This window comes from Oryza glaberrima, chromosome 6 (assembly GCF_000147395.1).
Source record: "Oryza glaberrima chromosome 6, OglaRS2, whole genome shotgun sequence".
NCBI lineage: Eukaryota > Viridiplantae > Streptophyta > Magnoliopsida > Poales > Poaceae > Oryza > Oryza glaberrima.
The window spans coordinates 17,895,550-17,957,437 of record NC_068331.1 but is presented as its reverse complement, the minus strand read 5'-3'; the positions used below and the strand labels follow the sequence as shown (position 1 = coordinate 17,957,437).

The window sequence follows — 61,888 nt, the reverse complement described above, 5'->3', positions numbered from 1 at the left end:
ACTTTCTAGCATTGCTCACATTCATATAGATGCTAATGAATCTATACATAATAGCATTGCTCACATTCATATAGATGCTAATGAATCTAATGTAGATTCATTAGCATCTATATGTATGTGAGCAATGCTAGAAAGTCTTACATTGTGAAACGGAGGAAGTACTAACAAACTAGGCTAGGACTTAGTTCGATCACTCCCTATTAGTCTACCAACGTGGTTATGGTAATTTACGAACTCTTAGGTTATACCAGAGCGTGGAGGAATACAAGGGACGGACATGGTTGTCACCACCTGCTGTCTACCTCACTTTCCGTGGAGCATACCCGCATCCAACGACATTTAACTAACCTAAGCACCATGCATATGTTAATAAATAATGTCACTAATTCCCGCAATACTCCTACCTTTCAGATGAACAAGTTAAAACTTGTGCAACTGGAAGTGCATCTAGGCTCCTATTTTGATGGTCAATGGCAATCAGATTAGTGAGGACAAATGCTTACAATTGAGAAAGTCTGAAGGAACAATAGCCCCCCATGAGATGATGTTCGATGCAATATTCTTATGAATGGAGTTTTGATGAAAGCGGCACAAAATCTATTGGTAAATTGTAAATTTTCATTTACTTGGGTCAACAGGAAAGCCATACTATTAAGGGGATGCTGCATAAATGTCTGGGAATAAGAAAAGTGCTCAAAAGTCTTTGTTGAAGTGGTTCTCTTTTCTTAGAATTGCGTACTGGTGTTTTTCGGAGTTTTCTAAAAGGGGCAATTTTGTTTTTTCCCTTGCTTTGATGTCCAATATTGTTTGCCCTTGTTTTTTATTCTTTCGTTTTTACCCCTACTATTTTTTCAGTGTGTTTAGTTCCACGCCAAAATTGGAAGTTTGAAAAAAAAAGTTGGAAGTTTATGTGTGTAGAAAAGTTTTGATGTGATGGAAAAGTTAAAAGTTTGAAGAAAAAGTTGGGAACTAAACAATGGCTTTGAAACAAATCAAACCGTTTGCTCTTGTTCCGTTAATTCTTACTAACCTTAACTGTTAAATTTGGGAGTAAAAAGACAAATAACCCTAGTTAAATATAGTTAAATCCAGGGTTTATAAAACCGTGTGGTTATCAAGTTATTCACATGCAGTGATCTTCTCAATTTTTGAAACCACGGTATATCTCGCGGTAACCACATGGTTTTCGTGGTAATCGCCCTGGCGCAGCTGGGCCATCCTGGACTTGAACCAGAGACCTCGCCCGTGAAGTAAATCATCGCCCCTACGATCCAACCAATTGGGAGATAATCAATAGACTTCTTTTCGAGAGCGTTCTAGCTTTGTCAATTGTAAAATGAGCAGCTCCATCCTTACTGTCTTGGTGAATTAATTGGGTAATTAATGAGCACACTGACTCACAAAGTCTATAGCCGGTAAGCCCTAGCTAAATCAGATGCTTGACTGATCAATTACTCACTGGTACGGAAAACACTATAGGTGATCATTAGCATATAACGACTCAAATATTAACTAATAATTTGTAATATTAAAATATTGATTTACTTTATTACGGAGTACAGTTTTTATAAAAAGCACTTCGTGAAAAAGCATGGTCAAAATAAAAAAAAAAGAGCTCAAAATAAACAGTCCGTAAACCGTTTGGACCGTCCGATGAGCTCGACGAGCAGACGGTCCGTCGCCCAACGGCCCCCAACCCCCCGACGATTCCCAGATCACAGCACCAGCACACCTAGATCTCGATCGAACCGGTAGCCCTCCCGTTACCACCACCCTCCTCCTCTCTCCTCCCCACCATGGCGAAGCGCGGTGGCGCCGCCGGCGAGCCCATCCCGCTGTCGCGGTTCGGCGCGCTGGTGGCGCAGCTGGAGTCCGTGGTGGCGTCGGCCAGGCAGAAGCCCCCCGACGCGCTCCTCTGCTTCGACCTCCTCTCCGAGCTCTCCTCCGCCCTCGACGAGGCCCCCAAGGTCATTCTTACCATACCACCTCTCCCTCCCTCTATTATATCCCTAGCGCTAGCGCCCCAGATCCCACGCCCGCCCATGCTCTCTCTCTCTCTCTCTCTCTCTCTCTCTCTCTCTCTCTCTCGGTGGCGCAACGAATGGCGTTGCGTATGCGGAGCTTTCTTGTTCTTGGAGCCGCGTGGATTGGATGGATCTCTTGTGAGTTGCCCTGGCGGTTGCGTCGTAGTATTCCAGGCTTGTGCAGTTGTACTAACATTATAAGATGGCAATTGAAGTAACGAACAAACAATTTTATGTGACCATGCTCGGGTGCTTGTGTTCTAAATTAACCAAAACCATGGAGCATGTCTCAAAAATATTCAGAATTTAGTGAAAGAAAAACCAATCTCTCCTTTCCTGCCCGCATTAAGTCAACTTAGAGCAAATTTCTAGTGCGTGAGTCAACATCTGCAGACTTAATTTCGGATTATGTTTACCTAATAAGCAGTAATATGCAGAAATACTGGATTAGTAACTCCGGTGTTGAAATTTGTGTTTTGGCGGTCCTGACATCCTATAATATTCAGGAGACCATACAGCTTTGGCAAAGGAAATGTGAGGATGCTCTCCAATCCTTGCTTGTCCTTGGGGCTCGTCGCCCTGTTCGGCGATTGGCATCGTCAGCAATGGGGAGGATAATCGAGAGAGGTGATGCAATATCGGTATACTCAAGAGCGAGTACCCTCCAAGGGTGGTTGGTAGATGGAAAAAGAACGGATCCCATGGCCTATGCAGGTCAGCAATTGTAATTCATATTGTCTAGTTTTTTCTTAACTTCTTTTAAATTGCATCGGAAACTAGAATTCCATTATTTTTTAGTTGATGCTTTGGACATTGACAGTCTCCAAATCTCAAATGCGCATGTTTTATCATTACCTTTTCAAACTATATGTTTACAAAAACTATTAAAAATATAATCCTAAAATAGACTGACATAATGGCTACCATTGTATTAAGCCTAAAACTACTGCTTGAACTTCAATGAATTAGACTAGTACAAGCTAGGTTTCATACTGGTATACTGCCATATCTTCTTAGCTAGGCCCTTGATCCCATGCTAAAGTTATTGCAAATCCTGGACTAAACAATCTTGGGCAAGCAACACATTTAATGATGTACAATGTTGAAATCTAAGTAAGCACATCCACTTTTTGTCTCCTTCTAAAAAAAACTCAATATTTCCTAACAGGTGTAGCGCAATGTCTGGGAGAAATTTACCGCTTATTTGGACACAAGATTACTGCAGGCTTAATTGAGACATCAAATATTGTAGCAAAACTCATGAAGTACCATGAGGTTATCTTCTCCTGCACTTTCTTTACTGTCTTTTCATCCTTTTTTTGGTGTCTTCATATTCTTCTATAGAAAAACTATCTTAACTTTGTTTTCTATCCATAAGTCTTTTTGTGGATTTCTCTTGCAGTACAGCAGATCTGTTACGATGCATGTATCGTTTTTGATTTTTCTTTTCTGTAAATAAGGATTGAAACAATATGGTGGAACTTACCACAAATCTTCAATGCATTTACTTGTGGAAAATTTTCTTTCATTCTTTTTTTGTATCCCAGTGGAACCATAAAACTCTTAAAAACTATTGTGATTGATGTCAGCCTTTTTGTTTTTGTTGGTCATGCCTCATTTCTACCTGTAAAAGGATTTTGACAGTTCTCTTAAATGAAACATCAGGACTTTGTGAGACAAGATGCACTCCTCTTGCTTGAGAATGCATTGGAAGGTTCTGGTGGTGGTGGTAGTGGTGCAGCTTATTTGGAGGCTTTCCGCATTATCATGCGAGGAGGTGTGAGTGATAAATCATTCATTGTCAGAGTAGCGGCTGCTCGATGCTTGAAGGCCTTCGCTAATATCGGTGGGCCTGGGTTGGGGATGGCTGAAATTGATACTTCTATGTCTTGTTGCGTTAAGGTATTTGCTAACCTTGTTTCTCATTCTTAATGCATGTTGAGAGCTAGTTGTTGCTATGTTTTTTTAAGCTGATAGTCCTGATACTGTTCGTTGATTAATAACATGCTAAAGGGCTTGGAGGATAATGTGTCAGCAGTTAGAGATTCATTTGCGGAAGCGCTTGGTTCCTTGCTTGCTCTTGCGGTTAACCCAGATGCTCAGGTGTGCGAAATTTACATTTTTCCTAACTGTTTCTTACCGGTTTATTTATATATGATTGCATTGATAGGTAAAGAAAGGAGTGAAAAAGCAAAGCACTTCTGGAAAGAAATTTGATGATGGTCTACAGAAGCATTTGATTTTACCATTTGTCAGAGGTAAACTGAATCCTGTCATATGATTAAAAACACCTAAATACATGAATGTTTACATTTTTGTAGCCAAACTCAAATGATACCAATTTTTGCTATCCGATCATATGAACATTTTTCCTTTTCAGAAAGGAAACTAACATGAGAGCATCTTGAAAGGCAGAAAGTTAAACGTGCCAGTTACATTATGTGCTTACTGAAATGTCAATCCAACCATAGTTATTCAACCTGTTACTGAGCTTTGTCATTCTCAACTAGTATTGTATAGAAAACAAACATTGATCCTTTTGGTTATGTTCTTGCCTCATAATGTATGGGAACTAGCATTCCCAATACTGGAGACGAAGCATTACTTTCTTTATTTTCTGAAATGCTTAGATTTTTTTTGCTATATAACCTATGACACACTTTATAAAAATATTGCTAGTTTAAGGTGGTGTTTGGATCCTAGTTTAGTCCCTGTCACATCGGATGTTTGGACACTAATTTGGAGTATTAAACATAGACTACTTACAAAACTAATTACACAGATGGAGGCTAATTTGCGAGACGAATCTATTAAGCCTAATTAATCCATGATTAACACATATTTACTGTAGCACTACATTGTCAAATCATGGACTAAAGTTTAGTCCCTGGATCCAAACCTGGCCTAAGTATGCAGACTATTTTACATATGAACAAATTAGTTTGGGTGTATGAATAGTCCATGATAATGTGCATTGAGTGTAATGTTCCTTGTTTTTTCAATTGCAGCAAATGGAGCCAATGCAAAGAAATTACGAATTGGTCTGGCTTTATCGTGGGTGTTCTTTTTGCAGGTAAATATTTATTTGTAAAAGGACAAATCTTTACTACTACCTCCGTTTCAGGTTATAAGACTTTCTAGCATTACCCACGTTCATATAAATGTTAATGAATCTAGACATTTGTCATCTAGATTCATATATGCAAGATATGCAATGTATAAGATATGGAAAATATATGCAAGATATGGAAGATGATGAGAAGGTAGCTTGAAAAAGAAAACATTGGAAATATATAAGATAGCAAACATATGTGGGCTACTTAACTATAGAATAGTTGTAGCTAAAAGTTATTAACAAAAATTTCTTAGTGAAAATGAAACAAATACAATAGTCAAATGTAGTAATGCACGTGTGGAAGTGTGAAATGGAAGTGTAGTGGGCTTATACAGAACAAACATTCTGGATTATCTTGTGCATACAATGTATTTTTATCAAGCGATGAAAAGTAAGGGTTTTAAGGTACATTCCACTCAAAAGATCGGCGCTTAGTAAATACACCTGAAATATTGGTTTGGCTTAATGCCACTCTGATGTTCTGTACAGAATATGCGTGCTTTATATATATGATGATGACCATTAGCCATAGGCTGGAAAAGAATCTTGACTCCAATATCGCATCAAATAGCCCTTCCCTACCCAAACCCTAACCCTATCCACCGCAGGGGCTACTACATTGACTTGGTGGAGAAACATCTCAGTGAGTGGTTCGTTCAGCTTTGACCTATAACTGGTACCTGTGTAAAGAAGCCTACTTGCTAGTTGCTATTGCCACCTTGTTGGGGGCATTGATTTACCTTGCACCACTCATCCTAACAGCTCACGTGTTCACATTCTAAGTTAGTTCGCTTCTACACCCACACGCACCACTATAGTTACCTCCTTTGGGTTCTGTGGTATCTTCCTGGGACCATCACTCTGTGCCTTTTCTTATCTTGGTCCCAACTCCTTGCAACACCAGGTATATCTTGATATGACCTAAGCTAGTGATCCTTTTGATCATTAGGCTTTTCTTGTTGTGTCTCTGTCCTTTCTTGATTGCTGGAGTTTCCCATTCAAGTGCTGAGGCTGAGTGAGGACTATTGCATCTATGGTTACTTAGAGCACTTGGCTACAAGTGGCCCCTTTGGACATTGCCTGAATGCCTGCATCTACTATGTTACTTCCTAATGACACAAGCGCGATTAGCATTGCTCACTTGTAGCTGCAGGTGCAACAACAGGTTGTTACTATATAGCATGTGTTCTAGAGCTTTATCTAGGTTACTTCTTGACAACAGCATGGAATAGATAGAGTCCAAGTCCAATAGGTTCATCAACAAATGTCATTCTCGAGGACATTTTGTGCTCGCCCTTCTCTTTTTACTCTCCAAGTGCCCTTGTTGTTTTGTTTCTGTATGTCCTTCAGTTGAGCTAAGCTCAGCTGCTCAGGTGCATTCTAGTCCCACGCCAGGTGGTGATTATAGTGGTTATCTTGCTGTAAGTAGGGATAAAGGAAAATGAAGGTGCACCAATGTTATTGAAAAGGATTGGCACTACAGGTAAGTAATGGAGTGACACAACAATGACAAAGGGAGTTGGCAATAATGCCATGGTGGAGCAGCTGCATTAAGTTCAATGATCTCCTGCAGCTACATCACCAGTGAGTGGAGAATACCAGGGTCCAGGAGTGGCAAGGTGGGGGTTTTGATGCAGAGGTCATGAACACATGATGTTGCATCGGATATGGTCATCAACTTACTTGGACTGATTAGAGGCAAACGAGGAGATGGTACTTGTCCAACGAAATGCCATTTTACTGACAAAGCTATATTTTGTGTGGCAATAAGCTGCATCATTTCATCTGGGTAGCATTTTATTTTATTATATTGAGAAAATTCCTCATTTACCACTGAAAATAATAATAAAAATAAGTGCAAATGGAATCTTCTTGGTGAAGTCCAAAATCACATTTAAAAAAGCCAAAATTTATGTGAGTAATTTCATCAACCTACACTTTACTGATGAAACTATTAAAAAGCTACAACAATATGTTCCCTTATCACAAAACTACTTGTACAAGAAATATTGTCAAGAAGCTACAACTCCGTTACTTGTCATACTCTGGAGGCTTGGACAACACTATTAAGGATTACACATCAACCTGCTGCACAGAGGCCAACCTGGCTGTGACCGCTAGCAGCAGAACAGCCATGCCAACGTGGTTGGGTTCTTCTTCTTCTGTTTATGCTCTACCCTCAACATTGGTTTATAGCTGCGCCGGCTGAGCGTGTATCCGACCGGAATGGTTATACTCCTGCTCAGGGAGTCATGCACGCTGCATGTGGGACACACATGCTGCACGTGGGCTGTGTTGCTGCTGGAGGCCATTGCCAGGTTGGCCCTTCCATAGCAGGCCAATGTGTAATACTCCCTTCGTCCCACAACATAAGAACCTAGGATTGAACGAGACATTTCCTAGTTCTACGAATCTGGACAAGGATTTCCTAGCACTACGAATCTGGACAAGCTATATTTTGGGACGGAGGTAGTATGTAACATCAATGTCGTAGCCTCCAAACTAGTACAAGTGGGACCTAGCTGTCAAGTTGGCATGTGTCAGAGTTTTAGTTTCTTGATAATATTTCTTCTGAAGTTGTAGTTTTGTGCCACGAGAATAAACACTCCCTCTGACCCAAAATATAACAAGTTAACAACTTCTAACATTCAAAATTTGTCCTAAAATATATTAATTTCTCCACCTACATTCTCTTCTCAACCAATCACAACCTTCCACCTTTTAATTTCTGCACCTACTTCCTCTTCTCAACCAATCACAACCTTCTCCTATTTAATTTTACCTACTTTCTTAATATCCTCATGTCCAACCCCAGAACTACTTATATTTTGGGGTAGTACTTATTTGAGTTTCATCTCTAAAGTTGTAAATTTGTGAAATTTACTCTATTTATTTTTAGCCAACACACCTTTTTGTATGTACAATCTGTAGAAATTCTGTGCAGAATATCTAATAATCTAGAATCCTTCTACATTATATGTCTCCAGAAGTGCTTTCTAGCATCTTATTCCAAGTGATGTATTGGTATGACCATCATGTAGATTTTCTCCTGTTCTGACGATTTGTACAGTTTATCTTACCCACTCATTCAGCCATATGAAACTCAATTATGTTTTCATTTTACATTATGAGGTTCTCTCTTTTTCTTTGAATTATAATGGTTTGGCATCCCAATTCATCTTTTTATGATGTTTTTGCCTTTAACAAGGGTTATGTGGTGCAGATGATTCATATGAAATATGGTACCCCAGATAGTGAACTTCAAAACTATGCTGTACAAGTTACGGAAATTCTCCAAGGGAATGCTTCTCCTGATCCACATGCATTGGTAATCCATTTTGTTTGTTTTGGTCTCAACATGATTTTTATGATTTCATGAAATGTGAGGTGGTAGCCTAATTCACAATTTGGTTTAGCTGTTTTAAAACAATTCCCTTTCCGAGATAGAAAATTTAGATGGATTTTTGAACCATCTGAGAAAACATTATTTGGCATCTAACCAAATTTTGCTTTGATATTCTTTGGAATCAGCTGGTAAATACCAGCAGTGGCATGGTTATTTTCAAAAAGCTTCTAATACTGGTGTTATGTTGTTGAGCAAGTGTGGCATATGAAATATTGGTACTGTAATGTTATTGGACCTGAACTTCAGTTCAAGTTTCTTATTGCTCCTATATTTTAATTTCCCAGGCATGTGTTCTATATGTTCTCCGAGTTGGTGTTGCAGACCAGATGACAGAGCCGACACAACGTGAATTTTTGGTATTTCTGGGAAGAAAGGTTTGACAAATTATTTTTGATCCAAAAACAGTTAAATATATTTGAGTTTATTACATTATAATTTTATGTGCATGGCTGTGTACAGTTGGAGTCTTCAAATTATACAGCCCTGATGAGAGTGGCAACATTACGCATTCTGTCTTACCTGTTAAGAAGCTTGGGTGAGGTATTTACACTTTCATATCATTAATTGGCTTCTATTTTTTGTTTACACCCTCCAATGGGATAACCCAACCAAGTGATTATGGTAACAATAGCATATTTTATGCATTTGCAATTACTTTAAGTGTGTGTTTATCTTATCTTTGGCAAGAGCTGAAAGTCCTTATTGGGCATTTCTTACCAATGCTATACATGCATCACATTTCCTATCGTGCAGGTTCCATCTGAATTCAAGGATATTCTTGACAATACAGTAGTCGCAGCATTATCCCACTCTTCAGCTCACGTATGTTATGACATAGCTTCCCTGGCATTTTCATTTTCTTCTATTAAGATTTACAAGCACATGAGTTAGGCTGTTTACAACTTCATATCATCTCTTCTATAACAGACCCAGTAAACATCATAGATGTGTACTGTAGAATTATGCTACTTTAACTTTAATGGCCAAATATCTCATTGAGGGTAAATGAACATGTAGTTTTGTAGGTGCAGAACTACTTCCTTCAGTTCCTTGCGCCATTGTACTTTCATATTTTACTCTGTGGGTATGCATCATAGTCCGCTCTTCATCTGTTCTTTTTTTAAACACCTATAAAATAGTTTGGAGTAAATTACACAGGTAGCCTGGTATCAGTATGCATTATTCTGACATTGTATTACCAAGAATGCTCACTGTGATCCACGGAAACAAACCGGACTGTTTGGTGAGCATCAAAGGGAAAACTTGATCTTCTTCCGTAAAATTTAAAACCCTACCTTTACATAAAAAGGTTGTCCGCTAGGAGGTTCTGTTGGGATTGTACAAGAAATTCCAGTAATGGTTGAACCTTTTCTAATTGATTCTTAGTTATTTACCCAGATCAGAGGTGAATTGTCCAAAGGCTTGTATCTTTGTGAAATGTGAATTGAGCTTTTCCAGTTTTGATTTGCCAACTGCTTATTTCACTGCATTACTCTGAAAGCAGAAATACCGGCGTTAATAACAGGTCGAATTCCTGGTTGAATAGATCAGGTAGTAACAATATTTGTGTATTTGTAATGGATATTACATTATTATATTAGGTAATAATAATATTCGGGGATACTACAAAAATTAGGAGGCATGGTGGGATCGGGTATCATTTTAGCTTGGTAGGATCGTAGTATCGATAAGATACTACAACTTTCGTCCCAAAATAACTTCATTTCTAGCCATTGGTGTTCAAATTATCACAGAGTAGTATTGATGGGTGGATAGGTAAGGGGATATAAGTGAACTTATTTTGGGACAAATGGTAGAGGCTAGAAATGAACTTATTTTCGGATGGAGGGAGTATGATACGTATTGGGATACTGACAACCTTGGATATATGGAGAAACTTTTCCATATTTAGTCCTAATTACTGATAAAGTGGTCATACTTTCTGCCTTTGAAAGATAAACATTCCTAGTTTATTTGCATGTCTTGTCTTGAACTGCACTTTTGAACATTCCATATGGTACAGACTGATATAAACTTATCTTCTAATATTTAAGTGCAATTCATTTGACTTAAAGTTGAATACATCACTTTCTATTTGCAATACATGTGCTTTATCTTTTTTTGATTAACTATGCTACAATAACTTGGCATCTCCTGCAAATTGATTTCCTCTTTTGCAATTTTATAGGTTCGTGTTGAGGCAGCTTTAACATTACGTGCTTTAGCAGAGGTTGATCCTACTTGTGTTGGTGGTTTAGTTTCATATGGTATTACAACCTTACATGCCCTCACAGAGACTTTATCATTTGATAAGGTATAATAATATTCATCAGTTGCTTGCCATACACATCTAATGTTGTTTAATCTTTACCTACAAGTTTCATATTTGTATTTGGCTATTCGCTATGCTCACTTCCAGTATCCAGAATATATAGTTATATCCAATAATATATGTTAATAACCAACATATGCTCAAGCTCTACCGATTCTGATCCCTGAGTGATCTATGTTTTTTTAGTATCAAAATTGCATGAAAAAACGATAAATATTAACATAGTTACTATGATGTTGAAACTAGAGTTTAATCCAATATGTTAAAGCAATATTTAGCATATTGCTGGCTTGCAGCACAATTTTCCTATAGGAGATAATATACAGAAGCTGTATTGCCAGTAGGTGCCTCTCGTTCTGTTTACTTGTCACAAAAAAAAGGAAAAAAATACAGCAGCTGTTTAGTGTGAACATGTTACGATATACTCCTAATCTTTTTGTGCTGTTGAAAAATAACTATAAACCATTGCACGGTGAAAATGGCTGTAATACGTACTTCTGAAACTAGAGCAGAGTACGGGATTGGGATGGTCAGAGCTTCACTTTCAGAATTGATGGACCAGGCTTTGTACTGTTTACTAAACTGCCCTCATCCGTCATTACAAGTCTGGCAATTTAGTATTGACCTAAAAATTCCAATGGATCTTATCTATAGCTTGTTATCTAGCTCTTGTGGAGTAATATATTTCTCAGTGACTTTTTGGAAAATCGTTTTATAAATTATTTGCTACTTCTTCACTATTGTTTTGTCACCACCTTTCAATGCTACAGTTTTAGTACTCTAACTTCTATCATCTTGTCAAATTTGCTTAAAACAGGGTAAAATTATGAATCTTGAGCTCGATTCGCTTCATGGACAAGCTAGTGTATTAGCTGCTCTTGTTGCAATCTCACCAAAGTTACTTCTTGGTTACCCTGCAAGGTTCATTTTATCATAATTTCTATGTTATATTTTTTTTTGTAATACCTGATTATAGGTAAACAAAGGATGCAGTTCTGGTCAAATATATGTCTGCCTTTATTATGCATCTTCATAGCGAATTCTTTGTTTTCTCCCACATAAAAAATGGAAAAGTGCAAGATTATTTAGTGGGTGCTGATTTCAAGATTGTCATCTTATACGTTTTTCACTAGTTGTGTTTTGCAGTGGTTTGCTAGACTGCTAGCAGTCTTTTTTTTTTTTATATTATGTTCTCATTGCATTTTTGCCAACTTTAGAAAGTCACTCGAAAGGTGATGTGAGATAAGCTAGCTGCTATATTCCTAAGCTCGATCAGTGACAATGGAACCTATGGCAAATTTTAGGTGGGTGTATAGTTGGTTCAGCACTATGTTGCACGCTAATTGTCTTGTATTCGTTAGTTGTTTCATATCTGAATTAAGCTTGGCTGTTAGCAAGTTAATTGCATTGAGAACCTGATTGGTTCGTCTATCTGCAAAGCAAAGATGAACTGACAGTCTGTCAATAGGACTCTCTATCCATCCTTATTTGTCTAACATTGTTCTTCGAGTTGCTGCAGTCTGGCATCCTTTTTAAGGGAGTATCCTTAAAAAGGATGTTTAGCCCATTTATATACTACTGTACAGAACAGTTTATAAGCTCATTCTTATGTTAATGGAAATAATGCCCTGTTCTGAAATATTAATACTTTGTCTTATTTTGCCTGCTTAATAAATGCACAGACTGCCCAAGTCCGTTCTTGAAGTGTCCAAAAAGATGCTTAATGGTTTCAGCCGAAATCCAGTGGCTGCTAGTGCGGAGCGTGAAGCCGGCTGGTTGCTTTTGGCGTCTCTTTTAGCATCCATGCCAAAAGAGGTATTAAAGATACTGTGTCCTATATGTAAAACTTGTATGAACTTTTGTAGTAGTAATTTTTTCTGTGGGCATGTATTCAGGAGCTGGAAGACCAGGTGTTTGATGTTCTTTTACTATGGGCTGGTCCCTTTACTGGAAATCCCGAGTCATACCTTCGCCATGTGCAGGATTGGGCATCAGAATTGCGGTTTGTTTTTCATCAACTACTAGCTTCCTAAGCTCATATCTTCTTTTATGTTTATTTCTACTATGACACTTAGCAACATGTGATAGATCTGTTTGTTCCATGACACTTTATTATGTAATATGAAACTGGCTTAAATGTTACTCCACAATTAGCATAAGGTGAAAAAAGAACATTTTTGAGTAATCATTGCATCCGAGTTTGTGAAAGTAGGGAATAGATAAAGAGAGGAATAATTGCATTGGGATTTGAGAAAGTGAGGGTATTTTGGTCTCTTTGGGTTTGTATTGGTATGTGTGGGATGGGTGAAAAATGAACTTATTTTGGGATGGAGGGTGCAGTCATCATGTTCGTATGTTCATCTGCAGCTTATTTGAATTGAACCATACTTGATGGATAGATGATGACTTATCAAATGGCACAGTTACCAATTCCTTGTTAACAGCTTGAGGGATATCAATTCACACTCAATAGATCTGCAATACATTTTTCAGAAGTTTTATAAGTTCATAACAATCTCAAGCACTGTTTCTTTCCGTTTCCTATATTTTGGAATTGGTTTAGTTCCTTCTTGCGGTTTTACTCTGACTTTCAGTCCAAGTTGTACTTTAAGTTATAAAAGCTGTTGTTAGAAAGTGGCTTGTAATTGATTGTCATCCCACTAATGTTGCTGACAATCCATGTAATTGGTCATCCCCCTAATGCTCCCCACAATCCGTCAAGCTGGCTTGATCTAGCCATCCAAAGTTCACCTAACCGCTGAGTTTAGGTTCTCATCACTTATCTTAACGGTTAGAGTGTACCATACACAATAGTGAATATGATAATTTTGCATCAGATATCTCCTCAACATCAGTTCACTACTTCACTGCAATTGTTCTGTTTACCTTCCAGTCAATTATATATTCACTGATTGGTTAGCTTGTTTGCTGCAGTGTCCTGTCTGTTGCGATTGAGGCACTTACTGCCTTCATAAGAAGTTTTGTCTCTCCAATTATGACAAATGCCAACGGTGGAATTCTGCTTAACCCTGTGCTGGCCTACCTTGGTGGGTGCGTAAAAGTTATAGCTGAATCTTCCCTGTTCTAGTCTATATTATATCTTACAGTGGCTAAGTTTCAACCTATATGATGCAGAGCTTTATCCCTTATATCTTCATTGAGCTCTAAGAAATTGCCAAATGTGAACTCTGCACTGAACCTCTTCACTACTAGAACATTGATGGCATATCAGTCTCTTTCCAATCCAATGGTTTACAAATCTGAGCACCAGCAGATGCTTCAGCTGTGCTCAAGCCCATTCAGGTGGTGTACTCTTTTTGAATGTCATTGCTTTGTTATTTTTATCCTTCACAAATCATACTGCATGCATTAAATGTTAAATGTCTAAACATTTGAATATAGTGAACATAGACAGCTTCTTCGGAATATATATTTTTTCCTGAGCCCTCCTGCCACTCTTAAGCCCTGAATTTGATTTTGTGTGGTTTTCCACCACAGTATTATTTTGTATATCTGACACTGTTGGCAGCTCAAAATTGTTTGCAATTAAACACTTTTGCAATAACTCATGTATTCTACTACCCCGTATCATGCAGGATTAGCCAACTAGGTTGTTTATCAAAGCAACTTAACATATTGATGACAGGAGTACAATTTGTACCATTGTGGTTTTGTGGTTCAATTATTTTATGACGCTGACGTGTAACAGAACCTTCTATAGTTGATGCTTGCGAAAATTGGAACCAAATATTTAGTTGATGCTCTTGTAACTTTTGTAGGTGCATGATTTCTCATTATATTTCTAGAAATTGTAAATACTTGAGTAGTCTTAGAACATGGATCATATTTAAATAAAGGAAACTTCAAGTAGGTTGCTTGGCATACTTAAATTTTGATCAACACAATCAAATGAAGAATAAGTTGCTGGGGCTCGCTCAATGCTAATATGCAATTTTGCATGATTATTTTGTCTACAGCACCGTTATCTTTTCAACATTATGGTGTGGTGATTCCTGATTATTTCAAATTATACTGCATATGTTGCTTTATTCACATATGCTTCATGATCTGAATGTTCCTACATGAATTCTTGATATAATATAACTTGTGTAGCCTGCTATTAAACTCCATATTGCTTATCCTTTTTCTTGGCTTGATCTGAACATTGAAAATTTATGCCACAGTTTCTATCTTCAAATTTGTGTATAGCCCATATTAATTTCTGTACTCGTTCTGCAATATTCATAAAACTAGTGACCCTTCTGGATGGGAAGAAAGCTCATGCTTGAAGTTTTTGTTGGATAAGAGAGATAATTCGTTGGGTCCATGGATACCTGGAAGGTAGTTTTTCAAGTATGACCTCTTGCTATATTGAAGTATATACCAAATCCTCTAGGCATAGTTTTGATGGTTTATTGGTTATCAGGGATTCGTTTGAGGATGAACTACGAGCTTTTGATGGTGGCGTTGATGGATTTCTACCATGTGTCTGGGATGTTGAAATGAGCAACTTTCCTCAGGTAGCTATCTTTTGTTTGCTCAGTTCAACAATCAATATACTTGTGCAGTTGTGCTTGCTTAAAACTCTGATATACCAATTTGTGTGTCCAGACTGAAGAACAACACTCTAGGTTTACTATTCTAAAATATCATGAACTGGTTTTGTAAATCACACTCAGTTATACATGTTATTTTTGTACTGCCATAGTGCCATGTTCTTTCTGTTGTGAGAAAAATTCTCTTTTGCTGCCCTTGGATCTATAATCTGCTTCCTGTCACTCGACCAAATACCCTTTGTTTTGCCCTCTTCTGTCTATGATGTGCTTTCGCTACTCCCATGAGGTCAACACCATTTGACTGTCAAGAAAAAACATCAGAAAAAATTTAAAATCCACAATATGCAATAAATCAAATAGAAAAATCACAATTTAAATAAAACACCGCAAAATCCAGAAAAATAAGTGTCACTTCTGAACTGAAAAAAAATGGAGTTCAATGGAATTATACATGGGAAAAATTACAAGGGTGTTACATTATAACTAAGGAATATCTAATTAACATACCAAGAGTAAAACCTGATGAGAGTGGGAAAAAAGTACAGCACTTAGAAGGAAGTGGCAGCAGATATGGTCAAGGAGGTTTGAGGTCCATGGAGCAGCAAAAATAATGTCTTACTGTTGCTGGAAAAAATCATTACTACCTATGTCCCAAAAATATACAAGGGATTCATTGGCAACTTCTGTTATATTTTGTCATACTTCACTTAAGCTTCTTGCTATTGAATGCTCATACATTTCAATCCCATTGACATTAAATTGTCAGGTGCATATTCTTAATGGGCTAACTATATTTATTTTCTCATATGAAGCCAGAATCAGTTAGCAAAATGCTCGTTAACCAGATGCTTCTCTGCTACGGTTCTATCTTTGCTTGTCAGGTGTACTCTTGATCTCACTCCCCAGAGGTTTATTCAGTTTTCTTGATTGAAAATTCTGTAAGTTTCTGACTGATCTTTTATCATTTCCCTTTGTTAACATGTGTACTGACAGGACAATACTGTCAAGATAAGACTCCTAAACAATCTTGACCAGTGCCTAAAGTCCGGGAAGAAGCAATCCTGGTTTATGACTGTTGTTACAAATTCTTGTGTTGCTCTGTTGTCAGGGCTGAAGGTACATCTAATATTCGAAATGTTTAGATCATGATTACTGTGGCACTGCTACGTAGAACATGCTATTGCATAGGAAAGGGTAATTATTTTTGTTTTAATGTTACTACACCATAAGAGCTTCTAACAGGGTAGGTAGCATTGACAAAGAAAGATACAATTATTCAATAGTGCTCACATCTAAAAGCTGTAATACATCAAAATAGATGTAAATGGCTGAAATATGAATTTTGATTGTATAACAAATCAAAATTCTTTGAACTTTAAACATGTAAGATTTGAAGTCATAATTTTAATTTGCTATTTAAGTAAAAAAAAAATAATAGGACTAGATGGGAACTTATCATATTTTTGACTTTTTTACCTAAGTATAAAATGAACATGTGTTGAATATTGGTTAACTTGTTAAAAATGTACTTTATGTGACTTGGTGCTTAAATTTATTGTGTGGTACAAGGGACCGATGGTTTCACAGTAGCTTTATTAACTGCGAGTGTCTTTTTGAACAATACGCAGGAAAACTGTGTATCTTTGTATTAAGATAATTAGCTATGATTTTGGAGAGGTAGAGATTTTGTACATAGTTTATGTTACGGGGTGATGAATCCACTATAGTTCACTGTATGAAACACTGAATATTTTTTATGAGCTGAGAGCGTACAATATTTTTTTCTTGTATTTTCTAATATTATCATGCTATATTGCTATCTTTCAGGAGTTTCTGACTTTACGTGGTGCTCAATCATTGTCAACTGATATACTAAGTATGGTTCAATCAACATTCAAGGTAGTATTATACACCATATGCAAAACTCAAAATTAAAAAAATGTTTGTTTTTGCAAATTTAATGTTATTTCTACATCAGGGGATTCTACTGGAGAGTGAAATTTCTACAGCTCAACGACGAGCAGCATGTGAAGGTCTTGGTTTGTTAGCACGTATTGGGAATGATGCCTTCACCGCGAGGATGGTTTGCCTCTTAACTATGATTTTGCTTGCTGTTATTTTTTTTGTTATTGTTAATATATATCTGCTTTATTTCTTTTTTGATTTGTTACTTTGATAGAAACTCTATATCATTTCATTTGTCACTAGTTTTTTTTAATACTACTTCTGTTTGTTGAAAACTGAATATGGTTCTGTTGCTCTTTTAATAAAATTGATGTTATTTCACAGTCAACAATTTTTTATGAATGCTTGCTCAACCAAATTAACTTATCATTTGGAAAACTTTCTCAACTATAAATATTGATCTCTATTTGTATGAATACATATTTTTGTGTAATGGTTCAAGTTGTCTGATTTTTATTGTTACATTCTCTGTCTAGTATAAAATGTCAGATAAAGGGCCTGCTTAGATGTAACTATCTTGTTTTCATCAACTACTAATCATAGGAAAGAAGCAGCTTGAAATTGTTGAGTGGGATACATAATCTAGCATTTTTATAATGAAATGCGAATGTTTATAATTACTCCCTCCGTTTCACAATGTAAGTCATTCTAGCATTTCCCATATTCATATTGATGTTAATGAATCTAGACATATATATTTATCTAGATTCATTAGCATTAATATGAATGTGGGAAATGCTAGAATGACTTACATTGTGAAACGGAGGAAGTATATTTCTATTTTTTTCCTAGCACTGATTACTTCTTTCCTATCCATTTGATGGACTGTGTTAGAATAAATCTTGTATGTTTATCTTGTTAATTTATACAAAATATTATCATTTCAAGAAATTTATAATCTCAAGGCCTCATCTGGATGAGATGGGCATGGCACACCTGATGCAATAATATTGACGTTTTCTTCAATTTTCTAGGCTCGTTCCCTTCTTGGAGAGCTAATAACACCAATTGATCTGAGCTATACAGCATCAGTTACACTCTCGTTAGGCTGCATACATCGAGCGTAAGTTTGATATCTTAAAAACTTCTCTTGGTCGTCGTGTTATTTTTTCCACGTCGTTGTGTTATTTTTTCCATTCCATTGAATTTATGAGCTTGCTTGTTTCACTTGTGATCTTGTGTTTATTGTTGATATGCCCCCAGCCCCTCACATCCTCATCTTACTTTAATATGTTCATCATTGCGTTTTGTTATACATGACAGACATTTCATCACTTTTATTGCTTAAGGATGAGGTAAAGGCATAACAAGCTTGATCTTCAAAAAGTTTAAATCATACTAAATTTGTAATTCATAGATCTATTGTTTCATTGAGATATGCTATTAGTTCCAGGGTTAACTTGCATGTTTAGATGGATTCAAGAAATGCATTTAGACTATTTAGTCTTAATTTCATTTTTGGCTGTATGATAACTGTTTGAGACATGGAGAACCATTGCAATGATGTGTTTTTTGGGTACAGTGCAGGAGGAATGGCACTATCTACTCTTGTTACTCCTACTGTGAGCTCACTCTCTCATTTGAGTAAGAGTTCTAATTCCAATCTGCAGTTGTGGTCGCTTCATGCTCTTCTTTTAACAATTGAAGCTGCTGGGTTGTCTTATGTCTCCCAAGTTCAGGTATTGATCCCTGCAGTCATAATTTGAATACCATAATAATCTGTGCAAGAACAAGATTTCTGTTTCTTTAAATCGCATGTGTTCAGACCTTGTGGGGGTAGTGGCAGATACGCTGGTGGTGCATGGGCTTTCAGCTATCAATGCCTGTTTTTATACAATCTTACTTACCACTTTCTCAACATATTTTCATGCACAAGAAAATGCCATACATTGTGGCTGTCTAGTGTAGGTAAAATTAATTTAAGTTCCTTGGAAGCCACTGAAAGGTTGTTATCCCTCCATCCACCAGCTTTTTTTAGTGGCAAATCCTGGAAAAGAGGAGCTAATAACTGGCATGCCAGGAATTAGAGTCATGTTGTTTTGGACATACCTCACAGACTGATCTAGTGACCTTATTCACAAACTGTCTACACACTGTTCTGTTCATAGTGTCAGGCTTTGGAAAAAAACAGAAATATTTAAGTATAGTTTAGTGAAATATTTTTCCTTGTATATAGGTATAAGCCACTAGGATCATAGCTACATTCTTGACTAGTGTCCATCTCAAAGGGAGGTCAAATAATAACTTTCTTTTAATCTTTTTGCGTTGTCATAATGCTTGATCCTGGTTATACCAAAGAGTAGAATTACACAAGGAGAAAAACATATAAACATGGAAATTTTATATGACATGAATTTACATCAGGTACCACTAAAGAAAAACATCCAACATCATCATGGTGGTACCTGGCTTAAAATATTTGAGCTGATGACCATTTCCTTGCTTTATGTCCATAAATGATTACTGCACACAAATACTTATTCATGAAGAGTGCTTTAGAGGGCCGTATAATTATATAAGCATCCTATATTGCTTTGCATGTACAGTGCATACATTCATACAGAGCGGAAATACCTGCTTCCTGGAATTCAATTTTATTGTCACATTTTATGTGTTTATTTGGTTGCAACAAGTTTGAAACATTATTTTTGTTTTTTGAGCATCAAGTTTGAAACATTGTGAATACAATTGATTGTAAATTTGTAATGGGTGCTTTGATATGTTGTTTCACAGGGGACGCTTTTCCTTGCTATGGAAATTCTTTTATTGGAAGAAAATGGATATGTGGATCTTAGGCAGGAAATAGGTCATCTTATCAATGCAATAGTAGCAGTAATTGGTCCTGAACTTGCTCCTGGTAGCACATTCTTTTCACGCTGCAAGGTTGTGCATTTTTCTCCGTAAAGTTTTCGTGTAATTACTACTACAGAAAAAAAAGTCAGAACATACTTTTCCAGTGGATCCTGCTATTATTAGACCCACCATTAGTGAGCACATGCTGTTTTAGCATTCCAGTTTTATTACTAAATAAATGTTAGTCTGCCATTTCACGTTACATTTGTAGCATGCTTTCCTTATAAATACTAATGGCTTCCCCCTTGACCAATTCTTGTTCTATAAGCAAAAACAATACTATGTATTTAGTAATGGGGAGAGTAATTATTGCCTAAAAGAATAGCTTGTAACTATTTCCTTGCTTTGATGTCTTCAGAAGTTGGTCCACATAACTAATATTTTAAAATTCAGTCTGTCATTGCAGAGATAAGTTCCTCAAGTGAAACGGCTACGCTTATAGAGTATGTAATTTGACATAAACAGCTAGCCTTTGTTTAATTTAACAAGCAGTTGGTTGGACAAGTTTTGATGCAATTCTAGAGTATTTTTTGTTATGGAATTTATATAACATTTATTGAAAACTGCAGATCAGTTAGATTTGCTCAGCAGCTTGTTCTTTTTGCCCCTCAAGCTGTTCCTGTGCATTCCCATGTTCAAAGTCTTATCCCAACTCTTTACTCAAGACAGGTAAGTAATGCTATGGTTGTTTACAGAGTACCTTGTTGTTAGCACTTGCTTTCTCATTCTGGATATTTTTGTGACAGCCAAGCTTGAGACATTTGGCAGTGTCGACACTACGCCATCTGATTGAAAGAGATCCGGTAAGGCATGCAAACAGGATTCTCCTTATACAATATTTCTGATCAAGTGCTGGCCATGGTTAACACCATTTTCATGATCGTGATATTAGTTCTTATTTTTCTCGTGTGAATTTTCGTTGCAACGTACTCCCGCCGTCCACAAATATAACATATTTAAGTACTGCTGTAGAGATTAAGGATAAGGAGAAAAGGCTATGGTGCCCTTCATTAAGGGCCTATTTGGGGGAGCTTCTGACAGCTGTAGATTCTTCCAGAATCAGAAGCTCCCCCAAACAGTCTAGATTGTCCTCCAGATTTTGAAAAACTATAGTTGTAGAATACTAAAAATGAACTAGAAGCCAGAAGCTGTGAAACCCGGCTTCTCCAGATTCTCAGAAGTTGACTACCAACCAGCTATTTTTCATAATCTTAAGCTCCCTCAAACTGCGTTAGAGGAGTAGTTGGGGTAAGATGGGAAGAAATTTGAATGAGATGTGATTGATGGGGCAAGTAGTACTTAAAAATCACTTGTATTTGTGGACAATGGAGAGGGTTAAAATACCTTGTATTCATGGACAGAGGGAGTACATAATAAGGGAATGATGATTTTTCTTTTTCTGAATGCCATATTTCAAATGCATATTGTTTGGTACATGCGGAACTTTCAAGGAGTAACATTTTTTCTGTTAACAACTATGCATCCTAGAATGTAGGCTGGTTGGGTAGCAGGTCAGAGGCCAGCCATTACTTTTTGTCCTTTTTCCCTTTGTGGAATGTTTGGTTGATCTTCAGTTTATGTTGTGGATAATGCTTAGTTGATTTCTGTATATGTTTGGCAAATGCACACCATAATGTGTTTTGCTTGTTTTATCTTAGTTTTTTTTCTCTCTTTAATGGGTCATTGACCCAGATCCATTGGATTACATTCTGCATATTGAACTAGTGTTCTGAAGAACCTTTATCCAGATTTTTGAGGCATCTGTGAGTCTCCCGTGGTCCTATTCCATGACCCAGTGTCCCAGTCAACGTGGGAACCTGGCTAGTTATCATTGTTTTTAAGGCATCGCTAAGGCGTCGCCATAGCGTCGCGAAGGCGTCATGGCGCTCTGCTGGCTCCAGGGCGTCCTGACGCCATACCAGCCAGTGTATGGCGACCCCAATCTCATGCCAGGAGAGAATAGGGGGATTATGGCGACCCCAATCCCATGCCAGGAGAGAAGAGGAGGGGGGTTATGGTGACCCAAAACATCACCAAAAGAAAGAGAGAGAGGGAGAGAGGATTCCATCTTATCTGGAACCCTAGCAGCAGCGACGACGTCTCAGTATCCACGACTCCCATAACCATCAGCTCTGGTTGCGGCAGATCTGTTTCCCTCACCTCCCTGCTGCCATCCTCACTGCTCCATTCACCTCTTCCTTCCTCTGCTCAGCTTGGCTCCTGTTTCCTTCCTCTTTTCTTCGCTTGGTTTTCTCATGTGGCGGCGGCTGTGGACATCTGATGCACGATGCTTTTAGGGTATAGATGTTTGACCTAATAGGTTATTGGGCTTTGTGGGCCGGTATGAGGGTTGGTTTGATGGGCTGTTTTGCCATTTTTTATATTTTCCATACCAGATTATTCCCTATTTCTCCTCTGATTGCTAGCAGAGTTATTCTTAGGGCATCGCCACGCCATACCGCTATACCGTAATAGCGTTGAGGCGGGTGTGCAGCACCTTAGCTCGCCATACCGCCTTAATAACCATGCTAGTTATATAGGCCACATTGGCCAAGTCTAAGACTGTCTTGGAGCCCTACAGTTGGGACTGAGTCCCATTTTGTGCATGAGGGTGCACATGAGTGCATGTGTTATTTGTGTTATTATTTTTGCAATCACCCTGATTACTTGATGCACACTGTCCTCGCCTCCTCGGTTCTCCTCTAACCTGCTATAGAATACCTATTTATAACATAAGTATCAGTTTTTAAACCCTAAACCCTTATCTGTTGCCAATTTTTTCAAAGCTAGAAACTGCTGCTTGTTTCACTGCAACTAAAATACATTGCCAAGTGCCAACATCTTTGTTTGTCTTGAAGAGCATTTAGATCAGTTGGCTTACATCACATCTGTTAAACATATCTGGATTTAGCAATTTCTTGGTATAAACGATGAAATCTTGTGTGGCTCAAAATTCAGTAACAGTCTGTGGGTCATCACTCACTAGTCAGTAGTCATCACTATGCTATTTTGTGTCAATAACTTTCTATACAAATATATGGATTGGTATACAACAATATTTGAGTTCTTATGACAAATGTTATGTGGGCTCTGTTTTTTAATATACTTTTGACAGTTAGATGGTTTGTTAATTAATTAATTAATTAGTGGCCTTCCAATTGTATCTGATGGCTGATATCTAGTATGTACTACGATCCAACGGTTGTGACATTTTTTATGATGTGTCTCCATGTAATCGTAGCCAATGGGGCTACTTATATAGGAATAGTAGATAAGTCTTCTACTTGAATAAAATTGAGCAAACATCTTTCTTCACAGCAGTTTTCTAACATATTTAAAGCAAAAAGTTCTAATGTGATTTTTAGCCAGAATTCTGTTCTGGCATAATTCCACAAAATTTAATGCATATACTTCTTTGCTTCTGAATCTTTTTGTCAGGCTGCTATGATCAATCAGAACATTGAAGAGAATCTGTTCAGCATGCTTGATGAGGAAACTGACTCTGAGTATGTTTTTTTTTCTGCATATTTGATTTATACTGCACTAGGCAAAATATTCTATTTCCCTAAATAATCAATTAGTTTCCTAGGATAGGGATTAGTCAGTTGGTATCCTATCTATTAGTAGGAATGTTATATGGTAATTAGTAAGTGATGTATGCTCTTGGATGGTTGCCAAAATTTTGGCCGGCCAAAACTCCTTGGTCATTTTCCATGCATTTTGTTGGCTAACTTTGGCCAAATGTGGGCAACCAAAAGTCCAAAATTATGGACAGTTTTATCCGTTGAAATTTTGGTGGACCAAATATGGTCATGAACCAAAGACACTCAACTATTGTTCATTTTACATACATGGAAATTTATATGTGGAAAAGGAATACATGATGGATTTACATGACAGAGACATTTAGTCTTGGCAACAAAACATAATAGTGGACTGGGAGCACAAGAGCACCAGTCCTTCTGGGAGCTTTAGAGTTGTTCTCTAGACTCAGGTGCAGAACACTATTCTTTGCCTTGCAGTAGTGCAGTTCCATCTCGTGTTCTGGTAATACGTATATCGGCACATTGCTAATTTACATGTAGCTCAGGCCCTCCTATTTAGTTCTCTGGCTATAGCGGAACTGGCTATGCACAAAAGTGCTGCTAAGCAGTATAATTTTTTTGGTACTATTATAAACTCAGGTTCATAACATTGTCTGCTATCCATATGGTACTATTTAGTATTTCTGCACACTTCGTTACTCTGTCTGCTGTTAGAATTCAATCTAATCTTTCTCCATTAGAAATTTTTGTGTATAGTGTAGTGCTAATTATTTAATTGCCTAATGTGTAGAATAGCAGCATTGGTTCGTTCGACTATTATTCGCTTATTGTACACATCATGTCCACTTCATCCATCTCGATGGTTGGCAGTGCTGAGGAATATGGTATGAATTAATACTTCCTTCAAAATTCAATACTTCATTTTTTTTAAAAAAATTTCTGCATGCCACTGAAGAATTCACATCTCATTTATGGCACTAACTTTTGCCTATTCTCACATATGCTGCTGTTCCATTAATGCCCGTTTTACATGACATTATCTCAAACTTCAATCCCCCTGCTGTTATGGGGGATGGGAATTACCTTTTTCCTCGGGTATTTGTTGCCAGTGATAAAAGAAGTATGCAACTGGGAGGAGTCGACAATAGAGTTGGGACAAGCAGAGAGAGTTGGGTCAATACATGTTCCATTGATCTTGACAACACTGATGCAGTTGGTCAAGCTCATTACTTTCTTGGTTGTGACTTGTTTGCTTTTGCTACGCTTGCAACGTTAGATATGCATGATACCCATATTTGCTTGACAGCCCTTTATGCAATAAAATGTATTTATACCTTGTCCAACACATGGTCAAGAAGCAGCAGAAGGTGTCGGTGGCCTGTGAACGGGACCCTGAGCCAGCCGGTGGTGGTGACATCAAGTAGAATGGCAGTGACAGCAGCCTCTTGGACAGCACGGAAAACTCATGGCTGGAGCTGCCAGCAAGCAGGAGGCCGCTACCATGTCAGGGGTGGCTGCTGAGGTGATGGAGATGGGTGAAGCAGCACCAGTGCAGGACAATCTGGCCATTGCAGGGCCACTGCCACGGTGGTGGAACCTTCCATCCTGCAGCTGGGGCAGAGTTCTCGTCGTTATTTTCAGTCTCTTACACTTTGGCCATGGTTATGGGTGTCATGGACTGCTTGGCTGAGGTGGCCAGGAACCTATCTCAGCCCCAGCACAGCATGTCCACCAGAGCTTTCAAATAGTGGAACTCAAGGCCACTCTTCCTCCGGGCTTGTTTCCACATAAAATGGGCAGTAATGGAACAGTGGAATGTGCATGAACGGAAAAATTAGTGGCATATGTGAATGGTCTCCACTTAGTGGCATACACAAAAGTTACCCCAACATTAGTTCTAGGGTTTCTTGTATTTATGCAAAACTCATAATGGTTGGCAAGTTTGGCATCAATTCTTTCCACTGCATTACATGCATAATATCCTAAAAGAGGATTGCTATTACTTTGTTAAGTTTATGTGCTACTACTCTTTAGTTTCTTGGAAGGGCATGTGTACTGTTAGTGAATGTTGTTTTAGTATCAGATACCATATCTCAGTTGCCACTGCTCTTTCTGTCAATCACCTTTCTTTAAATTCATGTAGATTGTCGATTGTTGTAGTTGGCATGGCAACCATGTTTCTTATTTCTAGTATCCTATTTTTCCTTAGTCTTCTCCTTCATGCACAAACTAATGAGGATAAGGCATCATTTTGCCTTATCCTCAATGCGTATAATGCCTTATCCTCAATGCGTCTATTATGCATGAGGAACACATGTATTATTAGTATATTTGTTACATTTATACAGAACCTTCATGATGAAAATCATGCTTTGGATTTGGTAGATTTATATTGTCATTTTTTTATAACATTCAGGTTCTTGCTACCTCAATTGCAAGAAACACAAGCGAAGGTCTGTCCAGTTCTGGACATGATCCCATTGACAGTAATGCAGAGAATGATATATACTATGGAGCAGATGAAGACAACATGATATCTAGCTCAAAGCAGGAAAAAACAAACTGGTCTGCCAATAAATTTAGCCAGTTTCCACAAAGAAATAAGCATCTGAGATATCGCACCAGGGTTTTTGCAGCAGAGTATGTCTGTTAGACTGTTACAGATATATATTTTTATTTGCTTCCCACTTATTATTAAAATGTTTATTTGCATGGAAACAGATGTGTTAGCCATGTACCTGTTGCTGTTGGAACAGAACCAGCTCATTTTGACCTCCTATTGGCAAGAAGTGCAGTAGCTGAAGGGGTTCATCTGTCAAATGACTGGCTAATTCTTAAGCTACAAGAGTTGGTTTCACTTTCATATCAGGTCCAAACAGAAAACAAATTTAATATTCAGAGCACAACACAATTTGAAGAACTTTTGGAGTGAATTCTCCGATTAAAAGCTGACAACAACATTTGCATGGCAGATAAGTACTGGACAATTTGAAGGCATGCAGCCAATAGGAGTGAAGCTTCTCTGTTTGATTATGGACAAGGTATATTGGCTCTTTTGGAAACAATTTTGCGTTAACATAACTACGTAATCAATTGGTGCAGTAATGCCAATGATGCACTAACTTAGTTAATTCAAGGAACATATCTGAAACTTAAATTAGTCCTCACCATCTGCCTTGTTGAATATTGAGAGTGCATGTTGTTGCCATCAAGATGCTGTGAAACTAGTAAATAGTTTTGTGAGGTATAATCCTACTGTATGTATGTTCTAAGATGACTTTGGCACATGATCATTTTTTCCTAGATAAGTAATTGATTATTTAGGTAAATAGGTTTATTATCAGGAAAGGTGAAGATATCCTAAACCTGGGTGAGACAATAACAAGAACTTATTCTACATTTCTTTACAGTTGACCATAACACTGCCTTTAAATTTCCTTATTGGCTGAGTGTTGTATTTTTTTATATATTTCTAGTTTGGCATGGCTGTGGATCCTGAATTTCCTGGGCATATATTGTTGGAGCAATTTCAGGTGATTATTACATCTCAGTTTCCAGTGTTTCTTCTTTTTTTGGGGTAACATCGTGATCCTGTACCTTAGTCTTTTATATATAGCCCTGTAAACTTGATTTAATCCTGTAGTTGAATGATTGCTTTACTCTGCTTTTTTCTGTGTTTGAAATTTAAAATGCAGGCTCAGCTCGTTTCTGCTGTTCGAACGGCCATAAGTACTGCTTCTAGTCCACTTCTCCTTGAGGCTGGCCTTGAACTTGTCACAAAGGTTTCTAGCAAAATATTTCCCGTTCGTTCCTTTTTTTTGCCCTGTACACCAGACATATTGATAAATATCTGTGCTTGGTGGAACCAGGTTATGACAAGTAGCGTAATTGGGGGCGACAGGGTAGCTCTTAATCGCTTGTTTTTGCTAATATGCCGTCCGCTAAATGACATAGAGGACCTATTTTATCCATCTTTTGCCGATTGGGTTGTATGTAAGGTATTATGGTTCTCCAAAATTGTCTTAAGTGGTGATACACTGTATCCAAATTTGTTTTTGCAATTTGCCTCTACGGAGCTCCTGAGCTAGCTTTTGTCATCTGACAGATAAAAGTACGTCTGCTTACTGCTCATGCTGCAGTAAAATGCTATACTTATCAATTCTTGAGGATGAAGGAAAATATTCCTGATGAACATCAGCAATTGGCACCTTTGCTTGCAAATAGTTCATCTCTCTTAGGAAAGTATTGGATTGGAGCCCTCAAGGATTATAGCTTGATAAGTTTTGGTCTGCATTCAAGAATCAACGTAAGATCATCTATCAAGCCTTTTTAATTATGCCCTAAAGAGGTTATAATGTTCTTCTGTGTCTTCCTAAAAACAGCACAAGCCGTTCCTTGATGGGATCCAGTCATTCTTGGTGTCATCAAAGGCAAAGGAGTATCTTGATGAAGTTTGGGCACTAATTCTTCAAGCAACAGCTCTTGATGCAGCTCCTTTGGAGTTCGAAATGGATGATTCTGAAGATACGCTTGGACAGACATTTATATCTGGACGTAGTATGGTCAAACTGGATTTAACTGAATTCAAGTTTCTTTGGGGACTATCGGTCCTTGTGCTTTGTCATACACAACCATCAATGTCGAATAGTGCTATAAAAATCAATCTTGACCGTAATAATGAGAAAAAGATTGGAGGCCTTGTTGTCTGCGCTGGACTAGATAATCCAAGACCATGTGATCAAATGTTGCTTGTGTTATCGTCCCTCACTTCACAAGTGTTTTTTAGCATGAATTTTCTTACAGTGGATACTTGTCAGGAACTCCTACAGGTCAGTGCATCCCTGCTGTTGCCACAATACTTTCAAAACAGTTAAACTTGCTGGCCCCTATCTTAAGTTATTTACTTCTATTAATGATGAAAACCCAAGCTTATGTGTAAACTACCCTAATTCCCTACACAATTTCACAACAAAATACTATACATGCTTTATTTGGAAATGGAGTAGCATTTTCTAAGTGTCTCATACTTATGTGTTGAAATAGTAATGGTACACCTGGGAGATTACATTGGATACCCCTTGGAAGGACATGTTCAGGATTGAAGATTTGATTATCATATGTCAAATGCTAGGAACATGATGAATATATTATTGTTGTAGCTTAATATGCCAATAGGCGGAAGGGCACTTGATTCCCAGGAAAACTAATGTGGGATTGATACTAGACTCAAATATTCATTAATATTATTTAGCCTTAATACTTCAATGCTCCAACTGTCATAATTTAATGTGCCTCTTGAAGGGTGCTTTTCATCTGGTAGCTTTTAATGAGAGTGGAAGTAGGACACTTATTTAGGTGATACAGTTAGATTAAATCCATGCTTTTAATTGTGTTGGGCTAGATGACTCGGCGTTCTTCTCATCTCAATGACCTCTGCCACTAATACTCCTTCCCATGCCAAGCCATACTTCTCATTCTTTGCTTGATTAAGTTATTCCTTGATTGACAAGGTATTTGTACAATGCAGGCTCTTACTTATGCTGATTGTTCAAGTGCTCCTGTTGTATGCCTGTTCTCCCAGGTATTGTCTTGTCTTTGTTAATTTGCTTCCTGGACATATTGATCTACGACGATCTACGACGATCTACGACCAAATCTTAATGCTGTTGCAGTGTCTGCAGTCCTAAAACACTATGCTTGTTAGTGTGTCCCAAAACACTATGGTGTTAGTGCAGTAATTTTGAGGATATATGAATATTAGTGTTTGGAGGAGTTAGAGGAGATAAAAACACAAAACTAATTGCCAAGAGGAAAAAAAAACTAACGAGTTATTAAACAGCATAAGAAACAATGCATTACGTTATTCCTGAATTCGGCGCCATCTTACCTATTACCTTTTTTGAGACGGTAATCCTCACTGTCCTTGCCTCAATTGCCTCGGTGGCTTTTTTTTTTTTTAATGCAGATAGCCATTTTTCCCAATTTACCTTAACATTTTTTTGGATTTCTTGTTGATGCTTAGTAATTCAGTCATTGTGGTTTCTAATTATAGGAGGTGCATCATTTCACCTTTATGTCAACACAAATTGCTTTGAGTTTAAAATTAAGTATTTTTTTCAAATGCAACTATTATATGAAAACTATTGCTTTTCTACAGCTTTTAGCTTTGCATTTTACCTAGCTACAACAATAAGAGCATGAAACTTCATTATCAGGCAAACCTTTACTCAAGGAGGTCCTATATATGTCATTCTCTGTTAATGTGGGCTGCCCCACCTGACAACATGTGACGACAACAGAATTGCATAGGGGAATGAATGACAATTAGGACCCAATTGAATAATTAATTTGTAGACTGGTATCCAATAACAAATTGCTTCTTGCCCTTAATGTGCAAAATTATTCCATTGCACACTAACTATTTTGATGGGACATCTAATTGCTGACTTACTTTGGATTCCTCATGTAGATAATCAGATTGTGCCCTGACAACTTCTTTGAGGTGGAGGAGTTTGTTTTTGTTGCATTAGAGTTCTACTCATGGTATCTTGCTACTATACTTCAAAGGTAATTCTCAGATTCTCACCACACTCAAAAGTCAAAACCTTTTTCTATACTGGTGATTACTTTATTTCCTTTGACAAGATTTGGCAAGCACTCCTTTTACCCTTGTATGTTATTTCTTTTAATCTTTGCAGTAGGTGCGGAAGTTCTCAGGAATGCTTAAGCAATAGTTTGATTTCTGAATTATCTGTTGCTACTGAGACAATGGCATGCCGAATGAAAAATGAGGTAGTGATATGATAAAACCTGGGTTTCCCTGATCATATCTAGTTGGCAAAATTTGCTACAGCTACCTCAGCTAATTACGCGTTTTTTGCGTGTCCTGTAGCAAATTTTGCCTATCTAGTTAGCGCCTTTTGAATTACTTTTGAGATGCATTGAATCTGATAGGTTGTTTTTTGTGGCAGCATTGGTGGAAACTGATGATGCTACTGGTATCCACGTCATACCAATCATTTCAACAAGTCCCCTCTAATCTATGCTTGTCAAATATCATCTCCTTTCTCCAAAATACTTTGCCAATCATGAAGAAATATCTTCAAGGTACTATTATCAAGTCTTATTTACTTGCTGATCAACTTTTCGCAAAATACCCCTTGCGGTTCAGTACCGCTAAAAGCTCAACAAACTGCTCTTGCTTCAATAAACATCAATTCTTAGCCCCGTAAGGGTTGAGTCCTATTCTTGTTTTGATAACCCTGGTAAGAATACTGTTTTAGTTTTGCTCAATTATTATTATGGACATTAAACACAAAACTAAATCTAATGAAATAACATAGTAGCATATTACTATAGCAGATTTGAATGAGTCCCCCATGTAACCGGTAACTTACCACTCTGACTCCATTGTCTCCCTTATCACCCACTTTTGTACACCAACACAAATAAATAATGTGATGACCTCGATTCTCAGTCTTTTATATGAACCAGATGCTTTGGATGTGCTTCTAAGATTTGGCCTTTGAGTTTAAGAACAAACATTCTGTTAGAAAGTAATGTTGAATTTGCCAACTCTGTTGTACTTTGACCTGGGGCACCTTGGTTATTTGGTCCCATTATCATAGTCCAAATGCCCCAAATTTATGGAGCAAATCTGCGAGCTGATGGCTGGAACAGGACTAAAAAGAGTTGCTTAACAAGTACCTTCCTAAAAAACCGTGGGATGGAAGAGTGCTATTCCCTTATAAACATAAAACAATGGTTAGACAGGAAGACCATTGTACTAATTTAAGAAGTGATTATTTGTTTTGTAGAAAGAGCTGAACCAGGTGATGAGTGTGCCAACTGCGAAGTTGCCTTGGGAGCTTTGGTTAGTCTGGTGGCATACTTATGTACACAATGCAGCAACAGGATATCAATGCTGGATAACAAGATTTCTGATTCCTACAAACTGTTGGCAAAGATACTATATTTCTGTTTGGGAGAAGCTATTGCTCTTGCAAAACTTGTTGATGAGATTGGATATCATGGTGAAAATTGTACAAGCAATGAACTTATGTCAGGTAGCTTCAGGCATTGCACACAAGTTGTTCAGGCTTCACTTTGCAGTACAACCATACAGGTAAAATAGCTGGATTTGCTTACTATGCATGCCGGAAATGTCATGAAGTGTTAGTATCTAAGAAGATGATTCCTCTAAACAGGTACAAATGTTGGGGGTACATGTTCTTAAAGTCTCTGCACAAAGAGAGCTAGCTGAAGGCTCACAAACAGCAACACATTCTTTTATGGTGCTATTTGTGGAATTACTGGCAGATGTGTTTTCTGTGATTCAAACTGCATTAAAGGTACTATTTGGAAGCTTAATTAATTTGGGATTGTAAATTTTTGGCAAGATCAGATGGCATTCCCTGACAACTTTATTCCTCCAGGGATGTTCGAGCAAGGACTCTGTCAGTGTCATTGATGAATGTCTAAAATTGCTTTTCCTCTTCCATACGCTAGCACAGTCAAAGAAATGCCCGCAAGAGGCTACAATGCTTCTGCTGGATGCCTTACTGATGGTTTTCTATTCTTCTAGTGCCACGGGTTCACAGGTAGCACAAATTAGTTAGCTAGTTCTCATCATGAAATCAGGTAAATGTACAATTGAATCCAGTTTGATGGTCTTTGGTTGTGCTGATCTGATCCAGGAACTCACTGAAGTAAACAACATATCCAAGAAGTTGTTCTCTCATTTTATTCAGATTCCATCTGCTGCCATACATATCAAAGATATAATGTTGTCAGCAGCACCTACAAAAAGACAACTACTTCAGGTATTTGCATTATTATGTACTGACTGATTTACATGGAGCTGAACTTAATTTTTTTTCTTTTAGATTCTGACTTTCATGTCCATTTTTGAAAATCTGTCACCCTACTCTTTACTCTACAGTATGTATATACAATTATGTTACCTACACTATGTTTGTGCTAACTAACTGATTCCCATGCTACTTTATTTTGCTGGGATGTGACACAGCGTTGCTGCATTTTTAATATATTCAAATTTAGGTGTTCTCTGAAAATTGTATCTTAAATAACCTGTGCTGTTTGTAGGACATGATCCGAGCTTCAGTCACTCAGGGTCAGACAATAGTGCCTGGGCATATCAGCGCAAATTCAGAGCAGAATGCTCAGGGTGGCTTTAGTCAAGAACCTGGGCTCAATGCCACAGATGCAGATGAAGAGAAGAATGAAAAACAAGTTAGTGATGATGATTGGGATGATGACTGGGATAATTTTCAGTCTCTTCCTGCACATGGTACCAACAATGGTGCAGACTCTGCTACAGCTGCCTCACCTTTACCTGAACAGGGTTCTGTTGCAAGTCCTCATGACGAACAGATCCCTCAGGTAAATATTAATCAAGAAGTTAGTGATGTAGATGTTTCAGATGGTACAACAGAAGGCCTAAGTTCTTTTGATAAATATCTTAAAGAACCCTCCACTTCACATTTCTCAGATACTGCACAACAGGTCGAGAGCAAATCTCAAGAGTTCTCTTGTAAGGATCATGAGGAATCCCCAAAACATCCAAAAGTTCATTGCACAGGATCATCAGCTCATGTTACTAAAGAAGAGACGGATGATGAATCACAGCAGATTCACGGTGACCAATTTGTGAGTAGGGAAAGCAAGAATTATGACTTGTACTTATCGAATGAGATCGCTGGTTCAGCAGGTGAAGAGGAAAATGATACCTCTGGAGAAATTAGAAGGGCCACGGGTGATGTGCTGGATGAAAATATTTCTTCCGTAGATGATTCCAACTTGAATAATATTTCAGATGGTACAGAGGATGAATCAAATAAGGCTTGTGACAAGGTGTTGGTTGCCAATGAAAAATCTGAAACGGTTATCACAGACTCTGGGGAAAAGGTGTCTGCTTCATCTGATGAAGTAAAATCAGATTTGTATCCTGAAAATGTGGATACCAAACCAGAATCATCTGGTGGTGAAATCGCGGAGTCAGGGTCATGATTGTGAGGAGCCTTGGTCTAGACAAAATCTAGATCATTTGGGAACACATCCATACAGGTGACTGCATGCCAGGATTCTGGAAGTAAACAGCAAAAGCTCCTAGTATGTGTTTGTCAAGTCCCATTCTTGATACTGAGCTCAAGTAATATTTGTTAGAATATGAGTTCTCACAAGTGCTGTCAGAAGGAACTATTGCTCTGAAATGTTTGTCAGATTTCAAGACTGGACTTTGGAGCAAACGAAGAGCTGGCAGCGGCATGTACTTCCAAAGTCACCACTATACGGACTGTTGTACATTTTACCCAACTTTTTACTCATGTTTACATGCTGTGGAAATGTAGATCTATCAGATTATTCTTGATTGTCAGGACAAGCTGGACGGATTGTATACATTACTGACTACCCTGTGCATGTGTTTGACCTCATGTCCCATGTTGTGAACATGGTGACAGAGTGTGGTTTGTGATTGTAAACATGCTGATCAAAGCATTCTGGCGTTCCATATGTTTTAAGATTATCAGGCCAGTTGCATGGCGAAATGATGTTTGTTTGGTGCTAGCTCTGGTTGTTCGTGCGAATAAATAAGTGGAAGCTACAATGCCATGACTGGTACACTCCACATCTTATAATAGAGATGCACAAAACAAACAACCGAAAAGAAAAGAACAGAAAACTAGCTTCAAGTTTTTTTCTCAACATTTGAAACATTGGGGAATGCGGAGGTATCCATGCTCTCGTTGATGCTGTAGCAACGGTAAAAGCTTCTCCGCTCCACCGTGAGCTAAGCGGATAGAGCTGGTCTGCCCAACTATCTTGTCGTCACCAAGCACCATCCTCATGCCAGCAGATAATCTATGTCCCCTCAGCATTAACGTATTCATTGCTGGCATGGCATCATCGTCATAGGGTACCATCTTCACCGAGTTGCTGTAGCTTATCTCACTAAAAGCCATTGCCCTACTCCGTTGCTATATCACACGAAAACGATCACGCTACCCCACCATTGTCGGTGTAGAACCTCGCCTCCACCGAACTGTCGAAAGCTGGGGAATCGCGATCGCCACGCCATCTTCGCTGCTGACCTCTGCCACTACCCTTGGCGCTGTCAACTGTGTTCGGCTTTGCTCCTAGCGCAACTCCAAGCAGACCAACCACCACCACCACCACCAACATTGCCATTGTCACCTAGGCCCCTAGCACCGTCATTGTGCACGCCGCTAGTGTGTCGCCGTTGCCGGCCCTTCCACCTCTAAGAACGAACTTGTCATCATCATGAGCTGCTCACCACTGCCGATCAACAAGCCGGTATTGACTGGCCTCTGACTTCTGCCACTACCACCATGCCTCCCTAACTCCGAGTTCGACACCATTATCGACCACCAGTTCACCTTCGTTGTTGCCATGAACCCTCGCTAGGCGAGGCCGATGGAACCGTCCGCCTTCAACACGACTCCGCTCCACCTCAACCAGCGAGACCGGGAGGAGCGGGAGGGAGGAGGCAGAGGAAGCCCCACCACCCCTATCGCCAAGCAGCCTCCCGCCTCCATCTCCGTCAGGCTAGGCTGCTCCACCATCAGGGGTCATCAGCACCATCCGCCCCAACTCAGATGGCTAGGTGGGGGGAACGAGAGGGAGGGGAGAAGGAGAGGAGGAAGGTCTACCACCACTCGCCTCCATTTTTGCAGCGCCTCTCCGCGTTGCCAACCGGGTCACCACCGCCACCTGCCTCCAACGCCGCACTACCCCTACTCGGGTGATGAGACTCGGGAACAGGAGCGAGGGAGGAGAGGGAGGAAGGAAAGCCCCACCGCCACCATCCTTGCAGCAGTCGAGGGTGCGCCTTTCAGGCAACGACGAGGCGGAGAAGCTGGTGGCGGCGGTGCTTAGGGTTAGGAAGAGGAAGAGGAAAAGTTAGAAGAACCTCACAATGCGTACCTATAAATGTATCATGATAAATTACCATGCCATTTTAGGATGAAAAACACAAAAGATAAGGTTTGTAATGTCGGTTGTCTTTCCAAACTCCCCGCATTTGCCTTTGTCTGTGTTTTCCTTGGTGAATTACCATGGGAGTTCTCTAAACGATGGCTAGCCAAAAAAGAAAAAAAAAAGATTATTTCAGCGGTTGTAACTTCCAATTCAATTGTTTAGTGATTTAAACAATTCAATTGTAACTTTAAAAAATAATTTTTCTGTTTTCCGTTACCATGTTTTATAACTGCTAAACGGTATATTTTTTTAAAGTAAAGTTTTCTATATAAAAATTTCTTTAAAAATAAATTTATTTTTCAAATTTATAATAATTAATATCCGATTAATCATGAGCTAATGTCATACCATTGAAAATTGATACTTCCTCATCCCAAAATATTACAATTTACTACTCCCTCCGTCCCAAGATAAATGTAGTTTTGTACTGTTCGTATCCAACTTTATCGGTTCATTTTAGAAATTTTTATATGATTAGTATTTGTATTGTTAGTAGATGATAAAACAGAAATATTACCTGATGTGTGACTATTTTTTTTAATTTTTTAATAAATTTTTTAAATAAGACGGACGATTAGACATTGGACACAGATACTTACGGTTACACTTATTTTTAGGACGGAGGTACCCCGTGACATTTTGGAACGGAAGTAGTACTCGATTAGGGTATGTCTCGTTCCACGTGTTACGCTTACGTACCGAAAATCTTACCCCAACTGTCCTCATCTGAATTCATACGCGAGCTCATTTGATCACCACAGATGTCCGCTGCAGTCTGTCTGCATCATACACACAGGGCGTCCCTCAGTGGATGCACTCACTAGAATTAATCCTCTCATCAATTTAATGGCCTATAAAATTAGTAATATATACATCCTGGAATCGGCAGCTGCAACTAGCTAGGAGAATACTGAATACCCGATAAGAGGGAATGTAATTTTCACTCTCATTTCTGTCAGGGAATATATATATCCATTTATTTTATTCACCGAATGCTCCAAGCACAAGGTTGCTAGTAGTCTCCCATTTCAGCAACTTGTAGTGCAGATCCCTCACTGTTCACCATTGGTTGGGATCTGGCAATCTCTGCTGCATGCAGATGCGGTAAAACAGGTGAAAACGTACCGGCGTCGTGTGGGCTCCCGGCAACACTGGACCCACTATAAAAGCGACCCATAGGCAATTAATTATAAGGTAGCAATTGCTGTGTATGGTTCATATGGCTCAAATTACGGGCCTGTTCACTTTTGATGTCAAAAAAAAACCTTATCAAAATTTGGCATTGCCAAAATTTTGACAACTTACCAAAATTTTAGCAGGATTTCTTATATAGTTACCAAAATTTGGCAGCAAACTAAATGTAGCCACTTTTTTGGTAACTTTACCAAAATTTGGTAAGATTAAAAATGGTATCAAAGTGAACAGGCCCTACAATGCAGTTTTGTGTGTGTGCGCGTGTGTGCGTGTGTCTATGTATATAACCGGTTTTGAGCCTGTATCTTTTTTTTCGGAACCTATAATATAAAGTTATTCCCAGTGACCCCACGAGCAGTGGGACCCACATGTCAGTTACCACGTTCCTCTGACTTTACATCAGAGGATCTCAATCCCTTTTACACATGTTAACCAGATGGTGGCTACATAAGTGAATCTCACAAAATCTTACTAAGAGAGATGTACAAGCTTGTAGCGTAAGTGTGTCCACCATGATAAACCACACCATTAATATTATTTAATATTATTGTAGATTTTACAAAACTACACATCAAAGGTTGGGTATCTTAATTAATAAAACTACAGATTTTAAGAATATATAATATCTTAAAACTAAAGATTTATTAGCATATGAATATCTCAAACTACAGATTTTCGATCGAGGTTTCGTCCTAACATTATTTTTCCGCATGGAGCCTTTAAAATCTGTAGATTAATTTGTGACAATACCAGTGCTAAATATCTATAGTTTGAGACATTGTGGATGGAATTTATAACACTAAATCTATAGTTTTACGGGAGTTATGTTACCCTAGAAGTGATATATTATAATAGGACATAAAGGAATATCTATTTTTCTCCATACATGGGCTTGCAACCTTTGAAAAATTAGGGAGACGCAAAAATTAGGGAGACGCAAAACCATACATGGGTGCCGGAATCGGCACCTATAATCCTCAAGAAAAAAAAATCCTTAAATACAGAATATTAATTTCCTGAAACAAAGAATATTACATATTCACATAAATGCATAATCACACGTTAGAAAAATACATCCTGACGCCGCAGATATATGTAGTCCAAATGAACTGGAAATCCCATGTCCTAATTAAGTGGGTAACACCTACAGACCTACTCCTTGGTTAAGTGCTACAAATGACTGGTGGATTTATGGGGATCCCTCTCCCATAAAAGCTTTTCCCTTGGCCTTTTCGTTTGGAGCCAGAATGGAAAAAAGAAAGTGCACTGTAGAAGGTGGCACAACAGTGTTGCATGATCAATGCACACTTTTAGTGGATGAAGCAAGCTAGCTAGGTGAGTTGGAGCCAATATTAATGCATGCAGGGTTTGCCTGGTTGGTTCTCCATCATCTGGGGTATATGGTATTTGCATAATTGGGTTGGAAAGGGATGCTGGCTCTGGAAAGGGGTTTAGGCCCATTCAGGGAATAACATGATGAGCTTGGGTTGAAGGGACAGCAAGCTCTCTCAGGAGCTTCAGTGGGGACACATAAATATTCATTATTTTTTTCTTTTTCTTTTTATTTTTCCACCGGGAGGGTATGCGTTTTTGCAATCGAAGAGTCTATGAATAAAATCCTCATCAAAACTTAGAGAAGCACCACTAGTGGTAGTCATGGGTGCATGCCTCTAGGATTTAAATGTTGGTGCTCAGGATTATCATGCACTTGCAAATGTATTTTTAGGAATTTAGTGAGTCTAGTGAATTGCTGCATTTTTCAGTCTTTATAAGCGCGTGTTAGGGGTGTGTGCATTTGTGTTTTCCGTGTAATGGTAAGAAAAAAAAAAAAATCTTCCGACCATCATATACCAGGCAATTGAATCACTTCATGCCCTCTGGTCTAGCTAGCCCTATCATGCAAAAATGTCATTACGAGCTAACCTCCGTAAGACCATCTCTATATGCCGGTTCAAATAAACCTAAACATTTTCTCTCTAATATCGCCTCCTTCAAGCATCCACTCTAGTGCGGTCTCCAAAAAAGGATCATATTGCATGCCTACAAAAGGTTGAGTGGGTCTTGCTCCTTGCACCAATGCATGTTTGCTTCGCCCACTTCCAGTAGTGGATATAGAAAATGTTTAGAGCTTAGACAAATAAATTAAAGTTAGTATTGCTATAGGGATTCTATCTTCTATCCTCCTAATTACATAAAATTTTAATGGAGCATCCGCTGACAAGTCCGAATGGCTGCCTAGGACTGCCAGGTCTTAAATCCACCTATGCTCACTCATCTTTCCCCGTTGCCGTCATCCACTTGCAGCAACCCTTGCCTAGGTTGTTAGCATCTCCTCTCCATAATTTCGCAATGGTAGAGCGGCTGGTATCGGATCCGTTTAAATATCGTCTTGTGTATGATTGACTATATATTTCTGGTTCTTGCTTCTTGTTCCTATGACAAAATCATAATTTCTAAAATTTCCGATGATGTTGCTTAATTAGTTTTTGGGTTTTGTTTCTGGATATTCTGATGATGTTTTCTATTTTTCTCCCTTTTTTTTTATTGAGATGAGTTATCTAATCCTTCCCTTTACAAACATCACAGAGGAACCCAAGATTTGATTATGATCTTATATATATGCCACCTTCAAAATCCAGTATAAATTTTACTTCTCAAGGCTTTGCTCAATTGCTCCCCTTTTCTCAATATTAGGCCTAAAGATGATCAATAAACTCTCAGGTGTAACATATATTTATGCTCTCACGCACCGTACGTGCTGATATCAGGGATGACGTATGTATATATTCATGTACATACACGTACGGACTGTTATTTTTAATTGTCCACTAGCTAGTAGTTTAGTACTACACTCCAGTAATTTTATATCCCATCAGCGCGGTGATCTGTAGGAAACTTAATCAGGGACGGCATCGTGATCAGTACGGACACAAACGCGAGACGATAAGCTATCGCAATCACATTCAATTCATGTAATGTCAACTCCTTCAGTACGGAAACTAATAATAACGACGATTCTTGGATGTTACATATAGGCTTAAAATAAGCTGATCTACTATCGGGTCATTGGTAACAGTATAATTAAACATTTGTACATATATTATAGTACTGACGACACAGCTCGAGAAAATGTTTGCAAGAATAATAATAATTGATCTGATCGGTAGTGCATTGGTGTGTACATGCTGCCCATCAGCTATCAGACGTGCCACACATGTTCAATGACAGAAACCATGTGGTGGAACATGGATCCCAACAATGATCAGTGCAATCAGATCACAACTTGTCCTAAGGTTAATTAGTTAGATGGTGTATATGTGTATATACATATAGTAGTAATTAAGTGATGAACAACTTTTTATGGGAGTACTATTGTAATTTCTACTGCAGCAACTACCTCTATAGAAAATATAGGGAGCTTTAGGGTTATACACGAGTACTAAAAAGATTACTGGAATTAAATGGTACAACGGTTATGATTGGTTGAAGATAAGGTAGGTAGGTCTAATTTGAATGGTTGAATGTTGTGGTTGGTTGAGAAGAGAATGTAGGTGAAGAAGTTGTCATATTTTGGGATAAATTTTTGAAGGATAAAAGTTGTTATATTTTTGGACGGTAGGAGAATTATATATATGGATCTAATTTATGATATTGATATATATGATGTTGACATAGCTAGCTAGATTTGTTCATTGAGTTACATGCATTTTTTTCTTTTTTCCTGTCTATTGGTTTTCCAGCACTATATATTTGTATTTTTCTCCTCCTGTATCAATACATGAAACTCCCACCGTCTTGTGAGGTTCGTTTTAAAAAAAAAAATCTCCAAACAACTAGGAAATTGCATATCACCAAATTTACTTCATCCGTCCCAAATTATATGGCCTATATTTTTTTACACGGTCTTCAATAACATATTTTGACCAGCATTTTATGTCATTCTATTATCCCAACAAATATGAAATTAGCACCACACGAAAGTACTTCAAAATATAAATCTAGTGATATAACATGCATAATACTTAGTATAGATATAGTTAGTATGATTATTAGTCAAAAACTATCAAGTTTGATTTTCCTTAAAAAGTGGGCACCCTATAATTTGGGACGGAGGGATTACTATATATTGACCTTTTTCAATAGTGTGTTTTAATTATTTTTTTTCAAATAGAATGATACGTTTGCAGAAACATTAACTTCAAGATAATTTTGATTTTATCCAAAAAAAATCCATTTTACATCCCTGAAATTTCAAAGAAATTTTAAAACTCATACCTAAACTTAAAAATCAGACAATATTCATTCATCCCTGAACTTTTCATAAAGTTCAATTTTCATCCTTCAACAAGATCCAAAGTGGGTGTTGTGATTTAAGGCAAAAAAAAAGTTGAATTTGAAAATTAGTACAATTCAACAAAACCTTTGAAAATATCACTTATTTCACATGGTATGTACATACTACATTATTTTTTGTGAGCTCCATAAATAATTATTTGCTTGCAGAATATAGTTTATAGTTATGTATATCATTTTTGCTTGGAACAACCTTTATTTAGGAACGATATATTTCACTTAGGTTCAATATAAACAAACATGCAACTGAAAATTGTTCTAGATTTTTAATGTAAATTTTAAATTTCCAAATTCAAGTGCAATTTCTGTTTGTGGGTTATGCGCTTGAATTTTTAAAATTAGTAACTGAATCAAAAATATTATGCAAAAAATTATAGCTAGAAATTGGACAGGTTAGAACTTAAAATAAATTTGATTCAATGTGGAATTTTAATTATCTCTTAAAATACAATTTTATTCAGATTCATGCACTACTTTATTTAGTAAAACTATTCAACATATTTTTTTTCTTGAAAAAAGATTATTTGGGTTTTAAATGCACCGTGGAAGTTGTGATAATTTTTGAAAATGTTTTAGGTTATCTATTAATAAATTTCTTTAATTAATGTATATTTTTCAGCGCATTATATTGCCACATCAGCAGTTGTCATCCAAAACTAGTTTTTATCTTGTCAAAGGATGAAAATTAAAAGGTGTGTAGAGCTAGCCAATGAATAGTACTACCTCTGTCTCAAAATAAGTGTAGCCGTGGGAATCCGTGTCCAACATTTGACTATCCGTCTTATTTAAAAAATTTATGAAAAGAAATTAAAAAAATAGTCACACATAAAGTACTATTCATGCTTTGTCATCTAATAACAATAAAAATACTAATCATAAAAAAAATTCAAATAATACGAACGGTCAAATGTGGAATATGAACAACGCAAAACTGCACTTATTTTGGGACGAAGGGAGTATCTACTTTCAAAGTTCATGAATAGGCTTTAGGCTTTCATGGAAGTTAGATGTAAAATATAGGTTTCCTAATTTGAATAGCAAAGCCTTTTGAAATTCTTCAAAATACAACCCTTTTTATAACAAATCCAAATTAAGATACTAATGAATAGTTGGGCCCTCTTTAGTTCCCACACAAAAATTTTACACCCTATCACATTGAACGTTTGAACACCTGAAGTATTAAATATAGGCTAAAAAAACTAATAGCACAGATTGTGACTAATTTGCGAGATGGATCTTTTAAGCCTAATTGCTCCATGATTTGATAATGTGGTGTTACAGTAAATATTTGCTAATGACGGATTAATTAGGCTTAATAAAATCGTCTCGCTGTTTACTAACGGATTCTGTAATTAGTTTTTTATTAGTGCTCGAACACCCCATGTGACACCCTATATAATACCCGACGTGACTCGCTAAAACTTTATACCCCTAGATCTAAACACCCCCTTGGTAATTTAATCATCTCCTCATATTAGATTTATGATTTGGTGGCGCAAGCAAATGCAACTGACACTGTTACCTGCATTTTGACCAGGTGCAATGCACTACGCGGTTCGTACCCATGTGTATGGCGTCCATACATATGCATCCATGTACAATGCATACATATGCATATTTCAATAATTTTACCTGCTGGATCAGGTTTGGCAATGTGATGGGCATGTCATATAGTAAAAAATACAGCAGGTCCAAATCTAATTGAGATAGTTGTTGCAGACATATATGAATATATACCTTGATTATACTAATTGTTTAATATCTAGATATGTTTATGACGAACTACGCGATTGTTTAATAGTATTTGCTTAGACGCCCTTTTTGTCCACTAATTAATTTCCTTAACTTCCGTACCGTTTTCGTCCGTACGTGCTGTGAATACAGTGCACTTGATTTTGGGTGATTCTAGAATCCAAGGTTGACACGTTCATGCATTTATATAAATATTTTTTTGCCCTTGTAATAGTGTGCTGTTCTAGTAGATTGGTTGTCTGGTTGATCTTGATTGTGTGGGGATCTAATCTCAAAGCCGGTCGAGATCATGCATGCTGAGATCTAATTTCTCTGTACTAAAATTAATCAATCTCGTACCAGATATGACACATTTCAGTACGATGTATCTATCTAAATTTATCGTCCTAGGCTGTGTCACAGGATAAATTTATTATACAAGGATACGTGACATCCGGTATGATGTTGGTTTATTTTGGGACAAAGAAAGTAATAGCTAGATCACTACAGGTAGGGCTTAAAGGATGATCATCTAGCGTTTGTTTGTTTAATACTCCCTCCATTTCAAAATATACGATATCGTTAATTTTGTACATAACCTTTGACCATTCATCTTATTTAAAAATTATATAAAAATTATTTTTTAGTTGTTTTATCATCAAATAAAATATAATATTAACTTATACTTTACATAATTATATTATATTTTTTAATAAGATGAATGGTCAAATATTATGTGAAAAATCAACACCGTCATATATTTACATATATTTAAAAAGAGGTAGCATTTGAAAAATTATTGTTTGACTAACTTAACTGCAAACTAATTAACTGGATATTATGGTGGAATACCGTGCACATGACCACTACGTGTCTACGGCCGGTATATATAGGAAAAAGTATGAATAACCTCTCTCGAACTATCGCGGTCGACCGAATTACCCCCCTGAACCACAAAACCGAACATTCTTCACCCCCAACTATGTAAACCGGACAAATAACCCCCTGGCTCAAACAACGGCGGTGTTGATCCTACGTGGCAGTCCAGTCAGCAATTCATTAATAAAAAAATAGGTGGCCCCACCTGTTAGTTTCTTACTATCTCTTTACTCTCTCTCTTTCCCAATCTCTTGCGGCGACGGAGGAGGCGAGCCCGGTAGCGGAGGAGGCTACAACGGCGGGGGATGGTATCTCTCTCTTTCTCTCGAGCGCAAGGCCACAGAGCGGTGCAGGGACGGAGGGCGGCGACGCGAGGACGGTGGGTGGCAGGCGGCAGCGTGTGGAGGTGCGGCGGCGGTCGGCATGCACGGCGGCGCGCGGGAAGGTGGAGGAGAGAGGGGGAGTGGAGGTGGATGGGGAAAATGAGGAGATGGAGGGGGGTGGAGAGGCCATCGCCGCCGCTCTCGTGGTCCGCCTCTATCGCGCACCTCGCGCTCTCGCCTCCACCCGTGCCTAGCAACCACGCGTCCCTGGTGGTGCGCACAGCGGTCGCGGAAGGAGGCGGAGGAGAGGCCCAACCGCAAGTCATGTAAGCAGTGCATGGACATGTACATGCGGCCGTTTCTGCTCAACGTCTTCTTCTCCAAGCGATTCGTCCACGCCAAGGTTGTGCACAGGGGCACCAGCGAATGCATCATTGAGACAGGGGCATGGTAGAGAGACGGGCAGCGGCCAGAGGTGTCGGTGGAGGGCGGCGACGCGGGGACGGTGGGCAGAGGGCGGCAGCACGCTGGGGAGCGGCGGCAGTCGCCATCCATGCCGGTGCGCCGTACCTTCCTCCAGCTCCTTCTCCACCGCCAGCCTCCCTTGCCCGAGCCATCACCGCCCGCCGTGCCGCCTCACCTTGCCGCCGTAGCCTCCTCCGCCTCCGCGCTCGCCTCCTTCGTCGCCGCAAGAGATTGGGAAAGAGAGAGAGTGAGAGATTGGGTGAGAGAGAGAGAGAGAGTAAGAAACTGACAGGTGGGGCCCAACTAATCTTTTATAAATGAATTACTGACTGGACTGCCAAGTAGGATCAAAACAACCACGGTTTGAGCTAGTGGGGTTATTTGTCCGATTTACATAGTTAGGGATGAAGGATGTCTGGTTTTGTGGTTCAGGGGGGTAATTCGTACTTTTTCCCATATTATTTGTAACAAACCAAGACATGCAACGGCCAAAATCTTTGCTTAGTTTGGCTTTGCAAGCAAATGAAGGTCTCCTTTAGAATGTATCCTAAAATACAACAACTTCTCCACTAAAAGCATCACAAACAGCTTCCCAAAATTATATCTTAAAAATTTTGGTTATAGGAATCCTAAACAGATATTAAAGGTGTTAAAATTTTCATCCCACCACAAGATTGGGTAAATTAGCTTTCTAAAAAAAAACTAAAAGTAGGACCCACGAGAAAACTTCCAACGGAAAAATCGTTTCTAGTTCCCTCTCTCTCTCCCGCTAGATCAGGCCGCGAGCGTGACCCTTGCCGGTCGGCCCTCGCCATGACCGCGTGCAAAAGAGCGACGTGAGAAGTATTGGGAACGAAACCGAGCCACTGGAAGTGGAGAACGAAATATCCAAAGTTGAGAACTCGATCAATTGGGAACACTTCTGTTGTATCCGATTTTTGAACAAAAATTCCTAAATTGCATATAGGGAATGGAATAAAGAAACTGTTGGTGGTGCTCTAACATTATTTTTTCAACCAATTACGACCCTCCACCATTCAATTTCCCATCTACTTTCACTTATCATCTAATCATAACATGCTCTCTCATTTAATTATACCTACTTTTCATAATAACATGTTCATCCTAAAATTTTTTATATTTTGAAACAAGGGTAGTAGTATATTACAACTGAATTGATTAGGTTCCATGATCTAACCGTTTGCGTTTGGTATTTGATTTGGTATTTGTACGGTTAAAAAAATACTCCCCCGTTCCATTTTAAGTACAGTAATAAGTTTTTTGTTCAACTTTAATAGTTCATCTTAATTATTTTTTTTAAAAAAAATAAAAAATATAAGCTATTCATATTTCATCATCTAATAACAATAAAAATGCTAATCATAAAAAAAAATTAAATAAGACAGATGATCAAAGTTGAACACGAAACTTTATGGCTGCACTTACAATGAAACGGAGGGAGTATACTGCTTCGGACAAACAACTCGATCGGTCTAGGTACGTACGTATAAAAGGCCCTGTATTTTCTAGACGGGCAGTAAAAGTATTTAACGAACTCACCACGCATCTCGCCGACCAGTCTCTCGTGATCGATGCTGACTTGATATTGTCCACTTGTGGTTAATTAGATAATTAAACCAGTTGATTGTACATGGTTGTGGCCGTACAAAGAAGTACGGCAACTGATCTAATCCAGATAAGTTTTTTCTCAAGGAAAATGTATAATAAAATTGTCGTTTCTGGCGCTGAATTTTCTGATAGTGCAAACCATGTGCTAGCTAGCTGTTACGCTGCAGTTGAACATGTTAGTTATATCTTGTATCGAGGAGAAAAATATTACTCTCTAAATTAATTAATCACAGAGCTAATCACAACAAAAATTGAGTAGGCGACTTATTAACATGCTCACATCTGCGCGCCCATTCCGGCCCCAACCGGCCGTTAAATGCTAAATGTTCGTCATGACAGTTCGAGCGTCTAAGAGGTATATAGAATCGAAGCCAGGTCTTCAGGCAAAAAAAAAAAAAAAAAAAGTAGTAGAAGCCAGTCATATGGTATACTCGTATTTCATTAAAAAATGGTAATGATTTGAAAACAATATTTTATTAAAAAATCAGATTGTTTAGCTACTCATTGTATACAACTATTCCCAACAGTTTCACGTTGGCTGTGTTTAGATTTCAAAATATTTTGGCCAAAAAATTCACATCAAATATTTGGATACATGCATGGAGCATTAAATATGGACGGAAAAAAACAATTGCACAGTTAGTATGTAAATTGCGAGACGAATCTTTTGAGCCTAATTGCGCCATGATTTAATAATGTGGTGCTACAGTAAACATTTGCTAATGACAGATTAATTAGGCTTAATAAATTCGTCTCACAGTCTACATGCGAAATCTATAATTTATTTTGTTATTAATCTACATTTAATACTTCAAATGTATGTCCGTATATGTAAAAATAATTGGCTAACGAACTAAACACGGCCATTGTTGCAAGTTAGGATCATAGGTCTGACACATATATGTAAAAGTTGTGCCAACAGTTTTTTAAGACTCGACATTGATGGCATAAATATCATTACCGATTTTTCTAAAAAACTATTTGAGTTAGTGTCGGACTTTTTAAAAACCGACACTGATATATTAGGAGCCCATGAAGCCTAGTGTTTAGATCCAGACACTAAACTTTAGTCTCTGTATTTAGACACTAATTTAGAGTATTAAATATAGATTACAAAACTAATTATATAAATGCAAGCTAATTCGCGATATAAATTTTTTAAGCCTAATTAATCCATAATTAGAGAATGTTTACTGTAGCCTCACATAGGCTAATTATGGATTAATTAGACTCAATAGATTCGTCTCACGAATTAGTCCAAGATTATGATGGGTTTTATTAATAGTCTATATTTAATATTTATAATTAGTGTCCAAACATTCAATGTGATAGGGACTTGAAAGTTTTAGTCCCATCTATACAGGATCGGGAAACCAATATCGGTGATGGGTTTGATCGAACAGGTACTATACTAATGTGTTGTTCTATGTAGTAATGGGAACATAATGATTAGTCTATTGCAGAGGTAGAACATATATTTATTCATTCAATTATTCCGAGACTTCTAAAGGTTAAAATAGAAAAATTGTAATGTTTCAAAAACCAAACGAAAAACATATATATGAAAGTAAAAAATGCATAGGACACACAAGAGGGAGATCCATTTCTTTGTTCACCCTTAAAAGATATACTTGGTCCCTCCGGTTTTCAACATACGAGCTTGTTGAAATTAGACAAATGTTTTACTATTCCTCTTACTGGAAACATTTTGTAATTATTATTTATTTTTCTATGATTTGTTTTATCATCATTGATACTTTAAACATGTTTTATATTTTTTATATTTACATAAAAATTTAAATAAGACAAATTAATAGTTAAAATGTATCCAATAGTTAAAAGTGTCGTAAAATGAAAACTGGAGGAAGTTATATTTTAACAAAAAAATATAGTCTTTGAAGACATTGTCCTAGTGTTGTCGGGTGTACGTCAGAGCATCCAGGATTAAATTTGCCGATAAAACTAAATTAATTTAGCAGGCTGTCAGCATGTCACAGACAGTAAATTTAAATACGGAGTACTCCACTAGACTGTTCGGGAAGGGAACTTTAATTACTCCCGGTTAGCGACGTACCCTTTCTAGTTCCGGTTGTCTAACCAGGATACTCAATCTGGAATCAAAGATGTTTATTTTTTTGCAATCGAGACGTCCGATCCGGGACTAAAGATTTTTATCTTTTGTGCAACCAGGACTAAAGATGCATACCTAGTAAAAAAACCTAACTTTCATGCGCGTTACATCCCATCTTGATAGATATGCTTTCTTTTTAAACTAACCTTGGAGGCATCTTTAGTCTGGGTTGGATGGTAATGTTGACAAAGATGATTATGGAGCATATCTGTAGAGATTATTGCGGATTGATTAGTGTATCACCTTGCATTACTTACGCCAATATATTTCTAACTAGGTTGTATTGATTCGAGGAGATGTTTTACAGCGAACAAGATCAAAGAAGACAGTGGAATTAATTGTGAAAGAATCCGGCGTGATTGTAATGGTTGCATAGCGACAAGCAGCCACTGTGTGAAGATTTCGAAAAAATAGGACACGTGGCATTGGCGTTGTGGTGAGGATGTACGGGCTATGGTGCACTTAGAAGGTATTCGGCGCTTAGTTCATTGGTGCCAAAAAAAAGTGACAATTAATGGAGAGGGGGGATATGAACGCCATTACCAAATCGGTAGGTAAAATAAAACCTTGACTAAATCATGTTATTTGCCAGATCCATAAAAATCCTCACAGAGTTACAATGTTAGCTAAAATGAGTCGCTACAGAACACCGATGCCAAAATATGTATAAAAAAAAGCCCACACCGTCGTACAAATTACCGTAAATTTACCGTTTACGGCAATTTTCAATTGTATCAAGAAAATTTTCTTTGGTAGGGACGGAAACAGAAGTAGTGCACCTATTACACTTTAAAAGTTAAAAAAATAAAGGTAAAATAATGTAAAATATACTAATTAATCCTTATAGTTAGGAAGATTGTGGTTCTGCCATTGTTCTTTTTTTTGGATATTGTGCCCCATTTTTCTTTCAAGGTGACCATATTTGGACTGGTTTTATTCTCTCTTTTTTGGACTGGTTTTATTCTCCTTTTTTTAATGGTTTTATTCTCCTTTTTTGAACTTTTCATATGTTATACAATTTAATGTCTCTAGAAAATGTCTCTACCATTTTATAGACATTTTATAAAATGGCTTTTCGTTTATAGAGACAATTCACCATAAGACACTTATTAGACATTTTTTAAAATGCCTCTATAGAATTATAAAGGTATTTTAAAAGCATATCTATAGTTATAAAAAAGTCTCTATAAAGCATTTTTCTTGTAGTGTTATATCAACACGTATATATATTGTGATTAATTATTTTTTTAAGTAATAGATGATGTACCTAAATAACGATGTATCTGTGATCTGTGATGAAGTTTAATATTAAGATACAATCTTTCCATTGTGTTTATTGGAGTTATGCATATACTGATGTGTGTTTTTATAATCATGAGTATGCGCATTAACTTAACATTTGTGTGAAGGAATTTTCTATATATTTGTCGACAAATTTTCTTTTAGAAATTTAACAAACGTAATTATAGTACAATTGCGATATAATTACACTGTAACTTTCCATCTAACTATAATACAACTGGTATGTAACTTTTAAAAGTCTATATGTAACATGCTATATTTCGGCGAAATGGGGGTTGTGGGAACAAATCCTCTCACACGTGTGCGAGCACTTTTTTCCTTCCGCACTTGCACAAATCTTGAAACAAATCTAACCGTTCAAAATTATGTGAAAGTTACATACAAGTTAAATATTGTAGTTACATGTAAGTTATAGCGTAATAACATGTAAGTTTCAATCTAATTACATTATGATTATACTATAATTACATCTGTCAAATTTTTAGGAGAATATCTGTCAACAAATATATAGCAAAATTGGTTTGTAATAATTAAGTTAAACCTTGGGAATATAAATCATGAATAACTCAGTTTGAAAATATAAAAATTATATGAATAGATTTGTCTTGAAAAATACTTTTATAAAAACATACATATATCACTTTTCAATAAATATTTTTATAGAAAAAAATTTAAAGTTGTGTTTTGGAGACCGTGTCGCTGTCCAATACGCCTCCTTTAGGGAGTACGTGTGTACGTACGCACGTGTACGCAACGACGCGCGCCACACCACCCACCGCCCGCGTGGCCCCGCACGTCAGAGGCCGCTGCTGCACAGTCGCGCACCGCCACGCTGCCACGTAGGTGCTGGTGGAGTACGGACCCCAGTCCCCAGAAGAGACGTCTCAAAAGTCAAAAGCCGTACGGTAGGGGCGCCGCCTTGTCAGCGTCGTACACATCCAAAGGACGCCGCTGCTGCCGTCAACACGGGGACTGTTCAAACCGCAGGAAGGACTGCAGGAGACGCTGGTGGTTGAGGGCCCCCACGTGTCAGACCTCCGGTCAAACGCTCGTCTATAAAAGATTTTTCTTTCTTACAACGGTCACTGGTTTTCATGACTGAGTTCCTAGCTCCATTCCCTTATTTCTCACGTGCATATTTTTCAATATATATGCTAAATGTGTACCTTCTGCAAAAATTTTAAAAGTTGTTTTAAAAATCATATTTATCTCATTTTATTTTTTAAGCTAACATTTAATTAATTATACGATAATGAACTGTTTTTTTCCGTGTTAGAAGGGAAGGTTCCTAACCGACACAAACGAACGCATCCATGTGTATTTAGTACTGAATTTACAGCTTAATTAAGAAAATCTATTTTTATAGGAATTAACCAAATCTTGTAACACAATGGTCACCTTGAAAGAAAAACGGGGCAGGATATCCCAAAGAAAGAACAATGGCAGAACCACAATCTTCCTAAGTCTAAGGATTAAATAGTCTATTTTACATGATTTTACCTTTATTTTTTTAAAACTTTTAAAGTGTAATAGGTGCACTACTTCTGTTTCCATCCCTACCAAAGAAAATTCACTTGATATGATTGAAAATTGTTGTAAATGGTAATTTGTACGACGATGTGGGATTCTTTTTATACATATTTCGGCATTGCTGTTCCGTAGTGACTCAATTTAGCTAACATTGTGACCCTGCGAGGATTTTTATGGATCTAGCAAATAACATGATTTAGTCTAGGTTTTGAGCCTTTTTGGTTGCCATTCCTGCGACAAAGCTGTGGCTGCAACGCTTGTGTTGTGTGGTTGCAGCTGTGCTGTTTGTTGCTTCAGCTAGCTGCACGAGCCGTGCAGCTGTAGAAAATGCCAGCCGAACAGACCCTTTAACATCACTTGTTGATTTGGCCAATGGCGTTCATATCCCTGATCTCCACTAATTGTCACCTTTTTTTTTTTTTGCACCGATGGCCTAAGCCTTGAACATCTTATAAGTGTACCATAGCCAGTGCCATATGTCCTTTTTTCGAAATCCTCGCGCACTGGTGGCTTGTCGTTATGCAACCATTACAATCGCTATGTTACAAAATCCATTACGCCGGATTCTTTTGTAAATAATTCCACTATCTTCTTTGATATTGTACGATGTAAAACATCTACTCGAATCAATACAACCTAGCTGGAAATATAATGTCGTAAGTAATGCAAGGCGACACACTATTCAATCCACAATAATCTCCACAGATATGCTCCATAATCATCTTTGTCAACATTATCACCCATCCATAAACACTACAATGCATATTGTTTGCCTACTCTTCTTTGAGCGCAAAATGACCATCTTCTCCTCTACCAAACATGGGCTGAGTTCGTTTATTAGAGCTCCTAGCTCCACTCCCTTATATTTTCACGTGTATGTTTTTAAATATATATCTGCTATATGGTGTGCTTTTTTAAAAAAAACTTTGAAAAGTTGTTTTAAAAAATCATATTAATCTATTTTAAAAGTTTTTTTTGCTAACATTTTATTAATTATATGCTAATGAACTGTTCTGTTTTCTGTGCTAGAAGGGAAGGTTCCCAATAGGCACAAACAAACGCATTCCGTATGTGTTTAGTACTGAACTTACAGCTTAATTAAGAAAATCTCTTTTTTTAAGGAATTTAGCAAATCTTGTAACAAAATGGTCACCTTGAAAGAAAAATGGGGCAGGATATCCCAAAGAAAAAAAAATGGCAGAACCACAATCTTCCTAAGTCTAAGGATTAATTAGTATATTTTACATGATTTTAGCTTTATTTTTTAACTTTTAAAGTGTAATAGGTGCACTACTTCTGTTTCCATCCCAACCAAAGAAAATTCTCTTGATACAATTGAAAATTGCCGTAAATGGCAATTTGCGACGATGTGGGATTTTTTTTATACATATTTTGCAATGGGTGTTCCGTAGTGACTCATTTTAGTTAACATTGTGACTGTGAGAATATTCATGGATTTGGCAAATAACATGATTTAGTCAGGGTTTTATTTTACGGCTGATTTGGCCAAAGGCGTTCATATCCCCCCTCCATTAATTGTCACCCTTTTTTTCTTTTGCACCAATGGCCTAAGCCCCGAATACCTTATAATGTACCCTGTACATAATCGATCACCACAACGCCAATGCCATGTGTCCTTTTTTTCGAAATCTTCACGCATTGGTGGCTTGTCGCTATGCAACCATTACAATCGCTATGCTACAAAATCCATTACGCCGGATTCTTTTGCAATTAATTCCGCAATCTTCTTTGATATTGTACGCTGTAAAACATCTACTCAAATCAATACAACCTAGCTGGAAATATAATGCCGTAAGTAATGCAAGGCGACACGCTATTCAATCCACAATAATCTCCGCAGATATGCTCCATAATCACCTTTGTCAACATTATCACCCATCCATAAACACTACAATGCATATTGTTTGCCTACTCTTCTTTAAGCAGCAAATGACCATCTTCTCCTCTACCAAACATGGGCTGAGTTCGTTTATTAGAGCTCCTAGCTCCACTCCCTTATATTTTCACGTGTATGTTTTTAAATATATCTGCTATATGGTGTGCTTTTTAAAAAAACTTTGAAAAGTTGTTTTAAAAATCATACTAATCTATTTTAAAAGTTTTTTTTTGCTAACATTTTATTAATTATACGCTAATAAACTGTTCTGTTTTCTGTGCTAGAAGGGAAGGTTCCCAATAGGCACAAACAAATGCATCCCGTATGTGTTTAGTACTGAACTTACAGCTTAATTAAGAAAATCTCTTTTTTTATAGGAATTTAGCAAATATTGTAAAAAAAATGGTCACCTTGAAAGAAAAATGGGGCAGGATATCCCAAAGAAAGAAAAATGGTAGAACCACAATCTTCCTAAGTCTAAGGATTAATTAGTATATTTTTACATGATTTTAGCTTTATTTTTTAACTTTTAAAGTGTAATAGGTGCACTACTTCTGTTTCCGTCCCGACCAAAGAAAATTCTCTTGATACAATTGAAAATTGCCGTAAACGGCAATTTGCGACGACATGGGATTTTTTTATACATATTTTGGCATGGGTGTTCCGTAGTGACTCATTTTAGTTAACATTGTGACTGTGAGGATATTCATAGATTTGGCAAATGACATGATTTAGTCAGGGTTTTATTTTACGGCCAATTTGGCCAAAGGCGTTCATATCCCCCCTCTAGTCACCCTTTTTTCTTTTGCACTAATGGCCTAAGCCCCGAATACCTTATAATGTAGCCCGTACATAATCGATCACCACAACACCAATGCCATGTGTCCTTTTTTTTCGAAATCTTCATGTAGTGGCGGCTTGTCGCTGTAAAACATCTACTCGAATCAATACAACCTAGCTGGAAATATAATGCCGTAAGTAATGCAAGGCGACACGCTATTCAATCCGCAATAATCTCCGCAGATGTGCTCCATAATTATCTTTGTCAACATTGTCATCCATCCATAAACACCACAATGAATTTTTTTCACCTACTCTTCTTTAAGCAGCAAAATGACGCTCTTCTCCTCTATGAAAACATAGGTAGCGAAATGACTGAGAGGGGTAGTATAGTACTATCACCCTTAACCCCCTCCCCCCCCCCCCTCTCTCTCTAGCATCACATTCTCTCTCACCCCTTTGACATTTTCCCCAAAAGTCAAGTGGGGACCTCTACCCATCCTCAAAACAGCCAAGGAGGGCGGCCATCTCCCCATAAAACCCCATCTTGCTCCCTTTTTAGAACCCCCCCCCCCCCCCCCCCCCCCCCGGCGGATCCAATGCCCATCCCCACCACCACCACTCCCACCCCCCCCCCCCTCTCTCTCTACCTACCTTTCTCTCTCTAGCAAAATACTAAGCTCAAAGTCAGCGCCCTAGCTAGTTTCTCCGAGGCGGCGAGATGGACGGCGACGCATGGTGGTACGCTGGCGGCGGCGGAGGTGGTGGTAGCAACAACTGGGATCTTGGCGCTGTCGTGAGGTTTGGGTGCGGCGGGGGACGGGTGAGCCCGGCGGCGGCGTTGCTGGGCGAGGCGTGGGAGTACGACGACGACCCGTTCTCGTCGTTCCTCGCGCCGCCCATGACGGCGCAGCAGGCGGCGCTGCCCGCCGTGTGGGAGGAGGGAGACGACGGCGACGCGGCGTGGATGCCGCCGCTCCCGGGGCTTCAGACCGGTGGTGGCTGGGGTGATCAGGCCCCCATGGTCGTCGACGAGCTCTGCGGGGCCCTCGTTGTGGCCCCTCCTCCACCTCCGAAGCAACAGGAGGTGCTTCAGGTCCAGCAGCAGCCGCCGTCGGCGGACAACACGCAGCCCACCACCGACCAGCAGGGATCCGGCGGCGACGGTGAGAGCACTCGCGCCGGCGGATCAAGGTCGGCGAGGAGAAAGTATGCGGCCGCCGCTATTTATATAGTCTCCGTTTGCTTTTCTGATTGTTGCATAATGTGGATTCGCTCGCTGGCTGATGACCGTGGCGTTCGCCATGCATGCAGGAAGAAGCAGACGAGAAAGGAGGTGGTGCGCGTGGCGGCGAGCGGGCCGGCGCCGGACTCGTGGGCGTGGCGGAAGTACGGGCAGAAGCCGATCAAGGGGTCCCCGTACCCGCGCGGCTACTACCGGTGCAGCAGCAACAAGAACTGCGCCGCCCGGAAGCAGGTGGAGCGCTGCCGCCTCGACCCCTCCTTCCTCCTCCTCACCTACACCGGCGCCCACTCCGGCCACGACGTCCCCCTCCACCGCAACTCCCTCGCCGGCACCACGCGCCACAAGCCGCCGCCGCCGCCGCCGCTCCCGTCCGCCGCCGACAAGTCTCCGGCCACCGCGGCTGAGGCGGCGACGGCGAGCCAGAGCCCCGGCCTGTCGCCGACCACGCCGCTGCGCGCCTCGTCCATGGAGCTCCACGGCGAGGACGACGCCGAGGCCGAGCTGCAGGTGGAGGAGGACGACATGGCCATCGACGACGAAGACGACGACGACGTCGCCGACGAGACCATCAGCACCGTGCCGTGGGGCACGCCCATCTCCGACGCGATCATCGCGGCGAGCTACGAGTGGAGATGACCACCACCACCTCGGCGACCTCGCCGTACATTGCCATACATAGCAAGCAATTCAGCCGTCTTAGAGAGAGAAATTAAGGGAAAGAGACAGAAATTAAAGAGAGAGTGGAAGGGAGCATCCGATCCATGCAGCTAGTATCTCCAACACCCAGTAGCACTAGTGTTTAATTACTTAATTAATTACTACTAGCAACTAGTAGCGTCTATTTACAGTCCTACCTCTGTCTCAAAATAAGTGCAGTCGTGGATATCCGTGCCTAACGTTTGACCGTTCGTCTTATTTAAAAAATTTGTGAAAAATTTAAAAATATTTAGTCACACATAAAGTACTATTCATGTTTTATCATCTGATAGCAACAAAATTACTAATCATAAAAAAATTTTAAATAAGACGAACGGTCAAACATCGAACGTTAATAGTGTAAAACTGCACTTATTTTAGGACGGAGGGAGTAGTACTTAATTAATTAGCTAGTGAGTGCTGGCCTGGATGCATGACAATCATATAATCAGACAATAATAATGTGTAATTAATCAAAATCTCCAACAGAAAAAAATTATCTTCATTTCCTCATATAGTTTCCTCAGTTTGTCCTCCTTTCTTGGACATGTTTGCGTCTTTTCTTACAGATTCTTTACTTCGTTTTGTGCAACATTTTCTTTTTTTTCCATACATAGGAGTATATATGTAGAATGTAGTACATACATATGTACATAAATAGATCGAAGTAGTAACAGTATCAGCAGGTACCCAGATGATGGAACAGCTAATAATTAAAAGAGTTGAGGAAAAGAGGGGGAACAAGGGGTGGGGTTTGTTGGTGTGGGTTGTGGTGGCTCTTCTTGTCTCATCCCTTTCACTGTGCCCATATTTGGGTGTGATATGTGGCTTTCAGTTCAGGCTAGCACTGCTGTTGTGCCTCTTTTTTGGGCAGATGAGGACCATATGTAGTATGCATTTAAGGGTTTGCAATTTCAGTAACCACCGAAATTTTTATAATTTCGTGAATTTCCGTGTTTTCTTCACAAACTTATTTGAAATGTTAACATATTTCCACTGAGTTTGAACACATTTTAATCAAATTCATATATATTTGAAAAATCTGAAAATTTTGGGGGAGATTTGTGCTTGACCGCTGTTTACACCCAAATTTGACACGTAGTAGGATATAAATATGAGAATATTGCCAAAGTCTGAAGAGCGTCGGGTTTCCTTCATGGAGCCAGTCTGACCGCCGTCTATGGGCGGGTCTAACTGGTGGCATGTGGTTGGTTAGATAGACAGAGTCTGACGCCAAGCCAATTTTCGTCGGTCTCGAGTTTCCTTACTCGGAATATATGTTTCAGGTTTTTATTGGTTTCTAACTTAAGTTGGACATGAAAGACGACCTGTAGGAGGCATGACCAACCCCTATATAAGGGCCAAGACCGATTTAATTAGCAACACAATCTACTTCTAACACAATTAGCCAATTGTATCTTTTTTTAATATGCAGTTACCTTTTCACTTAGTTTAGCCTACTTTCATCAATCTTTATCGAGTTGCGCTTTAAATCGTCCACTTTCGCCGTGAGAGTATGATTATTCTTTTGTAGGTTTGTCCCATATATAAATCTTCCATTCTCCAATGAGACGGGTAATTATCTTCAAATCGATCTAAATCAGCCTTGAGATTTTTTTGATATCTAAATCGGCTTCACTAGCTAGTTTAGTCTTACAAAACCCATCTTGATCTAGTTTTGCTAGGTCAAGGTGACTAGCGACTCAATCCATATCCTCGCAAGGTGTTTAGGTGTCCCGATCATGATTGTCTTCTTGCCAAAAAAAAAAAAAGTTGCCAACGCCCGCATGTTAAAGATGATGCAATAGCAATGGAATGGATGGCATTTTAGTTCTCTCCTTTAATTTGTTCTTGACTTCTGCCACTAGCTACCATTGCATCTATTTTGCCAACTGTTCCTGCTTCTATCTGCTGGTGTTTTTTTTTGCTGGATTCAATGTGTTTTAAATTTGATTGTGTGGTGTGATTAATGTTGGTTTACTCTTTGCTATGAACACTTGCAGTGGTTGAAAGTGTACTGTACACTTTAAATTTCTCTTTGATGTTAACACTTACAGTAGTTAAAAGTGTACAATACACTTTCAACCACTGCAATTACTGCAATTGTTAACAACAAAGAGTAATTAATTAACTAGCATAAATTACACCATAAAGTCAAATTTTAAATACATTGAAGTATTTTTTTTCACATGTGAAAAAAGACACTGCTATTTATTGAGTACGACTAGCTTGTTGTTACTACTATGTGGTGCAAATAATATTAATCCCTTTAGTTTTTGGGTAAATTAGAACCATGCCATTATAATTTTGCAAAGTTTGAGATATGCCATCGGTATCTCAATGACATGTAGGACCCACATGAGTCAATGACATGTGGGTCAGGATGGCATATCTTAAATTTTGCAAACTTATAATGGCATGGTTCCAATTTTTCCTTATTTTTTACGAACCACAAAAAATATATTTTTCCACATATGATTTTTTTAAACATTAACCAGTAGGTGACACAACTGAATTTTGTAAGATGCGTGAAATGCAAGTAGTAAGTTGTTGTTTGTTATAAGAACATGTTCCATTATTCGGAAAGTTGATTCATCTAATTTCCTTCACAAGGGAATACTCTTACGCCCTAAAAGGGCACTAACAGCAGAATAATGCCGATTTGATATATACTTTTTTTTAACAAACTGTATCAAACTCTCCGTCTCTCATAATAAGGTACAAAAGGAAGCTTTTTTATTTTCTAAAGATCAACTTACCTGCTCGAAAAAAGTTTGAAAAGTCACTTGAAAGCTTACATCACAATTGGAAGTGGCGAACATATGTGCTTCTCTTAATCTCTTATCGGGTTTTGACAGCGGTGAACCTATGTCCGAAGAACTCGTGTAAATTATTTGACTAATTAATTTATGTTATGTTAATTAGTATAAATGATTAAATATGTATAGAGTCTAGTAATTTTTATTCTAAGTTCGGGATTGGCCAATCGAAAGAGTTAATCGATCAAAGCCGGCAGCCTGATGAACAACAGTGATGATTCCTGTACGGGCGGCGGCAGCGGCGGCAGCAGCAGAACCAGCTCAGCTATGTTCGTTCATCGTGCAAATCGACCGCCAGATCTCACCCTAAAATTTTACACCCTATCACATTAAACGTTAGAACACTTACCTGAAGTACTCCCTCCGTTTCGAAATGTTTGACGCCATTGACTTTTTATCATATGTTTGACCGTTCGTCTTATTCAAAAAATTTAAGTAATTATTAATTTTTTTCCTATCATTTGATTCATTGTTAAATATATTTTTATGTAGGCATATAATTTTATATATCTCACAGAAGTTTTTAATAAGACGAACGGTCAAACATGTGCTAAAAAGTCAATGGTGTCAAACATTTCGAAACGGAGGGAGTATTAAATATAAGCTAAAAAATAACTAATTGCACAGATTGCAACTACTTTGCGGGACGAATTTTTTAAACCTAATTGCTCTATGATTTAACAATGTATGCTATAGTAAGCATGTGCTAATAACAGATTAATTAGGCTTAATAAATTCGTCTCATGGTTTACTGACCGATACTGTAATTATTTTTTTATTAGTGCCCGAACATTCCATGCGACACCATATAATACCCGATGTGACACGCCAAAATTTTATACCCAGGAACTAAACACCCCCTAATTCTAAGATGGAGATCTTTTTTTTTTTTTTTTGGTCAATGCGTTCGTGTGCATGCAGTTGTGCAGTGGTAGCAGTTATCAGTGCTACCCCTAAATAGTAGCTTGCTAAGAGCTAGTGGTAGCAGTTATAGCAGGCTATATAAGCCAGCTATAATCTCATATCAAGAAGAAAAGAGAAAAGAGAGAAGAAAGCGGACTATAAATTTATAGCCAGCTGCAATACTAACTCTAAGACGTTATGTGTGTATGAGAGGTAGAACCGGATATTAATGATGTAGTATATTTTTATAGTTAACTATTGTATGAATTGGCTATTAGATTAGCTATAGATGAATTGGAGCTAGTAGTTAGCTATACTATTAAACTTGTTCTAAAAATATAAGAATATATGATGTTTCTTAGTATAATATATTTGGACATGTTTAGATTTATTGTACTATAAAATATTCTATTCTTAGATTCTTATATTTCGGGTCGGAGGGAGTACGGGTTTAACTTTTGTAGCCTGATCGATGATACGGTAGAAGCGGACGAGGCTTCTGTTTGTGTAGTTTGTACATATACCACTATACTGTAGGCTATAGAAAGTACTCCCTCCATAAAAAAACCAACGATTGTAACGATTGTAGGATGTGAGACAGTAGATTTGTTGTAATAAGATTGTCACGTCAAAATACATACTAGGTTGACTTTTTTTATGGAGGGAGTACGGCTCATATATTAGTGATTTAAGTGCAAACCGCAGATCCACTTTTATCATAAGCATGTATTGTGGGTTTTATATGTTCTAGCCCTTATTAATTATTTATTATTACTATTTCCATTATTTTTGAAAAATAGTACGAATTTGTCGACGTTTGATGTCGCGATTCCGGTATTTGCGTAGAATGGGGATCGTTGGTACCAGGATACATGCGAGACTTAGGTAAAAGAGATAGAAATGAGGATTTTTATACAGGTTCGGGCCCTTGAATTGTCAGGTAATAACCCTACTCCTATTGGCCGAAGCCGGTCGTTGCTTTTATTAACCATAATCACACCAGTACAATATTTGGGGTAGCCTATCTAACTGTTGTCGACTTGACGGTCTGAAGTGCTGACTCGTAGTCGACAACAGGGTAGCCTTACTCCTCGAATCCGCACCCGGCAAGATCAAAGATAGCGCTATGTCTCTCCTATCAGTATCCGTAGACACCGTAGGGGACTAGCCATGCTAATCTCTAAAGTCGATATCCGGCGTCTTGTCTTGGCGTATGTTGGCTTGTATGTTGATCTTGTGTATTGATCTATTGTTCCGTGTCCCCTCTCCTCCTAGGGGGCCTTGTATTTATACCCATAGGTGTCCGCTTGTCCAAGTAGAACTAGGTAAACCAATATGGATACAATCAGAGTAGTCCTTGTCGTTTCCATGTAGAACTCTGGTTGTCTTTCCTTATCCGGAACTCCTATATCCGAAGGTTGTTTCCGTATAAGACATGGTATGTGGTGGGTCCTGCCGAGATTTAGTCGACTACTATTAGGTATGTGGTATCCATAACCCTGACAGAATTACCCTACTAAACTATCGCGGTCGACCGAATTACCCCCGTAGACTTGAAAACCAGATATTTTACACCCCAAACTATTGAAACCGGACAAATACCACTCCCCCACTCAATCCGGAGAAAAAAATGGTGGGGCCTACTATCAGATCTCTACCCTCCCACCTTTCTCCACCACCATGTGTTGCGGCCGCTGATGATGCCGCCATGTCTCCCACCATCCCTCCTCCTCCTCCTCCTTACCCACCACCTCGCCGCCGCCGCCACGCTCCTCGTCCTCATCGACCCTCCCCACCGCACGCAAGTGCAGGCGTCCCCATAGCAATAGCCGTCGGTGATGGCGGCGCCGCGTCGTCCGTGTCATGGGCAGCGCCAGCGGCGATACACCACGTATCCACTACCAGCTTCTCCCTGGGTGATGACCTCACTGGAGAAGCCGCCACCATGGACAACAACGACAACGACAATGGCCGCCCCTGCATCTCCTCGCGAGACAGCCTTCCCCACCAAGCCGAGCAATGCAAATGTATCCTCCCCTCTTCGATCCTACCACGGCGCGCTCGCTGTCACCGTCCCCAACTCCAAATACACCTCCATCACCATCCGGGCACTGCTAGGGTGCACCTCCTCCTCGGCCTTCGCCGGCACGTGCACGAGGAGAGTCATAGTCGCTGCAGCTCCTCCTCGGGCTACGC

The 61,888-nt window shown here is 38.5% G+C and overlaps 2 protein-coding genes across 5 annotated transcripts; both read left to right on the top strand.

Annotated features, from left to right (window-relative positions):
- The first annotated feature begins 1,726 nt into the window (after positions 1-1,726).
- LOC127776733 (protein SWEETIE) lies at positions 1,727-34,383 on the top strand. 3 transcript variants are annotated; one of them, XM_052303263.1, is made up of 49 exons: positions 1,727-1,967; positions 2,531-2,738; positions 3,193-3,299; positions 3,690-3,926; positions 4,038-4,127; positions 4,195-4,282; positions 5,033-5,097; positions 8,363-8,467; positions 8,830-8,919; positions 9,005-9,085; positions 9,299-9,367; positions 10,734-10,859; positions 11,695-11,798; positions 12,560-12,692; positions 12,773-12,879; positions 13,812-13,928; positions 14,013-14,180; positions 15,132-15,218; positions 15,304-15,397; positions 16,246-16,314; positions 16,427-16,549; positions 17,261-17,332; positions 17,412-17,516; positions 18,373-18,461; positions 18,921-19,077; positions 20,132-20,281; positions 20,645-20,694; positions 20,821-20,920; positions 20,998-21,054; positions 23,690-23,757; positions 24,587-24,680; positions 26,213-26,436; positions 26,518-26,665; positions 26,769-26,837; positions 27,273-27,329; positions 27,492-27,578; positions 27,666-27,794; positions 27,902-28,102; positions 28,179-28,625; positions 29,324-29,377; positions 30,266-30,363; positions 30,495-30,588; positions 30,768-30,903; positions 31,614-31,921; positions 32,004-32,147; positions 32,232-32,396; positions 32,493-32,618; positions 32,902-33,198; positions 33,308-33,616. In XM_052303263.1, exons 1-49 carry the CDS (start codon positions 1,797-1,799, stop codon positions 33,467-33,469), a joined length of 6,327 nt encoding a protein of 2,108 aa, XP_052159223.1. In that variant the 5' UTR covers positions 1,727-1,796; the 3' UTR covers positions 33,470-33,616. The 3 variants fall into 3 exon arrangements, with proteins under 3 accessions (XP_052159223.1, XP_052159222.1, XP_052159221.1); XM_052303262.1 differs by having other exon boundaries at positions 30,498-30,588; positions 32,902-34,383; XM_052303261.1 differs by having other exon boundaries at positions 32,902-34,383.
- Positions 34,384-54,669: 20,286 nt separating this feature from the next.
- On the top strand, positions 54,670-56,494 carry LOC127777361 (WRKY transcription factor 22-like). Of its 2 annotated transcripts, none has more exons than XM_052303941.1 (2): positions 54,670-55,222; positions 55,343-56,494. In XM_052303941.1, the coding sequence occupies exons 1-2, from the start codon at positions 54,750-54,752 to the stop codon at positions 55,908-55,910; spliced, it is 1,041 nt and encodes a 346-aa protein (XP_052159901.1). In that variant the 5' UTR covers positions 54,670-54,749; the 3' UTR covers positions 55,911-56,494. The 2 variants fall into 2 exon arrangements, with proteins under 2 accessions (XP_052159901.1, XP_052159900.1); XM_052303940.1 differs by having other exon boundaries at positions 54,670-55,237; positions 55,343-56,492.
- The last annotated feature ends 5,394 nt before the right edge of the window (positions 56,495-61,888 follow it).

Excerpts from the sequence above, each read along its gene's own strand:
- LOC127776733 (XM_052303261.1), top strand. The coding sequence starts at position 1,797 with ATGGCGAAGCGCGGTGGCGCCGCCGGCGAGCCCATCCCGCTGTCGCGG. Across the intron at positions 18,462-18,920 it reads TTAGGCTGCATACATCGAGC|TGCAGGAGGAATGGCACTAT; the intron begins GTAAGTTTGATA and ends TTTTGGGTACAG. Across the intron at positions 26,838-27,272 it reads TCTGTTTGATTATGGACAAG|TTTGGCATGGCTGTGGATCC; the intron begins GTATATTGGCTC and ends ATATATTTCTAG.
- LOC127777361 (XM_052303940.1), top strand. The coding sequence starts at position 54,750 with ATGGACGGCGACGCATGGTGGTACGCTGGCGGCGGCGGAGGTGGTGGT. Across the intron at positions 55,238-55,342 it reads TCAAGGTCGGCGAGGAGAAA|GAAGAAGCAGACGAGAAAGG; the intron begins GTATGCGGCCGC and ends CCATGCATGCAG.